The 65,917-nt window shown below is 49.0% G+C and overlaps 1 protein-coding gene across 1 annotated transcript; it reads left to right on the forward strand.

Moving 5' to 3' along the window:
• Positions 1-15,106: 15,106 nt before the first annotated feature.
• Positions 15,107-28,860, forward strand: LOC116839980 (regulator of cell cycle RGCC-like). Its single transcript, XM_032806314.2, has 5 exons — positions 15,107-15,210; positions 20,425-20,580; positions 23,330-23,410; positions 25,145-25,207; positions 27,319-28,860. Exons 1-5 carry the CDS (start codon positions 15,189-15,191, stop codon positions 27,324-27,326), a joined length of 330 nt encoding a protein of 109 aa, XP_032662205.1. The 5' UTR covers positions 15,107-15,188; the 3' UTR covers positions 27,327-28,860.
• The last annotated feature ends 37,057 nt before the right edge of the window (positions 28,861-65,917 follow it).

A 65,917-nucleotide genomic window follows, 5' to 3' on the forward strand; every position in this document is an offset into this window, starting at 1 on the left:
GTATTTTCAAATTATTACAAATTAATTTTTGAATGTATTTCACTAGTTATTTTTTACATTTCCAAATACATGTTACTATAGTATTGCAACTTTTTTTTATGGAAGGGGCCCCTGAAATTGCTTTGCCCCAGGCCCCCTGAATCCTTTGGGCGGCCCTGCCCAGAGTGTGTGAGGAGCTGAGGAGGGAGGGAAGTGAGGTCCCCTGGGGCTGAGCCCGGGTTGTGGTGGCAGCGAGAGGGGCTCCCAGAGTGTGTGAGGAGGTGAGTGCTGGCTGGGCTTGTTGGTGCTGAGCTGGTAGCCCTGCAGCCGGAGATCCTCACCTTCCTGCCCACCGGGGCTGGGCCAGGGCACCGTGAGGCGGAAGAGCAGCAGGTCCGGGGGGCTCTCCAGGTCCTCCGCCGCCCGCATGTTGGGGGTGAGGATGATGAGCACAAACTGATCCACCTCGGCCACCAGCAGCACCGCAAAGGCCGGGAAGGGGGCCATGTTCTCCGCACCACCCTGCAGCCACACCGCCACCTGGAAGTACTCCTGCTCTGCGCCGCCCAGCAGCTCCACCCACACGGGGACAGAGTCGCAGCTAGGCTAGGGCTTGGCTGCCATGTGCTGGTAGCAGATCACACGTTTGGGGGGGAGCCCAGTGCTGGGGCAGCGGCGGGGGGGGAAGAGAGAGCCCAGTGCTGGGGTGGCATGGGGTGCAGGTGGGGGGGCACTGATGGGCGGTGGGGAGCTCAGGGCTTGGGGGGGCAGCCAAAAATTTTTTTGCTTGGGGTGGCAAAAAACCTAGAGCCGGCCCTGCTTGTGCCCTCCTTCCTCCAGCACAGCATTCCACCATCTCTGTGCATCTAGAGCAGAAAGAATACATATGCAGCAGCAGCAGACACAATTTTCTACACCAGGGGTTGGCAACCTACGGCATGCGTGCCAAACACAGCACGCAAGCCGATTTTGAGTGGCACGCTGCCGCAGTCCTGGCCCCCAGCCCCACTCAGCCTCGCCCCCCACCACTCTCCCCTGCAGGGGCAGGAGGTAGAAGTTCGGTCCTGTGGCAGCCAAGCTTCCCCTTCCCCACTTCTTCCCCCACCATGGTGCTTTCCTGCCCCTCCCCCTCTCCTTCCCTGCACCAATCAGCTGATGGCCCTAGCGAGGGGGAGGGGAGGAGCGGCAGCGTGCACGCAGCTCCATAGAGGACGCAGAGAGAGGTAGGGATGAGGCCATGGGAAACGGGGTGGAACAGGGCATATCCCTTCCAGCCCCCTGCCATGAGCCGCTCAGGGTAGGTGGCTGGGAGCACCCCTACAAGCCGAGCACCCCATTCCTCTGCCCTGACCCCTCCCACACACTCAGTCTTCTGCCCTGCACCCCCCACACCTCCAGCCTTCTGCCCTGACCCCCCATCCCCAGCCCTCTTCCCTGACCTCCCACACCTGCATTGCCCTCTGCCCTGACCCCCCACACTCCCCAACTCTCTGCCCTGCACCCCCCCACACACCCAGACCTCTGTTCTGACCCTTGAAATCTCCCCACTACCAGCCCTCTGCCCTGACCCCCCCCAGCCTTCTGCACTGCACACTCCCACTGCCCGCTGCCCTGACTCTTGAACCCCCTCCACACCCAGACTTCTGCCCTGAACCCTCCCACCCTCCGCCAGGTCTGGGGTCCCGGCCGCAGGCCCCGCTCAGCAGGCTAGCGGTGTAAGATCAGGCATTTTTATTTAATTTTAAATGAATCTTCTTAAACATTTTGAAAACCTTGTTTACTTTACATACAACAATAGTTTAATTATATAATATAGACTTACAGAAAGAGACCTTCTAAAAATGTTAAAATGTATTACTGGCACATGAAACCTTAAATTAGAGTGAATAAATGAAGACTCGGCACACCACTTCTGAAAGGTTGCCGATCCCTGTTCTACACTCTGGCCTAGTGGTACCCCCTGTACCCCCCCAGTTTGGCACCTGAAACGGCCACCTCAGTTCACGTCATGGTAAGGCCAGCCCTGGGGACGTGGTGCTGGCCACTTCCAGCAGTGGCATGGGGCTCTCAGTACCATGAGGGAGGCAATCTCGTGGGCCGGATCCAAAGCACTGACGGCCTGCAGCTGTAGTTTGCTCACCCCTGCTTTAGGAGAAGCCCCTTCCATGTGCCAGATCCCCAGTGGGGTCTCACACTTCCTCCAGGGTAAGCCATGCATCTTCACTGCCTCCTTCAACTGGAGCTCTGGGCCTGCAGCACTCTTGCTTCACACTGTGAGCACTAGTCAGCAAGTCCAACTGAGACAGACCCCCGATGGAGACTTGTTAACTCTCGGGGACTATTGCATCTCGCCAAGCATTTGCAGTGACACTCACTGTCATAAATGTACAGCTAAGGGGAGCATAAAATCCTTTCTTTACCTGTAGAGGGTTGAAAAGCTCAGATAACCTAGTTGGCACCTGACCAGAAGGACCAGTGGGGAAAGAAGATACTTTCAAATTCGGGGGATGGGGCTTTGTTTTGTGCTCTGTGGGTGTTCTCTTGGGAGACAGAGAGAGACCAAGCAAGTAATCCAGCTCCTACTGAAATGATACATCTAATATTACAGAAATAGTAAGTAATAGCAAGGAAATGTGTTAGAGTATCTTTTGTTTTAGCTTGTGAATTTTCCCTGTGCTAGGGGGGTTTATCCCTGTTTTGTGTAGCTTTAAAGTTTTGCCTGTTAGAGGGGAATCTCTTGTTTTGAATTCTTTTTGTTACTGTAAATTTATCTTCATCCTGATTTACGAGGGTGAGCTTGCTATTTTTTTTAAATAACACTCTTTAAGAACCTGATTGCTTTCAGTGTCCTTCAAAGACTACGGGGTTTGATTGTTGCTCCCTTTGTAACCAGTTGGTTTAGAGGATATTATTCTCAAGCCTCCCAGGAAGGGTGTAGGACTTGAGGGATATTTTGGGAAGTGCTGGCTCGAATGGCCCTCCCTGAATCGTTGATTTAAATCACTGTGTATTGTGGCAGCGATAACCAGGCAGGACAGTAATTTCTGTCTGGGAAGTTTTAAACCTAAGCTGGTAGAAATCATAAGCTTAGGATTTTCATGCGTCCTCACATCGACCGAGTTCAGAGTGGAGAGGAACTTGACACTCACACAGCCCAGTGGGTTACTTAGTCATCTGGAACACAGCATAGAAGTCCTTAGGTTAGCATAGAGGATGTAGGTAAAGCAAAGTCCATCCTGGGGAGCCCAGCACCAGCCAAGCTGTACGCCATTGTCAAGCCTCTGTGTGTCTATCAGTTTGATCTCTTTGGCCGAACCCAGGCAGAGCCTCCCAACTGTCTCCAGTAGCCAGCACTTATCCCTACCTCACCTCTCTCCAGTCTTCTTTGTTCCTGAGCTGGGGAGATGTGGCTCAGCCCCACACCTAGGTGGGAAGTCTATATCTCTCTGGTCATCAGTTGCTAGGTAATCAGTGTCTGGGCAATTGGATTTGCCATTGTGTTCTTCAATGCTCCAATGATATGGGATAAGGCCCAATAGCTAGGCAACACCCGTATCTATGTCTCTAGGCCTGGTCTACACTACGTGTTTAAACCGAATTAGTAGCATTAAACCGAATTAACCCTGCACCTGTCCGCACAACGAGGCCTTTATATCGATATAAAGGGTCTTTAACCAGTTTCTGTACTCCTCCCCGCGAGAGGAGTAGCGCTGAAATTGTATTGCCATGTCAGATTAGGGTTAGTGTGGCCCAATTCGACAGTATTGGCCTCCAGGACTATCCCACAGTGCACATTGTGACTACTCTGGAAAGCACTCTGAACTCAGACTGCACTGGCCAGGTAGACAGGAAAAGCCCGCGAACTTTTGAATTTCATTTCTGTTGCCCAGCGTGGAGCTCTGATCAGATGGTGCCATCCAGTCCAAATCCAAAAAGAGCTCCAGCATGACTGTACGGAGATACTGATCTGATCGCTGTATGGGAGACAAATTGTTCTATCAGAGCTCATTCAGAAGACGAAATTGAAAAAGCATTGAAAAAATCTCCAGGCTGTGATAGACAGAGGCCGCAGCAGCGGGCTCACACAGTGCTGTGTGACAAGCGTAACGGAAAGCCAAGAAGTCAAATGGATGCCATGGAGGGAGGGAGGGGGTACTGAGGACTCCAGTTATCCCACAGTCCCATAGTCTCCGAAAAGTATTTGCGTTCTTGGCTGAGCTCCCAATTAGGTCAAAAACCCCTGTTTAGGTCAAAAACATTGTCCGGGTGGTTCAGAGTATATCTTGTCAATTTACCCCCTCCCCGCATGAAAGAAAAGGGAAAAAATCGTATGTCTACTGCATGCTGCTGGTAGACGCAGGCGTGGTGCTGAACAGCATCCTCCCTCCCCTTCCTGTTCTGATGGCAAACGTTACAAATAGTGGAAAACCATCATCATCCCGTGAGTGCTCCTGGCTGGCTTAGGTGAGGTTGTCGGCGCCTAGTAAAAATGGAATGATCCCTGTCATTCCTGGCAGATGTACAAAATGCTTTGTAATTGATCTCATCATAGCAGCTGGAGCCTGAGCGCCATCAACCGCCCCCCCTTTGTGTCTAAAGAAAGATCTTGTTACTGCTGGACTATCATAGCAGCGGAGGCTGTGCTCCTTCCCACCACCCTTTAATGTCCTGCTGGACTATCATCAGCGTGAGAGGCTGCCTCCCTCATTTATCTTGCTAAAAAGTCAGTGATTCTTATCCTGCTTCTTTATTACTTCATCACAAGGGGGACACTGCCACGGTAGCCGGGGAGGGGTGTGGAGGAGGAAGCAATGGGTGGGTTGTTACAGGGGCATCCCCTAAATGGCGCAGCTTCATCATTTCTGCGGGATCTCTGGGCTCTGACCAGAGCGACTGGCTCTCTGCTCTTGTAGTAGATTGCTCCATATTCTAAGCAGGACTGACTCAATTTTTAGACAAAACATAAAGAAGGGAATGACCCAGGGATCTTCATTTTTGTCCATGCACCCCGCGACCGTCAGCAAGGCCGGCAGGAGCAGCCATGACAGCAGCAGACGATACAAAATGATTGATAACCATCATTGCTAATTTCCAATTGCAAACAGAAAATATTTGAAACCATCATCTCATGCAATTTACAATGGCAGACGGTGCAATAGGGATGGTAACCATCTCTGCTATCTTGCAAAGGCAAATGAATGCTGCTGTGTAGTACTGCGGTACCGCCTCTTCACAGGCATCCAGTACACATACGGTGACAGTGACAAAAGGCAAAACGGCTCCATGGTTGCATGCATAGACGCTGCCAGTGCAGTCCAGGGAAAGGGCGCGACATGATTGTCTGCCGTTGCTTTCACGGAGGAAGGATGAGTGATGACATTTACCCAGAAATCACTTGTGACACTGTTTTGCACATCAAATAAATAATTTGTTTAGTCTCTAAGGTGCCACAAGGACTCATTTTTTTTGTTTTTGTTTTTTTTTTGCTGATACAGACTAACACGGCTACCACTGAAACCTAAAATAAGTGTCTAAGTCAAAATAAATATCAAAAGTCTCAAAAGGACTGAAGAAGAATGAGGGGATTTGATACTGCTCTTTCAACTACCTGAAAGGGCTCCAATGAGGATGGTCTAGACTGTTCTCAGTGGTACGAATGACAGAACAAGAAGCAATGTCTCAGTTGCAGTGGGGGAAGTTTAGTTGGATATTCGGAAACAAACTTTTCACTAGGAGGGTGGTGAAGCACTGGAAATGGGTCCTAGGGAGTGGTGGAGTCCGTCCTTAGAGGTTTTTAAGGTCAGGCTTGACAAAGCCCTGGCTGGGATGATTTAGTTGGGAATTGGTCCTGCTTTGAGCAGGGGGTTGGACTAGATGACCTCCTGAGGTCCTTTCCAACCCTGATATTCTATGATTCTTAGTTGGAATCACAGGCATTTTCATTGTTCAAAAGCATTGAGGTCAGCAGTGTGGCATCTAGGAAGTCCTTATGATAAACTAGCCTGACCACCACACCTCTGACATGGTTGAGCTTGCACCAGAGATAGGGTGGCAGCTCAAAGCCAGGCAGTCTCTTATCAGGCTGAGTGATGTGGAAGGAATTTCTTACAGAGAGAGCTGCTGGTTCCCATTCTGCTTGTTGCAGTGTGGCCGCATCCACTGTGGAGATGGTTGGTAGCATAGTGCAGATTGGTCTTCTGCTGGTCAGTCAATGGCAAGGTGCCTCCTATATATCTTTGAAAAGTGGCAGTTACATCTTAATATTCATACAGCTGTACCTACACTGGGGGGTTGTACTCGGTGTCTTCAAGCATTACAGAAGCACAAAGTATATTAGAAAGAAAGAAATAAAAGAGAAGGTTGTTAATTTGACTTATTTCTGGCATTGTGAATTATGGCTGAAGAGCCCTCATAAATTTCGCCTTCTGGCTAGATCTGAGTTAGAGGAGTCACTGTTATTTCCTTCCCTCCTTCCTGCTGCTGGACATGGGGCTGTCACAACTTCTTTCAAGCAGGGTGGTTAGCCTGGGACCACATCCAGACAAAATTTCTCTGTTTACAACTCCCATTGTGAACAGGTGAGTTCCATGTCTGGAAGGTTTGAGGGAGGGTTAAGATTTAAAGGAGTGATGTCAGAACATGTTATAACATTTGAAAAGTCTAGTGTAGACAAAGCAGTGTAGACTTTAACACATGTTAAACTGATCCAGTGAAAGCCTAGGCTCCTTTCTAGGCTTCAATTTGACCAGTTTAGCACATGTTAAAGGCAATCTACACCAGATCTTTCAAATGTGTTAGCTAAGGTTCTAGCATCATACCTTCAAACCCTAACCTGGACAAGTCCTTTCTAAAGACTAAACTCTATTAGATTTGAAATATTTGGATGGTCACTGCATCTGTGTTCTCTTATATGCAACAAAGTTTGTATTTTGTTTGACGGATGTAGGGTTGTGTGAAATAGTCACCTCAAAATCTGAACCCCTCCGAACTGGAGGTGTTGGCATTTCATTGCCATTTCATCATAATGATCTGATTTCATCCCCAGAAAGTCAACATTTGAGGAAGTGTATCAGAATGGTCTTCCCCTTTAAGGGCCAGGGTGTTGGGGCCAGCCAGCCTTGTTCAATAATGAGACTCATCTGGGAAGGGATCAGGTGATGCCTATAAAGAGAGCTCAGCTGGAAGGGAGGCTTTGTTCTGTGATTCACCGCTGCAGCAGAGAGCATTCCAAAAGGCCTCTGGGTCCTGTGGTCCAGTAAACCGTGCCCTGAGGGAAGGGCCTGAAAGAAACCTGAACATGGAGTTGGTCCTTCCTGGGCTGTGGGAGACAAACCAACAGCATTAGATGGGAGTTTACTCAAAATTCAGGTTATCTGGGAATGAAAAGCTCAGTATTCTTAAAACACCCCAAATCTCCTTCAGACTAAGGTTAGTTTCTGCCTGAAGACATACAAACACATTGTGAGGAGAGTGTTAGCTGGAGGCTGGGCAGTTACATCTCCCCTGAGGCACATCCAGTCTGGAGCAATTCTTGTTCTGGCCTGCAGCTCGCAATCCACTAAAGTGGCCAAACTGAGCCTGAGAAGGAGCCGGAATTTACCAATGTACATTTCCAAAGAGCCACAGTAATATGTCAGCAACCCTGCCTCACCACCCGCTCCCAGGACCTCCCACCCACCTGCAGCCCCGCTGATCTGCGTCTCCCCTTCCCTCCCCGCACCTCCTGATCAGCTGTTTCATGGTGTACAGGAGACCTTGGGGTGGGGAGGGGAAGGAGTGAGGGCATGGTGGCTCAGGGGAGGGGGTGAAAAAGGGTGGAGTTGGGGGCAGGGCCTGTGGCAGAGCCAAGGGTTGAGCAGTGAGCACCTCCCGGCGCATTGGAAAGTTGGTGCTTGTAGCTCCAGCCCCGGAGTCGGTGCCTATACAAGGAGACTCATATGGCTGCGGAGCCACAGGTTGACCACCCCTGCACTAAAGTAAGGGGGTAGGAATAATAACACTCCATTCACCCCTACTCCGCATGGTCCCAGGGCTCTTCAAAACTTACCAGGATGTACTGGGGAAACCCTCACTCTCCTCTACCTTCCAGCAATATGATTTTTCAGACCCCTGGCTGTAAATGGAGTCTACATGTATGTGGATTTCTAATATAGCATCAGTCAACAAGCTAAGAGTAAGGGTGTGCTTGGAGCAGAGAGGTTAGAGACCTTTGCTTGCAGTGGTAAAGGTTACCCCTGAAAATGTTAGCGTGCAGCCTCATACAGTTTCATGTATAGACCCTGAAGCAGTCTATTAAAAATGAAACCATCCTAAGGATGGATTGTGTGGTGTTAAGCTCTGGAAGGCACTGGGAGTCCTTCTTTCATACACTGATTCTGTATTAAAGAACAAGTTAGTATACAGATCACACCAAGCATGGCCAATTACCTATGTGAAATTAACCAATCCCTTGCAAAGTGCCCTGTCCCAGAATGCACTGGGTCTGGTGTAAAACCCAGGCTGGATTCTTCATTCTTCTTTGGTTATTTTAAAGTCCTGGTCTGTGGCGTGGAAGGGACATCATTGTGGTCCCATAATCCCCTGGGACAGCTGATACAAAAGCAGGTTAAGGGCATATGCTTTGAGCATCTAGAACTGATTTCATAGTCTGTCTCTGAGCCTGTGCTAATCCCGTTTCTTAATGGGAGTTCTTTGTTTGGCTCCTATAATAGATTTTGTGTTTCATACCCATGGTCTCCCAAAAGCTCTTAATTCAGTAATGAGCTACATGCTGAGAGTGCAATCATTGTTCAGGCAAACGTGGCCACCAGCCCACGCTCAGCCATGGCTCCCACGTGGCCTTAGACCTTGAATCCTTGTTAGTGAGATAGTCTGAGACACTAAGGTTAACTCCTGCTCTCTTCTCAGAGCCCTGGGGACTTTAATTGACACCATAAAGGACTGTGATGCAATGTCTGCTTTGAGAGATGGTGCCTCTAAGAGTGCATTACATGGACTTTTAGCAGTGATGAATTAACCCTTTTTGTCACTACAAATATCCCCTGTACACTCCAGCCCACACCAGCCACATGAAAACCAAATAAATGGACACCTTTTCCTCTCTCCCCCTTCATTTCTGTTTGTTTTTAGCCTTGGCCCATCCAGCCCATAGTTAAATCAACCAATCCAGCTGAAAATATGGGTTGGAAGTGAAATGAACAACTCTCCCCTAAACATAGAGGGCCAAATCCTCTGCTAAACTCCATTGAGATCAATGGAGCTGTCTCCACTTAGAGCAACAGAGAATTTAGCTAAGTGGTTCTGTTGTAGCACTTTAATATCCCAACCCACAGAGGTGAAATGTGGATCCTGCAGGCAACACTGGATGAGACAGGAGCTGTTTAGTGACACTTCACACTGAGCTGGAAACTCTTGTGTTTGCGGGAGAATGGCGCCTGCTCTCTTGATATTTCTCAACCACAGGCTGCTTTAGCGCCCCAGAGGAAACTCAGTCACAAAGAGGAGTAATACACTCCTCCTGCCACAGGGTGTCAGAGTTGGACAGAGTTGGGCTAGGCAGCTCAGGTGTCAGGGATTTAAGAGTTTCGTTTAAAAGGAAAGAGATATTGTCACATTGTCACCTTGTGTTAGGGCCTCAGTGGTGTCAGGTCACGCTGCAGGTAGGGGATTTTCCACAATCCAACCTACATTCAGGATGTTTTGTTTTTACCTCTGGCACAGGAGAGAGCAGCAAGCATCTGGAGCATCCAGCAATACTCAGGACGGGTGTGAACCAAAGGATTTAATGAAGCAATCTGTGTACACTGGCCTTGCTTCTGAACATGCTAATGCTCTGGACAGCTTGTCCTGCCTTGAGGGAAAGATTGCTTCCTTCAGAAATAACAGCTGAGCTGCTAGTATTCCAAGGCATAGCTCCAATTGGCAAAAGAGTGATAATTCACATCTGTCTTTCAGATGAGATATAAAACCAAGGCTCTGACCTTGTGAAAGTTAAAAAGCCCAGGAACATTTAACGGGGGCATCAACCCCAATTCTGTCTTGTGGAACATGTCTGTGTGGACATCCCCATGTCATTTCAGTCAGAGATCTAAATCATAGAACTGGAAGGGACCTTGAGAGGTCATTTAGTTCAAGCCCCTGCACTCAAGGCAGGACTAAGTATTATCTAGACCATCCCTGACAGGTGTTTGTCCAACTTGCTTTTAAAAATCCACAATGATGGAGATTCCACAACCTCCCTACATAATTTATTCCGGTGCTTAACCATCCTGACCGTTAGGAAGTTTTTCCTAGTGTCCAAATTCGTCCCTTCCCTTCCTGAAAACTGTTGCGTAGTGCTTCTGGCAAATCACTGCAGCTAGAAACACTGCCAGTGGTACTGCATGGAAAGTAATGGACTTATGTCAGCTGCTGCACTGCATCCCAGAGGGTGCTGCACTTAAGAGCTGAGTGAGTGATCCCTACATATACAGCCAGGGCTGGCTCTACAGTTTTCGCTGCCCCAAGCAGCGCACCGAATTGCCCCCGCAGATGGTGGGGGCAGTCCATGTGCCCTTAGGGTGGCAGGTGCATTTCCATGGTGGCAGCAGTTTGGTGGCAGCTTCTATGTTTAGCTGAAGCCGCCCCGGACAGCTAAACATAGAAGCAGCCGCTGAATTGACCTCACCGCAGAAACGCGCCTGCCGCCCTAACGGCACACGGACGGTCCCCGTCGTCCACGGCGGCAATTTGGCATGCTGCTTGGGGGCAAAACAACAGGGACTGTCACCTCTTGCAGAATGCCACCCCAAGCACCAGCTTGGAATGCTGATGCCTGGAGCCGGCCCTGTATACAGCATGTAAATCACTTTGGGATCCTTCCAAATGAAAGGTGCTCTATAAATACTACAATTAATAGGCTTGTAAAGGGTGCAAACAACCCGTTTCACTTCTTTCCTGGGTCTTTATAAAACTCAGCCTCTACAGTCAGGATTTCATGTGCCAAATATCCAATGAGGGGGGACCAGGGCTGGCGCTTCCATTAGGCGACCCTAGGCGGTCGCCTAGGGCGCCAGGATTTGGGGGATGGCATTTTGTGTGCTCCCCACAGGGCGCGTGGGAGCTTCCGGTTCTGATCCTGTTGCGCCGCCGAAGACGGACCTTCTGCCAACATGCTGCGGAAAACAGCGGTAGGCAATTGAGCAGCTCAATGACTGCCACTGTCGCCTGCGGCATTTCGGCGGAGGGTCCTTCTTCAGCGGCGCGACGGGAGTGGAACCGGAAGCTCCTGCATGCCCCGCGAGGAGCGCACAAGATACCACCCCCCCCCGAATTCTGCCTAGGGTGGCAGAAACTCTGGCGCCGCTCCTGGGGGGGACAGGCCTCAGGCCTCTGTGTCAGTCACCATTTGTGTCATTCAGCTGGTCCCAGGCCCCTGTGCCAGTCACCACACATGCCCTTTGGCTGGCCTCAGGCTGCTGTGCGAGTCACCTCTCATGCCAGTTATCCCCCCTGAACCTCTTCTATTTGTTATATCTCAATCTCACCTCCTTTGTCTCTTCCCACTGTAAGGCTGGTGGGCAGGGGCTCTGCCCAGCACGTTGTAGACACTGCAGCAGTTTAAACACCAAACAGGGTCAGCAGACAGACAAGCTTCCCCCACACCAATGTGCCTCAGCAGCAACGTGGGGCCTGTTGATTTGAGAGAAGAGTTCAGTGGTCTCCATGGCCCATTCTGTCCTTGGTCTCTCTGCTGAGGCTGCCAATCTGGGTGCACTCTGTATTGTCAATGTCCCACGATCCACTAGGACCTGCACACAATCTGGAAGGGATTGAATTGCTACAATGGCTCTTCTGACTGAGCCTAGGACTAACTCGAGCTCATCTTCTTCCTCTCCTGGTGAGGTCAGCATGGGCCTGTCTCTCCGGATGGGAGCCAAAGAGCTGTGTGAAGGCAGCTCTGAGGCTACACAGCAAAATTACAGATAGCCAGGAATTACAAAAGCCCTAAGCCAGCAGCACCGGGTGCTCACCTGCATTGCACATGCTCTGTGCATTCTGCAGCAGCAAGAGTAACCAGCAGGAATAGAAAAGAGCATATGTGAAACATCTGCATGTTGGGAGCTTGCATTTTCCATCTCTTGACATCTCATCATGCTGCTCTACATTATACCAGAGCAGGAAGGCCACCCCCAAATATTCAAAAAATGAAGAGTCAGCCTCCCCCAATAATAAAACTGGCTTAAAAATCACAAGATTTCTTTTTTAAAAAATTAACTTTTTGGTTCTTTTTCTTTGCTTTCTGGCTTCTGAGTCTTCAGAGTGCATTCAGGTCACATTTTCAAGCTTTTCTCCACAACAACAGCTTTTTAAATAGAAGCTGAGATTCTTCTGCCATCACATGACTCCAGCGGCTGGGGTGTGAAGTAAAACACTAGGTATCACGAGAGTTGAGATCAAATCATCGCAGCTGGCAACATTGCCAGTGGTACTTCATTGAAAGTAACGGAGTTATGTCAGCATAAAAGTGAAGCAATGGAGAATCAGGTGCCTTCATTGTGTGATTTTAACTCTGTAACCCTGTGCTGCATAAACACTAGCTTGATTTATTAGGTTTTTTTGTTTCTTTAAAGAAGAAAAATATGGAGCTCCCAGTCTTGCGGACATACACACATCAGACTCCCATCTCTGTAGCTGTTCAGCTCATGGAGCTAACAAATTCTCTGGTTTCATCAGCACAACTTTAGGGCTCTATTCGACTTGCAGAGCTGACAGGCTTTCTCCACTTTGCCAACAGAGTTTTTAAATTTTTTGAACCAGCTGGTGTGTTCTTAGGACTAAGTTCTGCTCAGTGCTGAGCACTGGGGGTATTGAGGTCACTCACTCAGCACCCATATGGTTAAGACCTCAATCCTGAATTCAGATCTGTGTTGCAATCACTTGCGCATGCATAGAGCTCTGTGTGGGCACAAACATCTACTCATGTGTAACTGATTGCAGGAGCAGGGTAGATTTCAGGACATGTTCCACCATTTATGTTAAGGGCTTGTCTACACAGGGAAATAGCCTGGAATAGCTAATGTGGAAAAGTTATTGCTCTTTAAATTCATACTCTTGCTTATTTTGCAATAGCTTCCCCATGTAGACAAGTCCATAGTGTGTGGGTTTCAGACTTTCTTGTCTTTGCTAAATACAAACCAGGGCCTATATTTTCAAAAATTGCTAGTGATTTTTAGGTGCCCAATTGGAGGGACTTTAAAGAGCCTGATTTGCAGACAGAGCTGGGCACTCATCTTCTGAAAATCCGAGTGCTGAGACGGGCCACCTTAAAATCAAGGCACACCGAGTATGAGTCATTTTAAAATGCAGGCTTCTTTTTTGCCAGACCCTTAGTCCTCAGTGACATTAATGGCAAGTTTCCACTTAGAAACTGAGTGATTTTGTTCTTCTTTGCACCTCCCCCCACCCCCATTTGTCCTGAATTTTTGAGTTTGATTTAATTAGAAGAAATACATAGCATTGTACCAGCAGTAGTTACAGCTCATGTAATCAGATTATGAATTTATCCTAAATACTCTGATCTGTGTCTTAATTGTGGACTAACACCCTCAAGGAACAGACATAGAAGGAAGCAGGACCCGCTCCAGGCATCAGCTGACCAAGCACGTGCTTGGAGCAGCACCTTGTAAGGGGTGGCCCATCTTGGGGTGGCTGGGGGCACTCAGGTTTTTGTTTGTTTGTTTGGTTGGTTGGTTTGGCATGGTGGTGCTCGAGGGGTTTTTTTGTTGTTGTTTTTGTTTCAGTGGTGTGGCACTCCTGGGGGGGAGGGTGTGTGTTTCGGCAGGACGGCACTCTGGCGGGGTGGGTGTTTCAGCAGGGCGGTGCTCCGGGGGGTGGGGTGTGTCTGTTTCGGCAGGGCAGTGCTCTGGGGCGGGTGTTTCGGCAGGGCAGTGCTCAGGGGGGTGTTGCGGTGGGGCTGCAGGGTGGTGAAGCGCTCAGGGGAGGTGTTACGGCGGGGCGGTGCTCTTTTTTTTTGCTTGGGGCGGCAAAAAAGTTAGAGCAAGCCCTGAAAGGAAGCCAGTGTTTTCAAACAGAACAATTTGGGATTTACTGGTAGAAATAAGAACTACAGGAAACATGAAACGTACCGAAGTAAGCTCTTTGGCAAGTGGTTTTGCTTTTTAGTTTGTTTTTGACATTATGAATTGGAGTCTTGGGAAGGAAGAAGGCACTGAGAAAAGGGTATTTTACTAACTGATGAAGTCCCCCACCTCCTCACCTCTCTGAATAGTGCAAAATCATTTCTGCCCAGAACACTTTAAGCCCTCTTTACAAGGGCTCTCAACTGTAGGAGGATGTAACACATTTTGGGTACTTTTCAAGACTTGTCTACCCTGTGTAATGCTGACAAGGGCTCATCCCCCAGCTCCTGCCCTCAGATGCCTCCACATACTATTAAGCGATGTATCCATCCCTTCTGCTAGTACCCCGACTGAGCACTCTTTCTCTTGCGTGCACACCTGCATGCACACATTTTACTCTCCTATCCCTTGCAAACAGTACTGGATACCTTTCTTTCCCTCCCTCCCTGTCGTAAATGCTTCATCGTCGCTCTGTCTAGATTCCCTGCGAATCACCGCCAACAATGGCTCTGCCTTTTCCTAACACCCCCCCCCCCCGACACAACACTGCCTCACCAAGGTATTATTACACCCAGACACCTGCCTTGATTTTAGTCCTTTCTGCAACCCCCACTATCGAGTCACCAAGGTTTTCGTCCTTTCTACCACACCCCACGCCCTCCCGGACTTCATTCTCTTCTGCAAATTCCTCCACACCCCGCCCCGGGTTAAATACGCCTAGGTCTCCGATCTATAACCCCCACGGTGCCCTGCACGGGCCCAGTCTGCAGGATCCTAAGCGATCCCTCGGTGCGGTGGAGTGTATTGTTTTTCAGCCGGACGTACGGCGTTCTTTCCTTGACGCACGTTCCACTCCATTCACTGAAACCCCCTTTCTTTCAGCCGCGGCTTCTTGACAGCCTGCTGGGGCTTGCTAGGCGTGCCCCCCCGAGCGGCCCCCTGATTGGCTTAGAGCGAAGGAGGGGGCGTGGCCGAAAGAACAAAACTTGCCGCGCCCGTGTGAAAATAGCTTTTAGAATTTAGTCAGTTTCATATTGTGACCTATTGTCTTTCTGAGCAGAGCAGAGCGGAGCGGTTTTTCAGCTGATCATGGAGAACATGAACAATGCAGGTTAGTGCTGCCTTCTTCTGTATTAACTTCCCCCTTCTACTGTGAGTTATTACAATTATATTTGATCACTGAAATGCAAATGTTTCTATTCATTAATGTATTTGAAAACTCTTATTGACCTTCTCTGGCTGTTTGTTAAAAACCTCGTAGCGCTTTATATGTTTAACCTTGCACGTCATCCTTAGAAAATCCGATCATTAAAAAGGGATCATATCGAAGAGGTTGGTGCATCAGTTTGAATGCTATAGTATGAATTGGCTGCATCACTACCTCTGATCTTAGTGGGGAGAAATAATGGTTTAGTGTATTTGTATTTTTAAAAGATCTCCCTTCATCCTCGTTTATAGAACTTCTCTATTCAATATAATTTGTTGCTATAGATTTTTTTAAAAAATCACAATAAAGCATCATAAATAGGGTTAAATAACTGAAAAAAGGTTTTCTTGAAAACAATTCATATCACAAGAATTATTTCCACATGCTATTTTAAAAAATCCAACATGCTGTGTGTATTTTTGATTATTTGCCCTTAACCTAAAACCTGATCAGAGATAAAATGCCAGAGACTTGCTGCTTTATTTTTAAACCAATTACAGTGAGCTTGTTCTTTCAGCTCTTCATTCATACTAAAGAGGGAAAGATGTTATCTTAGATATACATATTACATGTGTATTTGCTTCTAGTTTTTGTACACAGTCAATAAAAAAGGAGTGCCTACCTTTGCCTTAAGTAATCCTTGACATATTTTAAAAATGAAGTTACACAAATAGACTCTTCTCCCAATAATTCATATAAATCATCACACAGCAACTAAAATATATCTCTCTGATCTTTATAATCTTGCAACAGTATCCTCCCAGCATCTCTCAGCCCCAGAAAGGAAATGTACTTCAGACCAAATTTCAAAAGAAAAGAAGAAAGAAATAGATATGTTCCTAAATGTCCAGGTCACAGTTTGTCATGAAGAGACATTCCTTTTCTCTTATTGAAATAGTAACAATGTGAACAAAAAATCAACTGAAATAATGAGGAATCCTTGTGGCACCTTAGAGACTACATTTATTTAGACATGAGCTTTTGTGGGCTAAAACCCAGTTCATCAGATGCATGGAGTGGAAAATACAACCTGCCTACTGTATTTTCCACTCCATGCATCTGATGAAGTGGGTTTTAGCCCACAAAAGCTTATGCCCAAATAAATGTTAGTCTCTAAGGTGCCACAAGGACTCCTCGTTATGCTGTTTCACGAAGCTAGTGTGAGCTATTTTCTGGATTATAACTCACTGTAGCTTAACGTTTCATAAGAGCAAACTTCGTGGAACTGTTTTCACCCTTTGGATAGAACTTTGTAGCCTGATCCTCAGCTTATTGACTGGCTTCAATGGATTACGGGTTTCAGGATTGGACTGTGTTACACTTCTTCCTTCTTCTCATGAATGTTAAAGGATGGGTAGTAGCTCTTGTGGATTTGTGTCTCTGCATGCAGGGAGCAGTATCCATACACAGCCACGTTTTGATAAAAATCCTCCCTCCCCCAATTTTTTTTTCTTGATAGTGAGGGGCAGCTCCAGCTCCCAGACTTAAAGGGTACAGAGCAGCGGCTGCAGCATTGAACCACAAAGTCCATAGTTCCTCTCTCATGGGCAGGCAAGTCAGCTGTTAACCCTGATTCCTTCCAAGACTGTGGGGGGAAAAAACCATCTTGGGATCACGCTCCTGTAAACTGTTTACTACCCATTAATTATTCCAAGCAGCAACTTCTCTTTGACAGCTTTCTCCCCATGAAGCCTATCTGCATTGCATTTCTGCCCAGAAGAGTAAATACATGTTGTACAATGGAAGGGGAAAAAAGTAGACTGCTTTACTGAAGACTAGGGAAATATTCTAAAGGTTTCCCCCTCTAAACCTTGGGAAGAACCACAAAACAAGTTATTTATTAGGGACTCTCAGAGAGCCAAGATCTGTCACTCAGCAGGCGCTCTTGCAGCACAATTCTACCTCCTCTTGCCATACTCTAACTAAAAACAGTTGCTGGACTATAGAAGTTGCATTGTGTATGTTTCCTGCCATCTGCAGATAACTTGTGTACCGTTAGCCTCATTCTTGAAACGGCTTGAGGATCAGGGCAGTAACCGTTATCTTTCACTCATGTGCACATGCCTGTGCACACCCCCACACAAGTCAGGCTTCATTACATTCTCGATTATCTTGTCTGTGCTTGTGTTTTTTTATAAGTGGTTTTAATTTTAAGCTGTAAATGCAGGAGGAGAATTTTCCGATCTTTCTGAAAGCTGTTATTTGTGGGTGACTGTTGAGAGCTTCCTCTGAGAGTGGTACTCTAAATAAATAGCCATGAATTTACAAAGATAGGGTTGGATCCCAGCTAAACTAAATCCAGAGTAACTCAGTGGAATTAAACCTAATTTACCCCAGCATAGATGAAATCAGAACCCAGCTTGTGGATCTCAGTAGCTCACCAGGATCCATTTCAGTTGAGAATGTCTGTCAGTCCTCATACAGTTCAGAAGGGTGTCTATATTTCTAAAAACAAGTCTGTCAAGGAAACCTCGGAGGAAATGAGCACACAGACAATAGGCTCTTGTATGTGATGCTAAGGATGTGATTGAACTTGAAGCAGCGGCGGCTCTAGGCACCAGCGCTCCAAGCACGTGCCTGGGGTGGCAAGTCGCCGGGGGGTATTCTGCCAGTTGCTGTGAGGGTGGGAGTCAAGCAGCCTTCAGTGGCTTGCCTGCGGGAGGTCCACCAGTCCTGAAGGCAGCCTGCTTGCCGTTCTTGCGGAGGCAAAAAAAAGCTGGAGCTGCCCCTGACTTGAAGCCAGCAAAGCAAGAAGGTTGATGGATAAAGGAGCAGGATGGCTTTCCATCTTAAACTTGCCCTAACCTTCATGAGTATTGCAGAGGGTCTCCAACTCACACAGGAGAGTGTATTCCATACAAAACCTAATCATGACAAGCTTTTCCTTGCTCAAGTTGGCTTGCATCAAAACCTTTGGGTCCCATAAACGCATTCTATTGTGAGTTGAAGAGGGAGGGTGTGTGAACAGAAGAAGCTTTCAATAGCCTTTCAGAGATCTGAACAAATGTTTATATTGTAAACTCTTTGAAGCTAAGATCTTATTTTAAGCTCTCTCTGCAAAGTGCCCAGTGAGCAATTAGCTACATAGGTTTCCAGCAGTTGAGGATCTGGCCTCTTAATGTTTGTGAGCGAGCCAGCTACTCCGGTGATGGGCCTATATATAGGTGGCTAGAGAGACCCAGCTGACAGGCCTCTTTCTGCTCACACACCAGCTTCTTAGTGGAGGGACTCCTGACTTACCCCACTCTCAGGGAGAGCAGAATCTGCCTCTGTGTAGTGTAGAGTGGTGGTTTGTAAATGCACTGAAGCGTGGCCTCTCTTGCAATCCTGTGGTGCATCCGCTCAGCTCTTCTTTCTGCAAGTCTGTAATGTTGCTTCTTTATTACACTCCAAGGCTACTCTAAGTTTTTTTTCAAGGCCAGCTGCATTGGGGAAAAATGGCAGTGGGTTAGTGTCCTCCCTGCTGTAACTCTCCTGAAGGCAATAGAGTTAAACCGGGGAGGACTTTGGCTCAATGGGTCAAAGTCAGTGGTGATGTGACTGGTTGTGACAATTAGTCTGGCTACAAGACAAAGTGCTGATGCACCAGCTGGTGGGATGTCCACTGAAGTCTGTGGAAGTAGCTCTTATTTGCTCCCAGCTGCATTTGGCACATTCTTGCTGGTGGAGCTGCAGAAGCAACATGGTCACTCCTCAAGGGGGAAGAAGAATCTTGCATCAGCGACCCTGCTGCTCCTTAGCTGGCTAGAATTGCTGGTTCTCTTACAGCCCTCCTTAGCCAGAAGACTGGTGCCCATAGCAGTTGGGTGGAGTGAGGCTGAAAAAGTTCTGAGGGGGGTGGGGGAAGAGTTGTCTGTCCTGTTGCTGAAGCTGGTGGCCTGGGGTCTGCTCAGACACATCCTGGAGTACATCTGTTATTCTGCCTCTAGGCTGGGATGACTATACAGCTTTCTCAGCACTCCCTGCTGCTTTTCATATGTTGGTTTTTCTCCTACAGAATTGCCATAGTTTACAGTCCCAGCTCCTAGCTTCGCAACAAGGAAGTCAAATTATAGAGGAGACACTGCCAATTGTATTATCTTGCTTGATTTACACGTTGATGGAGGGCTGGTCCTGGAAACTCACTCGGCTCCCCAGGAATAAATACAGGGATCCTTTAAAATCCTCACAAAGTTTCCTCTACAAATTTACATCCCTTGGTTTTTCCCCCTCCCTTCTCCTATGCCCATTAAAAACCACTCAGAGGAATCTAATGAACTGGTGTGATCTAATTCCAATCTCACATTGGTGTAAACTGGGAGTAACTATTGAAATTGACATTACACTGGGGTAAAGCAGTAAGTGAGATCAGAATCAGGCCCAGGGTCTATCTCAGACTTTCTGCTGCACAACTGCATCTGCACTGTTGCTGACATAGCTTCAACTATTCTGTAGACAGAGCCCTTGTGTCCTCAGGTCACACTCATGAGCACTATTGCAAATGAGTGGCTGCACAGCCATTGGCTGATCAGGACATGTTGGCCAGTCAGTCACAGGAATAACTGAGAGCAAGGGGTTGATGGTCTTATCTGACTCACGATGCTGAGATAATAACTGGGATTGGCTGCTGGGGTGTCCATGGTGGGGAATGCTGGGGGTGGGTAAAGGCACACCCAGGCAGCAGCTTCTCCTGTGTTCCATTATGTATGTGGCTAAAGGTGGCCATCCTATGGGAACACTCTTCTGCTCTATGAATCAGTTCAAAGTTGCTTTTCTAGTCCCTCCCCCTTACTCAGATCCAGGGCCTGACTCTACTCACTTTCACGTGGGCTCTACACTAGGTTAATGTCACTGACTTTAGGCTCCTAGTCGATTTGCTCTGCTCAGTGCACTGAATTCCCAGTTCTCCCCCAAAATCTGGCCACTGTTGGTGCAAGAGCCTTCTCCCATGCAGCTCCTACCATCCAGGACATCTGTCTTCTCCCCATAGCAAACCTCTTTCCTCCTTTACCCCATAATTTCTCTTTCTGATATCCTGATCCTCCTTCCCACCCTCCCCAGAAACACTCCAGAAGGTGGGTGGGTGTGTATGTGTGTTGCCTCCGAATGATTCACTGGGCTGATCTGTTGAATCTTCAGTGCTGCCAGATGACCTCAATGACCTCCTGAGGGAGTTCGACGAGGTGATTGAAGACTTTGACAAAGGTGAAGTTTGTCAGTATGAGCAGCACCTGGAGGAGCTGAAGAGAACGACCCTCCCCAGTGTCTATGACAGTGGCATCGATGAGCTAGAAAGTGAGTTTTGGGGGTTGTTGGTGCAGAATAAAAGGAGTCATGGTGCTCACCCGGGGTGGGGTGTTGCATCACTGGGGAAAACCCACTGGGAGGGACGAGGGGAACTTGTCTGCCTCCTCCATTCCCCACCCAACCGCTGGCTGTCTTGCTGGAGATTCCTTGAATGTGGCTGCAGGGCTCCTGCAATTTTACTTGCCCAACTGTCTGTGGCTGCACCTCTCTTTTGTTCAGTGATTCAACTTCCAGGTCATTCCATCTTTGAGCATCCCCATGTTGGCCACACGTTCATGGGTCTCTTCCCTCTAAGGCTTTATTACAGGCCTGCACAACTCATAAAGCGGCGAGGGCCACATTACTCCAAAGAAAACAACTGAGGGCCAAAACCTCCCGGCCCCACAGAAACACCCCTGCCCCAGGACCACCCAGCCCTGTGGAAACAAACCCTCCTTCCCCAGAACTGCCCCACCAAAACAGCTGTGGGCCAAAAAGGAAGGTTGGGGGTGGGGAGATGATACTTGATTTTAAATCAACCAGGGGCTCCCAGATGAAGAGGTGGCTGGGAGACCTCAGGGGCAAATTAAAGGGCCCGGGACTCCGGCGGCTGGGGGAACCCAGCAGGGCCGGCTCTAGGTTTTCTGTTGCCCCAAGCAAAAAAAAATTTGTCTGCCCCCCTGTCCCAGCCCTGGGCTCCCCCCGTACCTCCCGCTGCCCCAGGTCCTGGGCTCTCCCCACCCACCCACACACCCGCTGCCCCAGCGCTGGGCTTCCCTCTTTCTTCCTCACAAGTGCCCTCCTCCAGCCCTGCTGCTGCCCAGCCCTGGGCTCCCCCTCACCAGTGCCCCCCCCCCCCCGCACACACCCTTTGCTGCCCCAGCTCTAGGCTTCCCCCTTTCCTCCCACAAGTGCCCTCCCCCAACCCACTGCTGCCACAGTCCTGGGCTCCTCCACACCTCCTGCGCCCCAGCCCTGGGTCACTGGTAACTCGCTCCCAGGGCGGGTCATTCAGCAGGAATTTGGATGTGCACAGAACAGAGACAGGATGGTTCCCATATGGTTACAGAACTGCAGTAAAGTGGAACAATTTTCAGCTGTGTGATTGGAGGATATCTGGATGCATATTATGAACTGTCCTCCATAAATGAGGAAAAGTTGAGCTGTCTTTATTATTCTTTTGTTCCACTCTTTCTTTCTTTGGGGAATTGCCAGTGCATATCACTGTCTTCCTTTTAAACAAACAAAGGCAATGGCTGTTGAAAATAGCAATTCCAGTCCTAATAACACTGGGAAGCATTTTTGCTCTTTTATCCTACTTTTCTACAGCAAGTTACAGTGGATCAGTATATTGATTTGGAGAAATGAAGTAACAGCTGCCCAAACTGAGCCTGAGCACTCCTGAATTTTGAGGTGTTTAAATCTGGAAGGCAGGTGCTGGGGGAGAGGGGCTGTGGGGCTCCACAGGGGAGCTGCAGCAACATGTCTGGAGCTGCACGGAACCAGACACGCTGGTCTGAGTGGCATGGTAAGGGGGCTGGGGGTTGGAGAAGGATAGGGGTTCCAGGGGTGGCAATCAAGGACAGGGAGCAGGGGGGGTTGGATGGGGAAGAGGTTTGAGGGGAAGTCAGGGGACAGGCAGCAGTTGGATAGGCATGGCAGTCTCAGGGGACAAGTAGGGGGTGGGGTCCTGGGGGGAAGTTGGGGGGAGTCTCAGGAGGGGGCAGCTGGGGACAAGGAGAAGGGAGGCTTAGATAGGGGCTAGGGTCTCAAGGGGCAGTTAGAGGCAGGGGTCTCAGGAAGGGGCAAGCGGGGGACAAGGACCAGCAGTATTTAGATAGGGGGTAGGGGTCCTGAAGGGCAGTTGGGGCAGCTGTCCGGGGAGGGGGCAATCAGCGGCCACGGGCTGGGATTTAAAGGGCTCAGGGCCGGAGCCGTGGTCAGGATTCAAAGGGCTCTGGGCTGCCGGTCGCTGCGGGGAGCCTTGAGCCCTTTAAATCACAGCTGCGGCTGGGAATCTCTGCAGGCAGCCCAGAACCCTCTGACTCCTGGCCGCGGCTGGGATTTAAAGGGCTCAAGGCTCCCCGCGGCTGCTGGCAGCCCAGAGCCCTTTGACTCCTGGCTGCGGCTGGGATTTAAAGGGCTCCGGGCTCCCGACAGAGCGCCCTGTGCAGGGGATTTAGAATCCCCCCGCGGGTTGCACAGTGAGGCTCTGCGGGCCGCATGCGGCCCGTGGGCCATATGTTGTGCAGGCCTACTTTATTAGGTAGCATCTGTGCTTACTCTGAGGGGCTGTGATATCTGTGTGCCTGACAGGTGCATCTTTAAAGTCAAGGGTTTTTCAGCCTCTGCATTGTATCCCCCTTGCGAGGGGATTTAATGGCTTCACTGCTGCATAACATACCAGGGTCTTGGGCCAAAACCCACTCTCTGATCTTTCTCTGCCCCCATGTCCCTGTGATAATCCCAGTGAAGTTCCAGATAACTGTTTCACCATCACACCCAGACTGCAAAGGATCTCATTAGACTGAATTTGGCCCCTGCTGGGCTGGTAAAAGAGCATGGTTCACCTTTGCAGCTGGGACTTGTAGCAAGAGTGATGCAGTTCAGCAGCTCAGTTGGCAGATAGTGGGACCCAGCAGCTAGATTTGAGAATCCATGTTGGCCCCAGTCCCCTGCTGGCATATTTATAATGCTTCTGTGGACCTTGGAGCAAGATGATGCCTCGGTGCAGTGACTGATCTCGTTCTGTCTGCAGGTACCAGCACGTCTCCAGGGAGCAGTTTAAACTCCAGTGAGGAAGATCTCAACACGTCGGCCAGCATTGCTAACTCCAAAGGTAACACCCGGACAGATCTCCATCAAAAAGTTCTCTTCAAGGGGTACCCTGGGGAATCCTATTTAAAGAGCCCTCAGGGTAGAAGTATGCAGGATCTGAGCCCATTCCCTCAGCAGTGGCCCTAGAGAAATTGAATGCATTAAAGGTAAGGTGCATTCAGATCAGTAACTGCAGCACATCCATGTTTTTATGTGGGAATCCTGGCTAGCGGGGTATGTTCTGTGAAGGAATGGAGAGTAGAGTTGACTCCCTCTGAATTGCAGAACATGCATGAAGTTACTGAGCTATGTTTCTGATCCAGGCTGGAATCAGATCTGATGGGTCCATTCGGCACTCACGGATCCCAGCCGAGAACTTTGTTACTGAAAGGGTCACCCAGCCCTGGCACTGACAGAGGGCTCAGCAGAGGTGATCTCAGAAGCTGTGCCTTGCATGGCACAGGAACAAGAGCAATACTTGGGTCTGTAGCCTTAATTTTCCTTCTACATCAGAATGCCACTGACTTTCACTGGAGTGAGTAAGGAGTGACGCCATGCAAGTGAGAGGAGAAGGGGGCCCTTGCCTCCAAGCTGTCAGTTCCTCCTACTATTCATCCTGAATTTTCCTTTGCTTAAGTTCAGCCCATCAGTCCAGGTGTCACCCCTTTGGGCCACCCTAAACCTAAGAAGCATGTTGGCTGGGTTCAGTGGCTGAACTGGTTGTGCTAATGGGGATACAGGCTGGTGGTTGCTCAAGGACCTCTAAGAAGGTTTGTTCTGGGGTGACATCCTGTGTCCCCTGTAGAAATGAGACCAGAATCTATATGAGAATTCAGAGATTAGGGAGAGTCGCCTACACACACTTCCACTCCACAATAAAAGGACCATGGCTTAGGTGTCTGATGCTCTCCCAGGTGTCTCTGGGGATACCACAATCATTCCTCAGGCTCTTCAATTCCTAGTTAGGACTTTGGAAAGACTATCCCCAGAAAAATCCATCCCACATTTTGCCCTAAAACAAGTGTGTACAGTGCAGGGCCTTGAGAGATTAATAAGTGCTCATATAGGGCTGATGTGATCAGTAAAGATCACAGTACATGCACCTTACTGTGAAGTCTCGGTGCTTTGGCTTAAGGCATTCCAAAGGACCTGGGCAATAATGCCAGGCAGAACAATCATTTGTACTCCAGACTGGCCATCAGAAGTACCCCACAACCCAGTTAGATTTCACATTAAGGTTATGCCTACACTACTAGCTAGGGATGCGATTCCCCGGCTCATGTACACATGCTCACCCTAGCTCAGTGAGTACTGGCATGAGTATAAAGAGCAGGGTAGTTGGGTAGCCCAGATAGTAACAGAGGAGGCACACCAGAGCCGTGCTGAGTGCAAACCCACCTTAAAACAGCAGGTAGGTACTTGGCAGGGCTCAGCCACCTCTGCTGCAGCTACCCATGCTACCAGGCCTCTGCTGTTGCAGCTGCATGGAGTGAGCACCAGTATGTGTACACAAGCCAGGGAATCACACGCCTAGTTCATAGTGTAGACCTAGTCTCAGGCTAATCTATAAACTACATCCCAGATGTTCCAAATCCTTGTGCCAAGACGTGCCAATGGATGATGTTCTGAAAGCAGTAACAGAGCATGGCCTGAGCAGCCATGGGCAGAAGAAACCGAGGAGAATCCCTTTTGTGACCTGCACTGGGATGGGTGTGGCATGCCAAGCATCTGACCACAGATCTTTTTCCTCTGTTAGCTAAGCTCGGGGACACACAGGAGCTGGAGGAGTTCATCGCGGATCTGGATAAAGTGCTAGAGGGTATGTATGGAGCCTTGATCTCTGCCACGTTTTGGTGACCACTGAAAGCTAGATCCTTTGCTGCTGGGCATTAGTGCAGCTCCCCTGAAGTCACTAGAACTATGGCGACTGATCCTGGCTGACGATTTGTCCCTAGGCATGACTGTGTCTGACCACACCTCTCCCCGTTCTCCACACTGTGCCGTCCCTTGCAGGAGCTCCGCCTGGCCTGTGGCGGCTGGATCCTTCTCTCCTCTAACGTTAAGAATTGTACCTTGACGGGGCATGGAAACCTGGCAGGCGTAAATTCTGGCCTGCTGCCTCCAGGGTTGCAGAGCCCCTGGGCTGGAATGTGGTGTCCAGGCTACAGTGTATCCTCCTGGGTTTGTCTGGCACAAGGCAGCCATGGCAGGGAATGTAATCTAGTGTTTAAGGATGGGATTTCAATGGGAATTAGGTGCCTGAATCCCCTAGAGCAGTAGTTCTCAAACTTTTGTACTGGTGACCCCTTTCACACAGCAAGCCTGAGTGTGACACCTCCTCCCCTCCCCCCGTAAATTAAAAACACGTTTTTATGTCTTTAACACCATTGTAAATGCTGGAGACAAAGCTGGATTTGGGGTGGAGGCTGACAGCTCACAACCCCCCTGAAGAGTCCTGACCCCTGAAGGGTCCTGACCCCCAGTTTGAGAACCCCTGTCTTAAAGCACCACTCGGCTCCCATGGAATCAATAAGCCTGGGCACCTAACTCCCTTAGGCTTGTTAGAAACACCAGCACTAAACACTAGTGGAATCTGGAGATCTCAGGTGAAATCCTGGCCCCACTGGAGTCAGGGGGAGTTTTGCCACTGACCTCAATGGAGCCAGGATTTCACCCTGGGATTCCATTCTAGTCTCTTCCACTCAGCTGCTTGGGTGACCTTGCGTGAGTCTCTCCTTTCCCCTCTCTGCACCACCCTTTCCCATCTGTCAGGTGGGGGTGATGATACAGTCCTGTCCTGAGGGAGGTGGCTGGGGGGCCTGACAGATATTGGTGAAGTGCTGGGCATGCCACAGGTGATAAATTCTAGTCTCCATCATTCAGTGCTACATTGGCCAGGTGTGTTCGGGGCAGCCCTGGCAAGCTGCTGCCCGAGCTCTGCACCCCTGCTGCTTCCTTGCAGCCCCCCTCTAGCCTGAGAGGAGAGGGGAAATGACAGCACTTCCTGATTACATTTGTCTGGCGCTGTGCTGGGGCTGGGGCTGACAGGAAACCCCTCAGAGAGCTGGCCCAGGCTGGATTTCCCCTCACTGCAGCAGCCGGCTGCGCTTAAAACAAATCAAACCAGTGTGGATGTCCAGCATCTAGGATAATCTGTGGTGATAGCAGGAGCACAGGACAGCAAGTTGGGGCTGGGTTGCTATTGAACAAACACTGACCTCTGGGCCTGTAACACTGGCCTTTACTGAGCAGAGTGAGAGATCTTTCCTGCAACTCTTTGCCTGCTCCATTGCTCCCTGCTAACGAAAGCTGGTGGGAGAGGGTTTCTGTTTTCAGTTTTGTCTAAGGGAAATTCTTGCCCTTTTCTGCCCTCAGTATGCAGGGATACTGACCGCAACCTCTGGCCCACTTCTCCTAGTATGGGTAAAAAGCTGCGAATCATATCGTCACCCATTCATAACAGCTCACTTGGGAGAGAAGCAGTAATAACAAAATGCTGCTCTCCTCCAGCACCTGGCACCCAGGCATCTCCACGCACTTTACAGGATGGCTGGTTTCCATCTTTACAGATGGGAGACTGAGACATAATTAAGGCCCAAACTTTCAAAAGTCATTTTTTGGTGCCTAGCTTAAGGCAGTTAGGGTCTGACTGTTTTTTCAGATGTGCTGAGCAGGTCCCCTGGAGTTCCTTTGCTGCTCAGCACCCCTGAATGTGACTTCTGGGGTGGGGAGGAACACAAGTTGGCACCTAAAATCAGTTGGTCAATGTTGGCTGTTAACCCCAAGCAGAGCCAGGAACCGGATCCAGGAGGTCCGATTCCCAGTCTCCTGCTTTAACCAGTACACACACAGCCTGGCAAAACAGGATTTGGGTTTCCTTTGCATTGGCTGAGTTCAGTGGCCTAACAATACATTTGCTTTGCCCTGCAGAGATGTGAGATGCTGTCTCTGGCCTGGAGTTCTGAGAAGAGGTTATGGCAGATCTGAGCTGTTTCTCATTGTTCCACCCCATGCTTTCATGGTCTACTCTGGAAGAATAGAGTCTCAAATTCATACCCCATGGGGCAAGGATAATACAGGCATGCTTCCCATCTGCAGAGCAACTGTCCATCAGCAACAACAACAGACCCGACGTGCAAATCCATCACGCCTCAGAATCCTGGCTGGTTTCCTTCTGCCTCATTTGATTGTCCCTCTTCAGACAATCAGCATAAATAGCAAATACGGATTCATCTTAGGGTGGGGCACCTGCGGGTTGGGATTTTTTTTTAGGTACTGGCCTTGGCGTGTTTCCTTCTGCATTTGGTGGGTTACTAACCACAAACTTTCCACTTTCAAGGCAAAATTTCTCCAGTTGTTACCCATAGCACTCCTCCTCCCAATGTATTGTCTCCCTGTCTCTGAGGGGAAGTGGTGGGGTGGAGTGTTCTGAGGAGATATCTTTACTCTAAGCAGAATTCTAGGTGCTGGAATTGTAAGTCATGGTAAGCTACCCCTGGAGTCCAGAGTCCCATCTGTGATGAGAAGGAAAGCAGGGTGAAGCCTTTTATTTCCCAACTCCATCAGGGTCCTCTCTGAGAAATTGTACAGTATTTCCTGGGCCTGTGGACAACAGTTTTTCTCTTAATGAACCTTCTGAAGTACTTTAACACTGCAGGGCTCTCTTTGGCATCATTGGTAGCTCTACTGGCAAATACCACCTGCAGCAATTGGGGGGCATCTCCATTTTAAAGTTGGCTAAGTGTCTGCTCGTGCTCTAAGCACCTTCCCTAAAGGTTTAAGATGGGCTAGGTTAGCAATTGATTGCCATTTATTCTAGTTTGAGTAGAGGGAGAATCATACTAACCCTCTGGATCTCCACTAGAAGGTATAATGGGTCTGTGCAAACTACCAGAGCTGAACATCCCTCAGCTTTGGATTTGGGTCACAGCTCTACAGTTGACCACACTTAATTTTGTGTTGATCTATATTGACCAAAGGAGGCTGTTGAATCCTAATAAATAACCTTTAATAATGATGCCAAGCCAGATCTTCAGCTGCCATAAATTGACATCTCTCCACTGACTTCCATGAAGCAATGTCAAAGTACCTCCAGCTGAGGATCTGTGCAATGAGGTGTCTCTTCAGGTTCAAGAAGATAGTTATTGCCTAAATCAGTGGTTTTTCAACCAGTAGTCCATGAACCCTTGGAGGTCCATGAACTATGATTTCCAGAGGGGTCCACACCTCCATTTGAAATCTTTTAGGGGTCTGCAAATGAAAAAAGTTTGAAAACCACTGGCCTAAATAAGCAGACAATGGTTCTTACTTTCTCACAAATTCCCAGCTGTTTACTGGATGTCTTCAGACCCTAAGTGCCTCTTCCTTGAATGCTTGTATTCTGTTGTAAATACTGTAAAATAAGGATGATTCTAAAATTTTTATACAGATGTTCATGTATTTTATGAATAAAAGGATTTTGTGAAGCCTTAACTCAGTGTGGATTTGCTCTGTAAATGCTGCCGCCAGGGCTTTCCCATTCCTGGAGTCGCAGATCTGTGCACTCAAGTAATCTTGTAAGTTATAGGATTGCACTTAACCCCATGGACAAAGGATCTGTAATGGGAGTTGGGGCTAAGTGATTCTCCCACATGGGCTATGTTTGACCCTTGGGTCACCCTGAGAAATATCACAGCATTCAGACAGAAGTTGCCAAGCAACGAGGATGCTTGAAAAAGTCTTCAATGGGCATGGTATCTCATATGCAACGACTGCATCCTCTGACCCCTGGATTCTTTATTACAGCGGAGCGGTGACTCTGTGATAGTTGAGGCTGAGACTTTTCTTTTTTTTATACAGGCTCCAAAAATGACATGCTGAGTCAAATGGTCTTGAAAATTACCGTGCCTCAGGGGAGTGTTAGCAGTCCAAATCTGAGTCCATTTCACCAAGGGCTTCCTGAGATACACCCCCTAAATAATAAATCAAATGACATCCCAATGTTATGGTTCTTATAAATTTGCCCCCATGTGGGGTTCAAATGAAATCTCTGATCCTCCGCAAACTGCTGTCACCTGCTGGGTATTGTTCCCCACTAGTCTCTGGTTAGCCACTGCCTCTTTGAGGAAACACTGTTTCAAGAGCTGTCTGGGTTGATGAGCCAGAGAAAGGCACTTGCATGTCCACAGCAGGACAGGGCATTGGAGGCATGCCTAAGTGTTCACAAGCAGCCTGACCTCAGAGCATGTGACACAAGATAGCATGCAATGGCCATTAAACCCAAACAGCACCTATGCTACTGTGAGTCTGAGTGCTGCCCTTGTCAGCTTTCTAAAACATGTGTTGTGCACCTGAGTTCTCTAGGACTACTTCGAGAACTTTCCTAGGTAGACAGGCCACATGGGGTCGGGTGGAGAATCAGACTGGAGAACAAGAGTGTAAGACTCCAAAGGACAGGATGAGGTGTGAGTGGGACAGGCTGTGCACAGATGAATGGGTGTATCATTTTGAGTCCGTGTGTCTGAGAAGGGGTATGTGTGTGGGAGGTGTGAACCCTGTGTCCAGGGGGCTGGCCAGCTCAAGTCAGGCCTCCTACAGCTGGTGTATTGGAGTGGGTGGCTCTGATCTCACAACTGAACTGGTGGGAGTTCTGCAGCTTGGACCAGCTGAGTTTCACTGGGAGTGGGAGCAGATGGTGCTTGAGCTGAAGCTGGCTGGCTGTGTGTGTGTTTTAAGGGTGATTTTAAACACGTTGCATACTGAACAGAACACTACACCTTGACATTATCAGAGGAGATAATCAGTGGAAGGGTAAAATGCCAACACCAGTTTATAGGGAACCAAATTGATGTTAATCATCAAATATTAGGAACATGGGGACTCTGAGGGGAGCTGAACTTGGATTTGGTACTGGAAGAAATGTGGATAAGTGCTGGTGCTGAGGATAGGTGGGAAAAGCAAAGACACGAGGTGCGGGGACAACAGCATTTTCTCTCAGGGGCTGTGGAAGGGATCTGACCACTTCTCACATTTCAATTCTCTGTTTTAGTTTTTTTCTAGTTCTTCCCCTTTTAACCTCCCACAAATTTAAACCTTACTTGAGAGGATTGAGTCACCTTCCTTCACTTCTTGCCACCTTTGTCTTTGTTAAAAGGAGGATGAGCCCAAACCAACCCCCCAGACCCTGAGTTGCCTTAAAGGTGTACGTTGGCAGCACTTGCGTTCCTGACTTCAGTGGCACGTTACTGATTTACATCAGCTGTAGCTCTGGCCCTTGAGCTGGGTGGGAGGTTAAACCTGGATCCCAGCTTGGTATCCATTGGCTCACAGAACAGAGTGTCTCCTGGCAAATCATTTATTTGTACTACTGTAGCCTGTAGGAGCCCCAGGTATGGACCAGGCCCCATGGCGTTAGGTGCTATGCAAACACAGAACACACAGATGGGTCCTGCCCCAGAAACTGACTACCTAAGGGAACATCTATGCTCACCCACAGGCAGGCAGGTTCAACCTGGCTCCACTGAATTGGGCTCATGCTGCAGGGCTAAAAATAGTTAGATCTAAAAATGTGTAGATGCTCCTACTAAGGGTGGACCCCATGTTCTGAGACCCAGCCCCATCACCAACTTTCGAGCCTGGGCTACTGCCTAAGCAGGAACAGCTACACTGCCATTTTTAGCCCTGTAGCATGAGCCCCGTGAGCCAGAGTCAGTTAACCTAGGCGCTGCAACTCCCTGCCAGGGACATTTTTGGGCAGTGTAGATTTATAGTGCTAATTGCCATAGCAGATGTCTGGGCAAAGATGCATCCACCTGCATAAGTACCATGTGGGAAACACTGCAAGGACCCCAAAGCGGTGGGGGGCACCACTAGGCAGGTAGGGCACTGCTGGCATGGCTCAGTGAGGCACTGCACTAGTGATGGGAGACATGGGGCTTTTCCAGATTGCTTTTTTCTGAATGAGTCCCATCTAGTTGCTTGTGCTTAAGAACAGACCTGGAATTTCCCTCTTTTCCTGCTTGCAGGGGCAGCCTGATTTGCCAGAAGATAATAGGACTTCTGTAACGTTGCTGCCTCTGTGTTCTTACAGGGAGCACTGTGCCTTTGATTACACCTGTGCAATCTCATTGCCTGCCAATGGTAACCACAGTGGTAGCTGGGCAGCTCCCTTGCCCTCGGTGTGTTTGCACACATGCAACTGATTGGCCCTGTAATGGGAATTTAATCAATGATTCCACTGAGGCTGTACAATGGAGATCAGAGCTCTGCTGAGCTGTACTGCTTCTTCAGGACTTTACAGGGATCAATGCTATTAACAACAGCCGTTAGTTATTAGTCAAGAGCTAGTGCTCAGAATGCACCCAGCAGGTCTAATAACTCCTGTGCAAGCCTATGGACTGTGCATCACTCAAGCTCCAATTTGAGGGTTTCCGCTGCACTTGTGGGGTGCCTAGGCTGGTGATGTCCTCTGCACAGAGCTGAGCCAGAGCAGATCTGGTGAGTAAGCAGTCTGACACAGTCACTTGTCAAAACATAACCACAAACTATAGCGAAGAGTTTCCCTTGAAAATAAATATCAGCATCACTTTCCCCTCAGACTATTTCTGTCCCCTTCTAGCTATATGTCACGATGTCCTGTTCCTGATGATTTCCAGCTGATAAAGTGAAATGATGCACAATTATGTTTGATAAGAAGATGTTAGTAGAACAGGAGAGCAAGGACATTTTTAGAGTGCATTTGCCATCAGCAGTTAATTGATGGCATTAATGTTCTTTAAAGCTTCTAATATAATATTTGTCACATGATCTGATAGATCCATTTCTAATTACATCCCCCAAAACTACACTAAAAGAACCTTAAGGTTGCAAAGTCAAGCACTCGGATGTTAGGAAATGCCCAAATTAAGGTTGCTTGTGCAACCTTAATTTATCCTTCTTGGACATATATGCATTATGATACCATCTTTAATTATGGGATCACATACTATTTTTTCCACAGCACCTCTGTCTTTTTTAGAGCACAGGATGGCCAGTGCTCCCTGAATGAGTAGTTATTTAATAAGTTTGTTTTATCCTTATTGCTCAAGGTGTGGACTCAGCTTATTTACTGCACACCATCCAAACCCTGCTCTGAATACAGAACGATTAATTTCCTCTTGGGCTGTTCTATCATGCTCTCACTGCACTATTTCAGTTCCTCGCAGACATTAAATGGATTTATCATCACAACACCTCTGTGATGTGAGAGGGGCGGGTTAGCCCCATTTTACACATGGGGAACTGGAGCACGGAGCTCGAAGCCAAAATTGTCAAAAGTATCCACTCATTTTGGGTGCTCAATTTGGGAAGCCCAGGGCCTGATTTATCAGTGTCCTTAGCATTACACAGCACTTTACATGTTCGAAGCACAGCTCCCAGGGACTTCATCTGTAGCTGTGAGTGCTCAGCATGTCAGTAAATCAGACTCCTGCAGGCCACCAAGAAAGTGATCAATACACAATCAGTGACTCGCCCTTGGGAAAATTTGTAGTTTATAAGACAGGCAGAGGCAGGGATAGAATCTGGTTCTCCAGGGAGGTATTCAACTGCCCTTACTATGAGACCATTTTCTCTCTCCTTGCAATCCCCTGCCTCATTCACCACACACCTTCCAACTTCTGCACAAAATGAGGCAGGGATCCTACAGACAATAGTCTCCTTCTCCTTCATGGTATAGCCCTGATTTATCCCTAAGACAGCTCCATTGAATGGCACAGGGGTCCTGTGGGAACAGCAATATGGATGTAATTAAAGGCTGTATCATAATGCATACACACAAGGACAGAGGGGGGTTGACTTAAGGTTGCACAGACAATGAGTGCAATGGTTTGTGGATGGCCCCTGCTGAGGCCTTCTGCAGCTGGTGTGAGGTTTATAAATATCCAGCAGTTACTCACTCTTTTAGAAAAAAAGGATCTAAAGTGTATTTAAAAAGGAACTGACCATCGCTAAGCTACAGATGGAAATGTGAGCTTTGTGGTCTGCTGGCTGGGGAAGGAGAGCCTTTAAACTACCTAGTTTCTCCCTGATTGCACAAACCCTGCCTCTAGAACATGGGAACACCTGCTTTTTCATGGCTACCCTGGGGCAGGGGAGCACATGTGATGAGGGGGCAGTAGCTAGCATGAGCTGTGTGTCCAGGTGCAGGGACTAGGCCAGCTCAGGTGCAAGCACAGCTGGTGCTTCCTGTGCCAGGGGCTCTAACCTGGAGTCATGCAGGCAACCCAGCTACAAAGCAGTCTAATCCTGAGCCCTGCAGCAAGCAGCAGGCCAAATGTATGCCGGGTGTTGCTGTGGATTTATACCAGTTTGCAGGCCTCTAAGTGACCCTAGGGATCTGCCACCATCACTATTAAAAAGGTGCAAAGATGAGCATCCATTGCAGAAAACTCCCACAAAGTGAGATCATCGAACCTGAAAGAACAACAATTGCTATGGCCTGATCTTATTTTCGTGGAGGAGGTGTAGCCTAGTGGCTAGAGCATTGGCCTGGAACTCAGGAGACTTGGCTTCTAGTCACTGATTTGCCATTGGCTCATCTTGGACAAGTCATGTCACCTCTGTTTCCCATCCCCCAAATGGGTATAATGATATTGACTTCTTTTGTAAAGTGCTTTGAGATCTACCAAAGAAAAGTGACGTATAAGAGCAAGGCATTACATTATTATTTCAAATCCATCCTTTCACATATACCCATCACTGTAACTATAACAGGAGCAGTGGGGACACAAAATTGCAATGGTTTCCCTGACTGGGGCTTTGAACCTGTCTCAGGGTCAGAGGAAGGCACTTGGACCATCAGAGAGCTCTTAACCTACATAAAAAACAGCTTTCCCTTCAAAATATATTGTTACTGTTCCTACTTGTCATTCTCCCCTTAGCTAGGTTCAGTTTGATTTTATGAATTGCTCCTTCCCTTCAGTCACTCTACAATGCCAGGTGTCATGTGGGAGCTGGATCCACTGCCCACTCTGAGGTTTAGAGGTCAGGCCCTAGGTGCCAGGGTGCTGCAGAAGTAGGCAATGTATTGTTCTCTGCCATCCCTCTGATGCAAGCAGGGGGCAGCAGCAAGAGGCTCCAGTGCAACCCTGCTCCATTGAGAATGCTGCTGTGCTGTGGGGTATTTGAACCAGCCTGGTGTGCATCTGTGCCGCAGAGTGAGGGGTTAATGCAGATGACAGCACTACAGCCTGTTCCTGAAAATGGGGGCTAGATGAATCTGAGTGGCTACTTTGGACCATTGGGGGATACCCAGAAGGGATTCCCGGGAAAGTCCCAGATGAATGCCTGAGCATTTTCATAAGAGGAGTGCACATGGCACCGGAAAGTAGCCGGCGAGGCAGTGCACCAAGATGCAAACTTATCCAATGAGATCCATCTTAACCTCTGCTGCTCCCTGTTGCAACAATGAGCCCGGCCCCAGAGAAGAACACAACAGTCCTGATAGTGGGGAGGGATAGCTCAGTGGTTTGAGCATTAGCCTGCTAAACCCAGGCTTGTGAGTTCAATCCTTGAGGGGGCCATTTGGGAAACTGGGGTAAAAATCTGGGGATTGGTCCTGCTTTGAGCAGGGGGTTGGACTAACTGACCTCCTGAGGTCCCTTCCAACTCTAATATTCTATGATCAATGAGTGTCACCACTGACTCTCATAGGCTTTGGATCAGGCCTAATGTGACACTGAGCTCTCCTTTGCACATCAAATACCATAGATCAAAAGCCATTTGGCAGCTGTGCGCTCTTACAGAGAAAGAGTGAGTCTAGTTCTGGGGTATGATGCTGGATCAGCGGTCTGGGTGCTGCTAGTCAAGGTCCCTTGCCAGTGTACCACAACATTCCCCTGGAAGGGGCAGCCCTAGGGACGAACAGTGGCCTATGGGTGGATGAAAGGATTCCCATGTCGGGGGCTCTTAAAGCGATCCTCTGGGATGGAAGTCATTCCGCTTGATTCTCATTTCCAGAAAGGCCCATTTATACCATTCCAGTTGTGTAAAGGGGCCTTAAAGTGGGAGTGGAGGACCTACTAGACTGCCAGAGTGGTGTGGATGGGCCTGGATGTGTAGATGAGAGTCAGGCCTATTCTGGCCAAGACTTTCCCAAAGTGGCGAGTTTCTGGGTGGTTCATTAAAGGGGATGACCTTTCAGCAGGAGGGTGCTCGGTGCTTTCTGGAGATCAGGCCTCTTTATGGTATCCCAGCTCAGGCACCCCAAATCCCTCGCCATGCCTGAAATCTTGGCCTAACTCCATGTCAAAGATCACTACTGGCAAAGGGCCACATGTACAGGGGAAGTTTGTGCTGCCTCTGGTCATGTTGTACCTGATTTGAGGATGAATATGTCCCCACGGCTGCTGCTCTAGTGCCTTTCAGCCGTCACTTAAAGAACAACAGAGCAACTTAGAGGTGGTCAGTGAGACACAGTGAGAAGGCTGCAGCAGCTTCTATGAAAGGTCAGAAGCTGGGTCTAACTGTGGGAAGATGTCATGCTCAGAGCTGCTCAGAAATCTGCCTGTGGGATGCCAAGCAACTGGGAGAGCAAAGTGGATTGGGAACACAGAGTGGTGAAAGACTCAACACCTGGGCTAAATCAGCTGGGACTGGACAGAGCACTAGAGAGTGTGTTACAGGGACCCACTCTGCACTGGGGAGGGGTGGGTGGGATGGGCCAAATGTCACCTAATAGGTTTCACCACTTCTGTGAATCGTTCCATGTAGTGGCATCACCACCAACACTATCTCTGCATACGCCACCCACATCTCCTGCCCCCTTAGTCCTGTGACTGCAGCTAGTAGCATGTGGGAAAGTATTTAAAAACTTGTCTCCAGAAAGGGTTGGAAACCAGACCTCTCCCTACTGGGCTTGCCTTGCTATGCATGTTATGCAGAGCCAGTGAGGTTAGCCACTTCCTTGCATCACAGCCACACATGATGTCAAGTTTCCCAGAAGATATCTGCTACACACACAGCGCAACGTGACCTGAGGAGTTGCCAAGCAACTTGTTCTATAAATATACACAAGCCTCAAAGGTTCTTCCCCGCAGCCCAAAGCAGCAAAATAGTAGGGGCAGCAAAATGTGTTAGTGATTGTTTATCGGGTGAGTTGCTGGGAGGGGTAGCTGGTTTTGCGCAGGGCCTTTGGCAGCACAAACCCTTGAGTCAGTGCCGAAATCTGTCCTTTAAAACATAAAAACTGAGCAAAGTCACCCTAGGGCCTGTGGACAGTGCTGGGTTCTTTCTGGCTCCTGCATGTTCTGTAGTGATAAAGACCCTGCAGGGAGTATCCAGGCACCATTCTGTTGCTGGTGCACGAGCCAGAAGAAATGGCGATCTTTTCTCCCTTAGCTGTGCTGGCTATGCCAGGTTAGCCAGGTGTAAAATGTAGGAAAACTGACATTTGTCATTAACATCAGCAGATCTAACCCTGAATCCACGCAGGCAGAAGGGACATTTTTACAGCCTCCTGTGATCACAGTCTAGGGGTACAAACATGTGTTTGCTCTTAAATGGGAAGTGCTCTTTGCTGTCGTGCGTGGCTGTCCAGCAGGGCATCCTACCCAGCAGGTGTCTGCTGTACTTTTCTTTAGAGTTGGTCAAAATGTCTCACGGTTCAACAATTTGATGCAAAATCTCCACAAAAAATGGCAAATAAATAAAATTGAACAAATTTTGGGGAAAAACTCTTTTTTTGCCATTTGCCCCGATTGGTTGACATTTTTCAAATTTGGATGAAAATTCTCCTTGAAATGTCAAAGAAAACAGACAAAACTTCAAATAAAATAAAGTAAAAAGCCAATGAACCAGCTCTCCCTTCCTTTAGCATCTCTAACATAAGGCGTTAAGACATGTGCTCTCCTTCCAATGAAGGGTACCAGCAGCACATGTGACATCCTGTTTGCTATTGGTCCTCTTTCTTTATGGTCCAATGTCTACTCTCATTTATTAACTTCAATAGGGTTTTGACAAGCGCTTATTGCCTACAGCTTAGGCCCTGATCCAGCAAAGTCCAGAAGCACATGCTTAACTTTCAGCTACCAAGCAGACCCATTGATCTCATAGACTCATAGACTTTAAGGTCAGAAGGAACCATTACGATCATCTAGTCTGACATGCACAATGCAGGCCACAGAATCTCACCCACCCACTTGTGTACCAACCCCCTAACCTATGTCTGAGTTATTGAAGTCCTCAAATCGTGGTTTAAAGACCTCAAGGTGCAGAGAATCCTCCAGCAAGTGACCCGTGCCCCATGCTGCAGAGGAAGGTGAAAAACCTCCAGGGCCTTTGCCAATCTTCCCTGGAGGAAAATTCCTTCCCGACCCCAAATATGGCGATCAGTTAAACCCTGAGCATGTGGGCAAGACTCACCAGCCAGCACCCAGGAAAGAATTCTCTGCAGTAACTCAGATCCCATCCCATCCAACATCCCCTCACAGACCATTGAGCAGACTTATCTGCTGATAATCCAAGATCAATTGCCCAAATTAAACTATCCCATCATATCATCCCCTCCATATACTTATCAAGCTTAGTCTTAAAGCCAGATAAGTCTTTTGCCCCCACTACTTCCCTCGGAAGGCTGTTCCAGAACTTCACTCCCCTAATGGTTAGAAACCTTCGTCTAATTTCAAGTCTAAACTTCCTAATATCCAGTTTGTACCCATTTGTCCTTGTGCCTACATTAGTACTAAGCTTAAATAATTCCTCTCCCTCCCTAACGTTAATCCCCCTGATATATTTATATAGAGCAAGCATATCCCCCCGGAGCCTTCTTTTGGCCAGGCTAAACAAGCCAAGCTCTTTGAGTCTCCTTTCATAAGGCAGATTTTCCATTCCTCGGATCATCCTAGTAGCCCGTCTCTGAACCTGTTCCAGTTTGAATTCATCCTTCTTAAACATGGAAGACCAGAACTGCACACAGTATTCCAGATGAAGTCTCACCAGTGCCATGATCTCTGAGACATGCAACACCTGCTGCGTGAAAAGGACGCATGCCCCTCACCCTGCAAGAATTCTTCGCCCAGGGTGTACCTGAGCATGATAATAGCTTCTGTTCAATTTCACAGGGCAGAAAAAATGTGTTTTTAAATATACAGAATGGAGAGTGGGAAAGCCTAAAGCAGTCAATAAATGGGTCAGATAAGAGCATCCCTTTCTCGTGTCTGTGGTGGACGTGGTGCAAAGTTTATTGGCCCTGATTGCATCTGCTTGACAGCAGCATGTGACAGGCCGAGTGTTTGCTACTCCCTACAAGCCACATAGTTCCCCCACCAACCGGGCTCTTCGCTGGAGGGTGAGGGACAGCTTGTGGGACACTTCCAACAACCAAACAGCTCTGCAGAGAGAACAGAACTATTCAGACTTTGTTTAAAACTCCACGAGACCTCTGAGATCTCGGTTTTGACCCTAGCCTGCCCCTGGATCTCAATTCCTGAACCACTTTTGGCCAAGATTCAACCCTACACCTACACCTACCTGCAACTCATGCTCCAGACACTAGGCTTGATTATCAGAGGCAGTGCCAGACATCAGCAGCTTCAAACCCATAGATAAAAATGTTCTAGATGGGCTAGGTATTGTTACTAGCCAGTTGCTGACACCGACAGTACACTAAGGTAACTTTTAATTTCACTTCTTCTTTGGACTCTTTCCTAACCTTCTTGTGACCCTTGTGATCAAAATCCCCGTTACTTCCTTGTGAACAAACCAGGGAGGAAATCCCCACAACTATGGGTCTCTTTTTCCACATTGCGAGGTCAGAGGAGGGAGTCATCCACTGTCCTGCCCAGACATTTCACAAAGAGACAGAGCTGTTTCCTAGCACCTTGAAATGCTGCCGTGCAACAAGGTGTGTTGTCTTGCACATCTTCCTGCAGAAGAGAGTGAAGCAAAAGGTCGTCTTCTTAAAGCACTAAAAAGGAAGGAGCTCCCTCCTCCCTTCTGTTCCCTCAAAATATCCTTGGACCAGCTCGTCTTTATGTAGGGGAGTTACACTAGGGATAAACCTGTCCCCACAGATCAGCCGCCCTTGCTTGGTTCCACTCTTATCTCTGAGCCTGAATGTTCCAGCTCCCAGGTCTACACCAGCACTCAAGCAGTGGGGTGGGGGTGCCATGCTTCAGGTGATATCACTTGGGTCTCTACATCTGTTCTTCCTGGGATGGCCATATGGACATAAGCTGAAGTTCCCCTGGAAACCCCAATGACCTGAGCAACACCCGCTCTTGTTTAGGTCAAGGGCACAAGGGGCTAGGTGTGATCTGCTGTTCAGGGCAGGGCGGCTGTTGATCCAGGGTGTTTCCATCTTGCCCTGAGATCATCAGTCTGGAGACTCTCTGGCCCCATCCTCAAATATTCACAATATTAGAAACTTGTGTCATTTCATCACTACGGGGCCAGGTCAAATCCAGCCCAGGATGGTGTCCCTCAGGATAGAGAAGAGTAAAGATGCACTGGGTATCCTGTAGTTGGGGTGCTGCACCCACACCCAGACCCCCTGGTTCCCTGCCTGTCCCCTTGCAGACTGGGGCACACAGCTTGTGTTGGGCAGTGTCGCCCCCTGGGACCTGCCTGGGACCTCATCCAGATCCTGCAGTCATGGAGAGGATTGCTGACCACAGGCTGCAATGCCGCCATATCTTTATCACCCAAGTCAGTTGCCTAAGTAAAGTCAGTTTGTAGGAGCTCTCTCCCTCCTCTGGACTCCAGCAAAGAACCACCACCTGTAGCTGCTTGTCGGCAGTCTCAGCAGAGAGGCTGAGGACTGAACTGGGCACAGAGACCTTCTGATATGGGGGCCCCCCAAGTGAGAACTGAGGGGCACAGACTCACCCTTGGCAGAGCATGCTGAGTGGGGGTGATATGGCCCTGGACCCACCAGCTCTGCAGAGACCTTTACTCCCCAGGGCTGTCAGCCCAGAGCCTGCCACCAGTGCTGAATGGGCTCTTTGAAGGTAACAGATAACAGGGCAGGTTGCTTGTAGCCCCGTGAGCTCCTTCAGAGGAGACAGAAGTGACATAAACCACACCCATCAGACCCAAGCGGGTACATGGGACGCATGAGTGCCCTGGCACGCCTTTGAGGCTGTCTGTTTCTTTACACCACAGGGCAGGTTGCCTAACAACTACTGTAGTCTTGGTGCTATCTGCTTTTCTTATAAGCCATACATCACACACGGGGCTGCCTTGGGGCAGGAAGTGGCTAACCAAGAGCCTGGCAGCAAATCACACTGACCCAGAACAGCACCTGCCTTGGGAGATCAGTTAAAAACCTGTGCTCATTACAGAGAGCTGCCTCGTCTGAGCTCTGCTGGGAGCCAAGGTCTGTAATATCATTTATGGCCATAGGGAATCTGCTCTGCCACTGCCCACGGACACTGGGGAACTGACACCATGAACCAGATCCCCTGCTCGTCCAATAGACAAGTCTCCACGTTGGGAATGGGGTAAGGTCCAGCCCCAATCCCCATTGGTAGCACAGCCCCAGCTGGCCAGATCTGCTGAGCTCACATGTACCACAAATGTCTGAGTTTTTTTCAGACCAGATCTCCTGTGGTCATATTGACCAAACGTTTCTTTTGCCACAGGAGTGTCCCTCCTATGCAGGAGCACAGGTGCAGTGCTCTGTTGGTGCTGGAGTCCTCTCTCAAGAGGTGTGGGGAAAGGATTCCCACTAAGATATAGGAATGGTCTAGAAGCAATGCCCTGTGCATGTCCTTTGCTCCCTGGGCTGGTAGCAGGGGAATGCTCCATTCTGGGGGAGGGGGCATCTCCCTTTGTTCTCTAGTGATTCCCTCTGGTCAAATGAAAGAGCAGCACAAAGACAATCCATGGGGCACATCACCCCACCAGAGACTTGGTCCCACCACATGGGCCTGCTAGGGGACAGAAGTGGAGTAGGAGGGGAGGAGCAGATGGTGATGTACAAATGGAACACAGAGAGCACTGATTTAGAAGATTGTCCCTCCCCAAAAAGAAAGACAGAATCAAACAAGAAGAGTAGGGGGGAGATTGAAACAAAGGTGGGGGGGGGGAGAGGCAGAAACAAGGGGCCATTGCGAATAAAGGGGCAAGAGATGCCGTAACCAGGCATGGGAGAAGAGCTTAATTTGGGGTGGTAGGTTCTATTTCTGGGGATGTTTTTTGGCTAACAACCCTAATTTGTGAATGGGACTTAACTGAGCCAAAGAAGCCCTCCTTCCTCACATTTCAGAATCTTCCCAGTCCACACCCTCATAGGAAACTCCCGTGACATTGCTCTTGGGCACAGCACTGGAGTCTGTCAGAACCCTTGGGAGATGGAATACGTGGCCTGGTGAACTAGCACGTTCCGCAGGGGGCGGGTTGCCCCTCCCCCATAAGACACACACAGTTCACAGCCATCCTTCGCAATAACGGAAGAAAAATGTAGTGCTGCTACTCACAGTTTGAATGCTTTGACCACTAAGTGAAAGCACCATGGCAAAGGCAGTGCCATGGGGAAAGGTGTGCCCAAAGCCCATGATGCTTACAAAGCCATGAAGATGTGAAACACACGTCTCCAGAGAATAGGGCCATATTTCCTCACGCTTATCCTGCTCTTCACTGAAATGGAACGATGTTCTCTGAGAGACTGTTCCTTGTCCTGGTGTTGCTAGCTGGGGGCTCCATTGACTTCAGTAGCATTGGAGCCTAAATTTGCCATATCACTCAGGCTCACATTTATATTTAAACTTCTAGCTATTGTAGAAGGAAACAATTTTTGGATGATTAACCTAGTTCTCTTCTGAAACTGCCCCCATGGCATGTAGAGTGGTAGCCATGTAGGTCCCAGGATGTTAGTGAGACAAGGTGGGGGATGAGTATCAGAGGGGTAGCTGTGTTAGTCTGAATCTGTAAAAGCAGCAGAGAATCCTGTGGCACCTTATAGACTAACAGACGTTTTGGAGCATGAGCTTTTGTGGGTGAATACCCACTTCGTGAATGAACCAGTGATGGTGTGGCTGATCTGGTTAGGTCCTGTGATGGTGTCGCCGGTGTAGATATGTGGGCAGAGTTGGCATCGGGGTTTGTTGCATGGATTGGTTCCTGAGCTAGAGCTACTATGGTGCGGTGTGCAGTTGCTGGTGAGAATACGTTTCAGGTTGGCAGGTTGTCTGTGGGCAAGGATTGGCCTGCCACCCAAGGCCTGTGAAAGTGTGGGATCATTGTCCAGGATGGTTGTAGATCCCTGATGATGCGTTGGAGGGGTTTTAGCTGGGGGCTGTATGTGATGGCCAGTGGAGTCCTGTTGGTTTCTTTCTTGGGTTTGTCTTGCAGTAGGAGGCTTCTGGGTACACATCTGGCTCTGTTGATCTGTTTCCTTATTTCCTACCTCAGTGCTTGGCTGTAGACAATGGATCATGTAATGTGCCCGGGATGGAAGTTGGAGGCATGAAGGTAGGCATAGCAGTCAGTAGGTTTTCAATATAGGGTGGTGTTAATGTGACCATCACTTATTTGCACCGTGGTGTCTAGAAAGTGGACCTCCCGTGTAGATTGGTCCAGACTGAGGGGGAATGTAATATATGTTATAAGACTAACTTCTGTTGGTGAGAGAGACAAGCTTTCAAGTTTATACAGAGCTCTTCTTCAGTTGGAAAACTTATTCAGGTCTGGTCTACACTACAGGCTTACATCGGTATCACAACATCATGCAGGGGTATGAAAAATCCACACTCCTGAGTGACGTAGTTATACCAGCCTAACTCCCAGTGTAGACAGTGCTAAGTCGGTGGGAGAGCTTTTCCCATCAACATAGACAGCGCCTTCACAGAGGTGGATTAACTGCACCGACAGGGCAGCTCTCTCCTGTATGCGTAGAGCATCTTCATTAAACTGCTACAGCAGTGCAACTGTAGAACTCCCCTCTGAGAGTCACAAGGTAGAATAGATTGTTTAGCATAAATAGTTAACACACATTTCCAGGGACTATTCAAGGTGAAGTGGCCCATTAACTCTCCTCTAGTCATATGGGGGGAAAGGAAGTGTGTGTGTGTGTGGCAGGGAAGCAGCTGCGAGGGAGATTGTTAGTGGGGTTCAGATTGTTGTAATAAGCCAGGAGTTGGCAACCTTTCAGAAGTGGTGTGCCGAGTCCTCATTTATTCGTTCTGATTTAAGGTTTTGCATGCCGGTAATACATTTTAACCTTTTTATAAGGTTTCTCTCTATACATCTAAACTATGGTTGTATGTAAAGTAAACAAGTTTTTTAAAATATTTAAGAAGCTTCATTTAAAATTAAATTAAAATGCAGATCTTATCAGTTTAGTGCAGTGATTTTTAACCTGGGGTGCACACCCCCTGGGGCAGGGCTGGTGCAAGGATATTTTGCGCCCTAGGCGAAACTTCCACCTTGCACATAAGTTCATTGAGGGGCAAATCCCCAACGAGCCCTTTATAGATCCCAGTGGCCAGCCTGCCCAGGAGCTGCTCCCCAGACTGGGTTCCCCCCTCCCCGCCCCCTGAACAGCCCCCACTCCACGAGGCGAGCCCTCCCTCCTTCTCTGCCCTCCTTGTCCCGAAAAACTCTTTAATCACTCCGCTTGCACATTAAGTAGTCTTGGGCAGATGATCTGATTTGGAGCGTGCAATACGCATATACCCCCAACTGAGAGACGCTTTTGTGCAATAAGGATCCTCTCAGATGGCCAGCACCCTGTGCCTCTGGAAGAAGCGTCGGTCTCTTTCACGCAGACTTGTTTACCAAAAGTTCATTCCGCCTCCCTCGCGCCCACTGACCTTTCAAGCAGAAACACTGAATTCAGCTTGAAACAAAAACCCCGAGTCACACACACGATGTCGCAGTCCTCTTACCGGAACACCTCTCCAGGAACTGACATTGCCCCCGGCCCGGTCATAGTCTTACAAACTCACTGGCTTTTGCCTCGGGCTTGGGTCACTGCATTGCAAGGTTTCAGCAGGGGAGGAGAGGCCCCGGCTCGCCGCGAGAACGGCTACCAGAGATGTACTTGCAAGAAGCAACTTTCTCCAACAAGTGCTGCTCTTTTGTAAACCGCAACGGCACGTTTAGTACAAGAAGAAGAAAAAGCCACCTGCAAACTCAACTAGGCCAGTGAGACCTAGCTTCAGAGATGTGGGTGCAGGTATGAGGGTGCCTTTTCAACCGGCGCAATGCAGTACCTGAGCTTAAAAAAACAATTGAAGGGCAGCCTTAATCTGTGCAGTGACGCTAGCCAGCTAGCAGGCTGGAGGCAAGCGCATTCGCAATCTACTGTGCAACCTCCATTGTAGTGTTCTCTTCATTTCTATGCTTCAAGTGGAGACTAGTGGTGATCTGCTGGTACTCCCCCCTGAGGGGTACTCTGCTTGCTATGGCTGTGTGATTTATGACCTGCAGGGATGACTTAGAGTGTGTTGCTGGACACCAATTTTTACCGGATTCCCCCTCTTAGTACACTCGCTCGCCTTGTTGATCCATTCAGTCCCTCGATTGACCATAGACAAGTTCGGTATGTGGGTACTCAGATCCCATTTGCCTTATTTCAGTTAGAACCTCACGTTGGATCAACTGTTATCATATTTGCTAATCAACCTAATGTGAAAGGAAGTGGGATCACATGGGGAGTAGGTCAACCTTGTACCTCCTATAGAACCCTTGTATCGCACACTCTGCTCCTGACTGAGGTGCTAACACGCATCCTTCTTTAAATTCTACTGCCAAGTTAATGCTTCACCCTCGAGTTCAGGTGGATACGTGACCACAAGCTCCACCTCCCCTGTCCTATTACTGCCTTGGAAAGATACCTTGGACAGGCTGCAGCTCTCCCTCCTGAGGTAGGCACAAAGCTGTGCCAAGCACATTAAACGCTAGTCTCCGTGTCAGACAAACGCCCAGACCTCCTCCAATAAATCAGATAAATGGCTTGGCTCCTTGAGCACCTCTTGGAGTTGGTCCTTGGATGCTCTCAACCTGATCCCGTGCAACCACCTATGCCTCGGCGCACTCCTTTTTCTACAACTCAACTAAAGAGCTCTGCACCCCTTTGGGGCGCTACACATTTATCGCCCTTATAGCCATACTAGCTGTGTGCATCTGGCTGATACTGACAGCCCTTCAAACCTCCTATCCAATGATCACCTGTTATGCCCTCCAAGACATACGCCCACGCAGAGGGTATTAGTTGCTCTCCACGTATTATATCCACACAACTACTAATAGTGCCATTCTTAGCCTCTCAATCGTGCAAGCGTGTCTCGAAGGAGGACTCTCCTGTACATAACTCTTCCTGATAGAACACCCATCCTCAACACCCCCGCTCTCCCTGCTCTCTCATGCACTTGCACACGCGCCAACTAGAACTTCCGACGGATTTAGCTGTCCGGTCTCCTGAATGGCCCATTGGCTCTGAGGTTTACTAAAAGGCATGCTTAGGCTGGGCTTCTCTGATTTGCCTGTTCAAGGCAAGTTGATATTGGCCATGCCCACGTCTGGGGATTTATACAAGTTTGTGAGGAATGACTGCCCCCTCCTGGAGCCCCTGCCCCTAACTGCCCCTCCAGAACCCCACCCCCTATCTAAGCCTCTCTGCTTCTTGTTCCCTGACTGCCCCCTCCTGAGATCCTCCCACCCTAACTGCCCCCCTAGGACCCTATCCCCTACCTGTCCCCTGACTGCCCCAACCCTTATGAACACCTCTGCCTCCAGACAGACCCCCGGGGGACTTCCTCACCCATCCAACCACTCCCCAGCCCCTGAGAGGACCCCCAGAACTCCTGACCCATCCAACCCTCCCCCTGCTCCCTGACTGCCCCCCCCAAGACTCCCCTTACCATGCCCATGCTGGTCAGAGGCTGGCTTCACGTGGAGTTTTGCCTCCACGTGGAGTGCTGAGGCAGCGGGAGGGGGGTAGCTGTGGGAGGGACAGCGGCGGCAGCTCACACTTCCAGGAGCCACAGAACCCGAATGCGGTGAGGAGGAAGCCGGGGGGCATGCCTGCCCGGGCTGTGGCCCGGTGTTCCCCCCGGGGGGGCTCCTGAAGAAGTGAATGCATGCTGGTGGCAGGCCTCATGCCCCCCCCCCGGCTCCTCCCTCGCTGCACTCAGGCTGTGCAGCTCCTGGGAGTGTGAGCTGCCACCGCCCCTCCCACAGCAGGCTCAGGGCCCCGTGCCCTGGCGGCTCACTCTCCTGGGAGCCGCAGAACTAGAGTGGTGAGGTGGGAGCCAGGGGGCGCGCCTGCTGCCAGTCTGGGGTCCTGGCCACTGGCCCTGCTTCACTCAGCAGGCTTCACTCAGCTGGCCGCGTGCGCTGTGCAGGGCCGGCAGCTGGGATCCCGGCTGGCAGCCACATGCCAGGCAAAATCGGCTCGCGTGCCAAAGGTGGCACGTGTGCCATAGGTTGCCGACCCCTGTATTAAGCCATAAATCCAGTGTCTCTGTTCAGTCTATGATTTTTAGATTCCAGCAAAGTTATGAATTTAAGCTCCTAGGCTCATCTTTTGAAATTGTTGTCCAGATTTCCTTTGAGGATGAGGAAAGAGAGGTCAGATATAGAGTGATCACTTTGTGAAAAGTGTTCATCCACAGGTGATATGGTGTTTTTGTCTTGTATTGTTTTCCTGTGCTCATTTCAGAGTGCAGTGATTGTCTGGTTTCACCCACACAGTTGTTATTGGGGCATTTGTGATAGGTATGCGTAGGACCCATGTATCTTGAAAAGTTTGTTGTGCGGGGTGTTGATCATTATAGGAATGGAGATATGTTCGCAGGTTTTGCAGCTGTTGTTCTGGCAGGGTCTGGTGCTGCTTTGAATTGGTGGGTCCTGGTCTGTGGGGATCTTGCTTCTCATGATGCCATTGGAGAGGTTTGGAAGTTGTTTGAAGGTCAGAAGCGGGGGTTCAGGAAAGATTTCTTTTAGGATGGGGTCCCCATCAAGTATGTGTTGTAGTTGTTGATACCCTGTATGTGCTCCAGTGTGGGAGAGTGGGTGACTGCTAAGGGTGTGTAATCAGAGGGGGGTTTATTTCTGTATTGAAGCAGGTTATCTCAGAGTATTTGGGTGCCAATTCCATGATGTGATTTACTTCTCTGGAGGAGTCTCTTTGTTTGGTGAAGGAAGTTTTGATGTGGTAAGGTGTATATCCTGGACTTTCTCCTTGGAGCATATTCTGTGGTATCTGAGTGCCTGGCTGTAGAAAACAGATTTCTTGGTGGTTACTGGATCTGTGAAGGTAGGTGTGGTGATCCGCGACTTTCCTGTATATAGTTGTCCGTAAGGTTCCATTGTTGAAGCTGATCATGGTGTCCAGGAAGTTGATGCTGGTGTGGGAGTGTTCCAGAGAGAGTTTAATGGATGGGTGGTGATTGTTGAAGTAGTGGTAGAAATTTCACTGACCCAGATGTGGATATAGAAGCATCTTCAGGCCACCAGAGGCAGGCTAAGGAAGTGATTACTACCCTCAGCCCACAAAGAAACTGTGGGATCATCAGCTGAATTTCTATCCTTCAGACCTTCGTTGGCTTTGATGGGCCCTTGGAGTTGAGCTCCTGAAGAGCAGGTGAGCAGGACTTACTCTCTCTGACTCTGAGGCAAAGCAGCCAATTTCTTTGCTGGATGTGAATTAATCAGGGCAGAAGAGATTCATTATCTTATCAGGAGCTCATAGAAAGGGTGGGAAGCTTCTGAGATAGACAGCCTGACCAGGATTTACCCCTGGTCCACATGTACCCCATACTAAACCCCTGTGGTTCTTTGTCTCCCTGTAGTGATTGGAACAGGAATAGAGGCTGATGAGTCCACTCTTGTGTCCAAGATGAGGAACTTTGCCTTTAGTTCAGGCACAGAGGCTCATATCTTCAGAGCCAAAAGTCCTGGGTTCAATCCTCTAGCAGGGATGTTATTACACATACAATTGCACATCTATGTAGCTTCTGTACTAACTATTTGCTGGACACCCAGAAGCTGAGGGTGACCATAGGAATGGAAGATGCTGACGTTATCTGAGTGGAACCACAGCAGTGAAGGTACCCCTGCCTCTGCAGAAAGTTTGTTTTCCTGTGTGACAAACGCTCCCATGTGGTTTGTGGGGGAAGTTCCAGGGTTAATGGGGGCTGAGAGGGAGGCACTAGCCTCTGTGCACCACTTTGCTTCTATCTGAAGAGCATGTTTTCTAGAACATACTCTAGCAGGGAGTAAGGACGCATTCGAGTGCAGGGAGTGGATCGATTTGTACTGCATTCATTCCCACCCCAAAGAGCATTGAATCAGTTCCTGCCTCTCAAGATCCAATTCTATCTGAAGATGGTTTTGTTACCTTGGTCCCAGTTTCAATTGATTCCATGGTTAAGCTGAACAGTTTAAGGGCAGGGTGGCAGGCAGACAGCAGACCTGTTTCGTGGAGTCTGGGGCAGCCAGAGATTCTTAGATTTTCAGGCCAAGTGAGACCACTATGATTATTTAGTCTAACCTCCTGTGTAACACAGGCCAGTGATTTCACCCAGCGATTCCCTGGACATTCCCTCCAAACACTAGTCTGTCATTAAATGTCTCTAGTAATACAGAACAAGACTTGTAGACATAGAAATAGTTTAATTCTTAATGAGTTGGAGAATTTAAGTCAAAGTGTCCCTGAAAAGTCTAGCTGAAGCACCAGGGCAGATTGGAAACCAGGCCTGCATTCTTCACACAGAGAACAGGGCCAGAATAAAACAGGAGTTAGGTACAGAGCCTATCACCTCTAGATCATTGGTCCCAGTGCAGATAGGTGGTAACTGAAAACTGGCTGTTTGGGAGTGTTGGAGGAAAACCTTTGTGAAATGCGGTGTTGGGTGTCAGGCCAGTTCTAGAGACAGGTCTCCACAGTCTATTCAGCCCTTGATCTCTCTGCTGAGAGGGTTGGTTATGGTGGGGTTTGGGGGGTGTGAACACTGAACGGCTCTCTTGCCCTGAGCAGTGGTCCCTTCATTGGTAGGGCAGGGTAGTGGACCTTTGTACTACAGTACCATGGCCAGTGCAGCACTTGTTCTAAGGACTTGAGTCTCCAGCATTATCGATCTGGCACTTTTCATCAGTGCTGCATGCACCAACACCTACATTAGAATGTATGGGCTCAGGGAAAGCGTCTTTGCTGCACCTCAGGAGAGTCTCACGCGGCATGCAGTGAGAGAAACGAGAACACGCTGGAGACCGGAGTGGGGACCTCATCCTGAAACTACCCAGTGTGAGTAATTTCCTGTGTAGCACTGGGAAAGCAATGTGCTTGTATGGCCACGTGTCCTCCAGCTCTGTGCTTTCACTATGTCACCATCACAGCTTTTCTCAGTGGAAGTGGCAGACCTCAGCAGCATCCACGGAACAAGGGAAGCCCCTAGGAAAATGACTGAGTGTGCAGAGGCGTTGAGATTTTATATGGAATGTGTACACTCTATGATTTGTCCCATTAAGCATACAGCAGCCTGGGTGATCTTGTAATTCACATGGGGGAACAGCATTCACTGGGGATCAGGTATGCTGGCATGTCTCAGACTGGCTAGACAGTGCACAGATTCAGCCATTGGGTCATGACTTGTGAGGGAAGAGGTTCCTTAGGGGCCCCTTGTGAATGGCGTATATCTTCAGAGGGTGTCATTCTAGCAGGGCCTGGGGTCAGGCTTCTTGGGTGGGGTTGCAGGGAAATCTGCTCTAGCCAGAGGCGAGCAGGAGTGGGAGAATGGGACGGAGAGAGACACTTGGACACCAAGGCCAAGAGAGAGGACAGCAAACAGAGAGGAAAAGGCAATGCGATTTGAAGGCTGCATATGCAACTGCGACCTGGAACCATGGAGCCAGGTGAGAACAGTCCTCTCTAGGGTTCTGATGCCACATTCTCTGGAACAATGAGTTCAGTTCTGGATTCCTCAAGACCGGAAAGATGTCACAAAAAATGGAAGCAATTCAGAGAAGAACAAAAGTAATGAACGTAAGAATGGTTATTCTGGGTCAGACCAATGGTCCATCTAGCCCAATATCCTGTCTTCCAACAGTGACCAGGGTCAGATGCTTCAGAGGGAATGAACAGAACAAGGCAATTTATAGAGTGATCCATCCCCTATCATCTAGTCCCAGCTTCTGGCAGTCAAAGGCTCGGGACACCCAGAGCAGGGGTTACATCCCTGACCATCTTAACTAATAGCAATTGATGGACCTATCCTCCATGAACTTATCTAATTCTTTTTTGAACCCTGTTATAGTCTTGGCCTTCACAATATCCTCTGACAGTGAGTTCCACGGGTTGACTGTGCGTTGTGTAAGAAGTAGTTCCTTATGTCTGTTTTAATTCTGCTGCCTATTAATTTCATTGGGTGACCCCCTGGTTCATGTGTTATGTGAAGGGGCAAATAACACTTCCGTGTTCACTTTCTTCACACCATTCATGATTTTATAGACCTCTGTCATATTCCTCCCTTAGTTGTCTCTTTTCCAAGCTGAACAGTCCCATTCTTTTTAATCTCTCCTCCTATGGAAGCTGTTTCATGCCCCTAATCATTTTTCCTGCCTTTCTCTGCATCTTTTCCAATTCTAACGTATCCCTTTGAAGCTGGAGCAACCACATCTGCACACAGTATTCAAGGTGTGGGCGTACCATGGAAGGAGAGGGCATGTGAGGAAGGGTCACAGGGACTGAACAGCTGATGGAGGACCGCAGTGGTGAGTCAGGCCTTAGATATGTGCAGTTTGGCATCTGAAGAGGGTGACCCTTTTGGCTGGAGTTGGATTGCTTAGCACGGTCCAGGGAGTGTGAGGGTAACTGGGAATGATGGGATGAAACTGAGCAGACGAAACTTCTGTGGAAACATCTGCCAAGTGAAATGATGGCAGCCTCGTTGCTTGGGACATTTAAGCCTGGCTTAATAGTTAGGGATATAGCAAAGGGAACAATTCTGCAGTTCCCAGGAGGGAAGCGGAAAACTGGATGGTTTCTCCTCATGGCATCCCATGGGAGCTGTGATCACAAGGCACTTGGGCTAACAGTGCTGGGACAGCCAAGAGGGACTAAAACCTAGGACCTCTCTGCATTTGCACCAGCTCCATCCCCAACTGAGCAGGTACCGGGAAGAACCTTCCCCTCTGGTGTGAGGCAGACACGGCCTCTGGGAGCTTTAATGCGGCTGTGCAGGGACTGCTTATAAACTACAGCATGGGCTCTGAAACCTGCAGTAACCCCACAGTGTGTGGGAGTGTTTGGGACTGGAACCAAGACTGTATGGTGCAGCATCTAGAATGAGAGCATTGGAAAGAGGGCGTGAGTGGGTGTGAGCTGTATACTCTGCTCCAGAAAGAGAAGTGATCATGGCCACTTGCTCCACCCTTGGCCCAATATGTCACACCCTCCTGCAATGTGTCTCAGTGTCCTGCTTCCTCAGATGATCCTGTGACAGTCACTACTGCTACTGACTCACTTGCCACAGCCTCCTCCCTGACACTCTCTCCAGCCGGACAGAGTTTGGATGGAGCCTGCTCTCCCCACAGCCTGGCTGTGACCCCACTGTGCTGAGCTGTCCCCTGATCAGGAGGTAGGAGGAACATTGCTCAACCAGGCCAGTCATAGCTGTCACTTGGGCTCAGTGTTTCTATTGCTAATGGGGAGAGATGAGTTGGAAGCTGAGTGTGGCCACCCCTTCTCCCCACTTTCCGGTGCTTACAGTGAGCCATTTTAACAGAGGAGAGGGAGGGGCAGAGGATGTAAAAAGAGGTTGCTGGGGGTGGGGATGGTTACGTCTCACATGTACACATCCCAGCTGCTAATCTACTCTTCCTATCACATCCCCTCCCCGAAGCCACGCCCTCTGGTCACATAACAAGCATCCTTCTCTGGCACCTCACCCCTTCTCCCTGGTGCCAGTCCCCAGGCACCCTCTTTCCTTCCTGGAGAGATGTGATGCCAGCAGCCTGGATTTGGGCTCAGCTATGGCACTCCAGCTGGCTTACGTGCCCTAGAGACAAACAATGCCTTAAATAGTAAGGAAGCTGCTGAACACTTGGCCACTGGTATCACAGACTGACTCCCACAGACCAGGTATTGCTGCTGTGTTATGTCATGCACTCTGATTTCAATCACCAGGCCCCAAGGTGAAAGTAGGTGCAGCCCTATCTCCCCATCCCCTGCTGTACTCCGGTGAGCTTAGGATTGCAATAGGAAGGGGTCTATAGTAAGCCTCAGTGTACTAGAGGAAGATGATGAAGGGGTTTCAAAGAGTACTTCAGGCAAATAGCCTCTGAGCAGAGTGGGTTTGATATACAACAGTCCTGCCTGGCCAGGATGATCCACATTTCACACCATTCCTCTGAGCACCCAGGTAGGGCTGGGAGTTCTCCCAAACAGATGTGGTACTGCGCCTTCATTGCATCCCACCAAAAAGACACAGTAGCACACGTGCTGACTTTTATTTTCGCTGGTGGGTGCTTCATCCCCACTTCTTCCCATGGCCCCGCCCTCACCCTGTCTCTTCCTGCCCCTACTCCTCCCCTAAGGCCCCACCCTCACTCCGTCTCTTCCCACCCCCACTCTGCCCCCTCCCCCAAGTGTCTCCTGCCAGCTTTCGAACAGCTGATCGGTGAGCCACCAAAGAGCTGTGGCTGGTGGGTGCTGAGCACTCACTATTTTTTTCCATGGGTGCTCCAGCCCCGGAGCTTCCCAAATGACAGAAGTTTGCTCAGTGCCCAGGGCTAACCCAATCAACACAGTTCGGGGGTGAATGCGTTTCCCTCTGGGGTGTGCTGGACTGGTTTGTGGGCTGGGAGAGAAGATCACTTGCTTTTGAAGCATGGAGCATGGATCATCCGTTAGGTTCAGGGGGAGTATCCTATATAAATGATTTCCCATAATCACAGCAGGGAAGGGGATATTTGTGGCCCTTGATCCTTCCGGCCTTCTCCTGTCCCTCTCCAGCTCCCCCCTTACTAGCAAGGCTGGAGTCTGACTTCATCCGTGAGGAATCCAAAGGCACAATGCAGCCTGCGGCGCTGCTGAGCGGTATCCTGTCCCCTCTCCTTGCTGGGTCATTTCCACAGATTGTTTTACTTTGATTTTGCGGGGCCCGGATGTTGTGAGTCCCTGCTGGGAACTGTGGTGATGTGCGATGAACACTGAATGGTGTGATGGTAGTTCAATCAGACTTGGCACACGCTGCTTACCATGGAGCCTAGGACAATAGAGTGGAAAGGCCATTCAACCACTCCTGGTCTCTTTCCCACCTGGCTTTCCACTGCCACTTTTACTCCTACCTTTCTCTGCTTAGAGGGACCTTAGGCCCAGATCCTCAAAGGTGTGCAGGTGCCTAACTCACACTGATTTAGGAGCCTAAATACAATTGAGGGTCTGGGAGGTAGTGCTGGTGAAAGTTGCTGGCTTGGCAGCCCTGGGACTGGATTTCTGCAGTCACAGCACATGGGCAGAAAGGGCAGCAGTGGTGCAAGCAGCCCACACATGGAGGGAGGTCAATTCCCATTCCCCCCTTGGCCTCTCTGCTGAGACTGCTTTGAAGGGACTAGTCTGTGCCAGTTTGGATGATGTGCGCTAGGAGCCAAAGTGGGCCCCCATCTCATTTCATATTGGCCACTCAACAGCCATGAGCTAGGAACAGCTTTTGTTCTCAGCTGATCTAGGCTGGATTGAGATCAGTGACGGAGAGGTTGACGCTGAACTACTGCAGCAATAGGTGCCGTATGAAAGCATAAGGTAGATAAAGAGGCAGTAGGTTCTACATCCTTTTTGCTGTCCCATTCTCGGGCTCCTCCAGGAGAAAAGAAGAACTGCTCCTGTGAAGCTAATGAACATGAGCTCTTCCTTGACTGTCCAATGCCCTCTAGATTGGACCCAAACTCAGCTCTGCTTTACTTCTTCTTGTACATTCCCAGGTACACATCAGAGGTTTCTGTCATGGGCAGCAGGTATAAGAGGCCAGGGGAGGCTAAGCCTCCCTAAACAGCTGGCCTGCCGCCTTTGGAGTGCATTGCTGCTGAAAGGTCGCTGGGGTCACGGCCCTGCCAGCTCTTCGCCCCGAGGCCCCACTCCCACTCGTCCTCTTCCCCCAGAGGCCCCACCCTCACTCCATCTCTTCTGGTCCCCACTCTGCCCACATGGGGGTCTTGGGGAGGGGGTGAAGAGGTGCGTGTAAGCAGTAAGGGGCTGGCTGGCTGGCTGGTCAGCAGACAGGCGGGTGAGGCGGAGGCCTTGGAGGAAGAGGCACGAGAGGCAGGTGAGGGGGACCTCGGGGGAAGGGGCAGCTTGGGGGGCTGAGTGGGGGCTGGCTTTGGGGCAGGGTCACAGCCTGCAAATGGAGTCACCACCCATACTTTCTGTCCATAAATAGTGACCTTGCAGAGCACAGGGGACTGTTTTTTTCTTTTTCCAGGGTCCTCCACGGAGAATATTCCAGTTTACCCTCCTCCCCGCACACACTTAAACTTCCCACCAAGGTTGTGAATCACAGGGAATTCCCTTCGTACAGAGGACTGGATAGGAAGCATGGCCATGCCAACCCTGTACCAGCCAGCAGCAACACAAGGCACTCTATTGCCTATGGCTCAGGGTGCTGTTTCATCAGTCCCAACCTCTGCTGGTGGATTAGCGATTTAGATTCTTGACTCAGATTTGGCTTAGAGTGCAGGGGAGTAGCCACAGAGCCCTCAGCACCATGGATGGACAACTCAGCTGGCAGAATGTTCTACAGTGCAAACACAACAGGGGAGGGGGGATTTGCAGGGTTTTGACCAGTTTGCAAAGCGGTGACATCAGTCTGGCACGGCCAAATGCTTGCTATGCATGCGTGGGGCTGGGTCCATGATCAATGGGCACAGCACTCCAGCATCCACAGTAGCTCTTCTCTCTGCAAACCAGCGTCTAGCCGCACACTTCCGGTCTCCTGCTATTTCAGTGCTTTCCTTTTACAATAAGCGGTTTCCTAGAACACTGGAGGCAGAACGGGTGGCAGTCGGGCAGAGATTGCCATCACATGATTTAGTTCTATCTTTAACGTTGAGGCAGGGGAATTTTTCTCTTAAAATGATGCCAAGTACTTGGATAGGAAAACACAGTGAGAAAGTTGCCTTTGGCTTCCCATCCTCAATACAGCCTCACTGTCCACAGAGTGCACGGATGAGGCAAGGAAACCCAGAGCTGCTATTAAAGCTCCCACATGTAGCTGTATAAGACCTTTGGTGAAATGCATATCTCATTCCAATAGGGAGGTGTGGAACTAGTGTAATTCCTGGAGCTGTTTGGAAAATGGCAGTTTTTTCCTCCTAGGGAAAATTTCAATGAAAATGAAACATTTTTTTTTGTTTTCATTGAAATTTTGGATATTTTGTTGAAAAACCCCAAATCCAACAATCCAAGATGTTTGGCTGAAATTTCAAACATTTCCAGCCGCCAGGTTTGGGAATTTCAATGAAATATTCAAATTTTGGGGGGCAAGCAGGCACTTTCCACACATTTCCATTTAAAAAACAAATTAGCAGTAAATGTCCAGCCAGCCCCAGTAATTCCAGCTCCCCCCACCATGCACACAGACCACAATTGCATGACAAATATTGACACTGATCATTGTTCATTTCCATGCTTTTCCTCTGGGTGCCTATTGTTCCTGAAAAACAAGTGGAGAAGAGCTGCCCCCTGTTTAAAGGTGAATGGTATTAAAGGTCATGCACACTGCTGGTTGTTTGCTTCAGATGCGCTGACCATTGCCCCAACAGCTTTTGGGAGTGGATACCTATCACCGTGTGGCCTTGCCCTTTAAGGAAAGTTGGGCTTATCCTCACCTGTGCCTAGGTATCTGCCTCCCAGGTGATGGGTTTGGGTTTGGGATTGGGCTGGGGGTTGGGTCAGGTGACCAGCCATCATGTGATGGTAGCCCCAGGGTGGGGCTTCCTATATGAGGAGAAGAAAAGGGGAGATCCAGCGCTTGGGAAGGTCTAGCTTGAGAGTCTTGTGGTGGAGCTGGTAGATCTGAGAGTGAGATGGGACCTGATTCAAGGGTAAAGAGGGGAAAGACCTAGAGGAGATGCAAGTTCAGATTATACCAGGGCAGAAGCTCTTCTTACCACCCAGAGGGAAAAGCTAGGCTGGAGCTGCCTGGAGGGAGGGGTTGGAGGAAACCCCTTAAGAGGGCATTAGGAGCCAGCGGAGTGTGTGATAGACTGGTGATCCTGGAGAAGAAGGCTGGGCACGTCTATTGAGTTAAACTTTTTGCATGTTAGTAAATCAGTCACCAGAAGGGGAGAGTAAGGACAAAATACCAGCTGTGGTGGTTTTGTTTGGCTGTGACAGTGAGGAAACTGAGGCAGCAGCAGGGTGTGGCCTCTGATGAGGTAAAGCCTTGTCACGCTGCCACTTGTGAATGTGTTGTTCAGGGCGTTGGCGAACCAAAGCTAATTTTGTTTGCTATGGAGTTCGGAGGAGGCCAGGACTGACCTCTGACACATTGCCTTTTGCTGGAGATCAGGAATGTTGTGGTGGTGATACGATCCTGAGCTAGGAAACTCTGGCTCCTGTAACATTCTTCACTGGCATGTCCATGCTGGCTGCAATGATGCCTTCAATATTCTAGGAAGATCCTCTCCATGTTCCTGATGAAGACTTCAGAACCATCAAATAGAAATGTCTCCCAAACAATTGCAGGAAACCCAGTGCATGCTACGCCATTGAGGATGTCTATTCTAGGCAGACTCCAGAGGAGCTGGATGGATTCAGTAGAGCTCCCAGATCTCAGAAGTGAATGCTGAGTGTGGGCTGTCAGCAACAGAGCCATGCAGACAAAGGTATTTCTGGTTCATGGAGGATTTTGATATTTTGACATTGGTTTCAGAACAAATTCAAAATTTTCCACCAGAGGGACAGCCCATGGGTCCCAGACTCAGTGGCAGTCTGCATGGTAGAGCTTCCCTGGGGTCCTCAGCCCATTTCTGGAGGAATGTTGTCAGAATCGAACCCTCCCTGCAGAACCTTTCAATTTCAACAAAACATTTCATTGGAATTTTTCCAACCAGTTCTGAGAGGCAGCGTTGCTCACTGCACCCTCCAAGGTAATGGCAACCACTCCAAGAGATGAAAGACCTCTCAAAAGACAACTTTATTTTAGCATTGCATTTTAAGGGTGGGACCTGATATGAGGGGCATGGGAGACAATGGGAGTTGAGGGTGCTCATCGCATGGCAGGATCAGGCCCTTAGAAGAGAGGGCTGGCATGTTGATACAGGCTGCATGATGCCATCTTACACCTCATTTCTCCCCAGTGATATCCCTACTCCTTCTTTTACTGCAACAGGATATTACTAGGTCTATTTCCTCCTTCTCCAGTGGTGAAGCTGGTGAAAGCTGATTGGCTGACTCACTTGACAGTGCAACAGATAAAGCTCCCTGCAGAGGCCGAACTTCAATCTCTTTCTTCAGGGATGGGTTTATTTCTCAGACACCACAACGGCTCCCTTCCCCTGATCCAGAGGCTCCTGCAGGCCTCTCTCAATGAGGCTGCTTTTTGGCCTTTCATCTAAGAATCAGGGCCTAGGTCCTCAAAGGTATTTAGGTGCTTCACTCCCATTGAAATCAAAGGCATTGGCTGATCCCTGGCCTCCCAGGTGAGACTAGGCTCTTAAAGGGCCAGGGGCCCTGTGACAAGAAGCTTGTTAAAGTTAGTTTGGGGGAGAGAATGGATCTGAAAAATAACATCCCTGCTGCCCACTGTCCAGATCCCTCACCCCAGTGACAGCTTGCCAATCACTTCTGTGCAGCAAAAGTGAGTTTTGAAGAGAGGATGTTGACACTGTGTCCCTTAAGCTTGTGGTTCATAAGTGGGCTGGGATCCAAGCTATTATTCAGGCCAGAACTAACCAAGCAGCTTCTGAGGATCACATTGTTATGAAGTAATCCAGTTCTGCCCCTGGTGCCTGGGAGAAGTCATCTGCTTTTCTGTAATGAGTGTCAGTGGCATCAGGGCTGCACTGCTGGAAGTTACAAAACAGGATCTCAGCGGAAGTCTTTGCAGCGTGTCTCACTTCTCTTGCATGTTCCTCCCACAAAGCGCCTGGAATTTCCACTGAGGGGAGACAACAACTAGGGTAAATAAAGAAACTGAATAGGCTTGTGGGTCACTTGGTTACTGAAGTGGAAACCAGAGCAGAAGAGACCCACTGCTTCTCACCAGGGCTTGATTGTTTGGGCCAAATTTGTCCTGGGCGTGAATTGCTTGGTGTTCTTTGTCCCCCACAGATCCTGGGATGCCTGTCTTCCTGCAGCCAAGCTGCATGCACCACATCTTGGGAGAGCTTTAAACCATCCTTCTGTGCTCTTGAGCCTTTGGTCCTGCAGAGCAAGCCAGAGGGTGACTTTAACTCATGCCAGCTGCCAACAGCCTGGCGGGACCATGATGGCAGGTGGGAATAGCTAGGGTGGCCCATTTAACCCAGCATCCTGACTCTGATAGTGGCCAGCACTGGAAGTTTTAGCGGAAGGTGTAAGAATACTATGATAGGTAGATATGGGATAATCTGCCCCTGCATTAGGTCTCTTCCTAATTTCTGATTGTCAGAGGTTCATTGAAGCCCCGCAGCACGAGGTTTAGTATCCCTTCCAAAATTGTTGTTGGCAAGAACTATTATAATTTTGGATATTGTATGTGCATAAGTGTTCAATTGCATCTTGAATTTTGCCAGGTGTTTTGCCTCGACAATTTCCTGTGGCCATAATCTCCAGAGTCGAATTAAGTGTTGTGTGAAAAAGTAGTGCTCTGCTCACAAGTCCAAGCTCTCAGCAAATTCCAGAAAAGCTGCAGGTTTCTGCTAAAATCAGTGGCAGTCAAACAGCTCACAAATATTTAAATAGCCATAATTAGGTTTCAGGGTTAACACTCTACTCCAGTGATTAGGGCAGTTTACATCTCTGAACTATTGTTTGAAGAAGGGTTTCAGGGAGGTTAGTTGTCAGTCCCTCTAGATCAGGAATTAGCCCTAATGAGTTGAAGACAGGGATTTCCTAGGCAGAAAAATGGCCCTTTTGTGACAGTACAAGGTTACAGGCACAGTCCATGTTAGCCTCCTCACTCAGCATTTCTCAAACCCCCAGGTCCCTTGCTGAGTACCTGTGCAACTTGACAGGAATTCCTGGCTAGCACAAAACTGGGGCTGCTAGGATAGATGGCATGGAAACCAATTGTGCATGGGGCCTGGGAAAGGCTATGGAACCTTTCTAGGGTTGCCTCCTTTCTAATTGCTGGTAACTGGACACCTAAGGCCCTGCCCCTCCTCCGCTTCTTCCCCCGAGACCCTGCCCCTACTCTGCCTCTTCCCCCAAGGTGTCATCCCCCGTTGCTCACTCCTCTCTCCCCCTTCCTCCTGTCACTTGCTGGATCATCTCAAGGAGCCTGCCTGCAGGTAGGAGGCAGCCCTGGCTACGCAGGGGTGGTGCGGGTTAATGACCTGGTGCCTCCCCCCAACCCCGTGGTAACCAGACTTTTGGTTTGGGTGCCATTTAACGTTGCCAGGTCCCCTTTTCGACCGGACTTTCTGGTTAGAAAAATACCAGGCACCTGGCAACCCTATGGCACCTGGACACAGAAGCCAAAAACCGGACTGTCCAGGTAAAACCTGGATGGATGCAACCCTAAATCTTTCACCCTTAGGGCACCAGCTCAAACCCAGCTCAGTTTAGTAGAACCAGTTGTTGCCAGCTAACTGCCTGGTAGTCTCTGTGAAATGAGTGGGGTGCGTGTCTATTTCCTGGTGGATAGGTGTCCCCATTACAAACATCACCATTCCAGCTGACTGTCACTGATAGCAGCACACAGGCCAACGGCTGAATGGGTTATGGTAGCTACTGAGTCCTCTCTCCTCTTATGCGTGGTTCGTCCAGCTCAGGGCTAAGCATGCCTTGCTGTTGTCTAGGGGTTAGCTGTTGTGGAGATGACTCACTCCCATCAGTCTGCCAGAGCTATTAGTCCAGCATTTCTTGCCCACACAGATTCACTGACAATTAATCAGTTTTGCAGGAATGATTGAGTCAGTACGTAGCAACTGTCTGGGGGGAATGCACATCAGAAGTAGAAGCAGCTCAACAGAGAGAGATCAGAACAGGGGGTTGTGCAGTCTGCTACATTATTATATGGCAGCCTGAGATCAAGCAGGGGGGAATGCGAGTAATGTGCACTGGAAACCAGCAAGCTGGTATCAGGCTGGCTGTTTCTAAGAGTGTTCTGGGATGGAAGTGAAGAACAGGTGTTGTTTATTTCCTGACAGTCACCATTCACCACTCCTCCCCATTCAGGGGGATCCAGCTAGGGAATGAACTTCCAGAGGAGAGGAGGCAAATCCAGATTGTGACTATATTTAGTAAATGAGGCAAAACTCTCCTCTTTGAAAAGGCCTTTACATCATATAACACTTCCAGCACTGACATCCCCTTCTGCCCCTAAATCCCAACTGCCTAAACCCTAGCCCAAGCAGAGTTTTGACCGTGAAAAGGGAAGAGAGCCAGAGACTCCATGAAATCCACTAGGGACTTACTGCTATTTATCATACATGAAAGGTGCTCAGATGCTATGGTAATGAGCAGTAGGTTAAGACCTTTACATTCTGAATCTTGGGGCTTTTCAAAGGCACATGGCATTGGAACAGAAACAGTTGCACCAGCATGTCATTCTCTCTCAGGAGTAATTTTGCTATTGAGGTGACCTAGAGGAGCAATGAGGGTCTCCAAAAAGACTGCAGCAAGCTGGGTCTGATTGCACAGAGAGAAAAGAAAGCACCAGATAAGATAGGTGCCCTGACCCAATTCTATCCCAGTCAACACACACAACCACAGCACCATGCACACACAAGTTATCCTTGTAGGGAGCAACACAGCTTTAAGAGAAAAAGACCTGACGTTTTTCCAGTTCATGCTAGGGATGTAAATACCATTTAAAAAGTTAACCGTTCAAACGATTAACAAATATTTTATTTAAACAGTTAACAGGCTGAGGCTGATCCGGCTGGGCGGCATGGCTGGGGCTGCTCTGACCTGCGCGGGGCTGGCTGGCTGGCCCAGAGGTTAACAGTTGAAGTGGTTTAACCGGTTAACATTTTACATCTCTAGTTCATGCTTCGTCAACTGACTGAATTCCAATTGCTGATTTTTATTATGACTGATGCTGTAAGAGGCAGAACCCAGCTGGATTTTCAGTCCCCAGGAAGAGTAAGAAAAAACACTTTGACTTGTAAACAGAGCTGATTTCCTCTGGAATCACTGAGGGGGGAGGATAAAGACGGAGCCCCTTGATGACCTATATACAGAATCACTTTTTTGACTGTCCTTTACCACTGCTGCTTAGTTATATAACATGCTGTGACCTCTGCAGCTGGTAGGCAGCCAGAGTTTAAAGGTATTTTCCTCTGATCTCCCTCTGGGGACAAGCTGTAAGTTCAGACAAGTGCTTGCTCCAATAAACGGGAAACTGTCCAAGCCTCAACGGCAGCAAACCAGATCTAGTGTTGAAAGCTATGTTACTAACGAGACAGGCCCAGAGAGAGATTTGTATCTGTTTCAGAGTCGTAGCCGTGTTAGTCTGTATCAGCAAAAACAATGAGGCGTCCTTCTGGCACCTTAGAGACTAACACATTTATTTGGGCATAAGCTTTTGTGGGCTAAAACCCACTTCATCAGATGCATGGAGTGGAAAGTACAGGAGCAGGTATAAATACATGATAAGATGTGATTTGCCTTATCTGTTACAGCTGCCCTCTAGTGCCAGGAAAATATATTTGGGTTAGTGCTGCCTTCTCCTGCCAGGAGATTTGGAGGATGAGCTATGCCGGTTGGGAACTCCTACATATGCGCTTCCCATCATGCCCACAATAAAAGTCTGCTGGAGCCCAAAGCTTGGTAGCAAGAAGCATCTGAACTGTATTATGACGGTTATTTACTCTTTGTATTGCCATTGTGCCTACAGGCCTCAGTCAGCTAATGGAGCCCTGTTGCGCTAGGTGCTGTACACACATCATATAACAGACAACAGTTACTGCCCCATGTCTTGAATACATTTGCATTACAGTAACAGTTAGAGGCCCCACTGGTCTGGGTGCTGCATATACTCATAGCGAGACAGCGTACAGTCTACACCAATGGCTCTCAATCTTTCCAGACAACTGTACCTCTTTCAAGAGTCTGATTTGCCTTGCGTACCCCCACATTTCATCTCATTTAAAAATGACTTGCTTACAAAATCAGACACAAAAATGCAAAAGTGTCTGTGACAAAGTTCCTCCTTTACCTTGGTGGGTCCTGCGCTTATTGGCGGATTTGCTCACCTCAGTGATCTTCCCCTCTGGTGGAACCCACAGTCTGGGTCAACTCCTCCTGTGTCTGATCAGGAGTTGCGAGGTTTGGGGGGAATCCCGGGTGCCCGGCCTCTACTCCGGGTTCCAGCCCAGGGCCCTGTGGATCGCAGCTATCTATAGTGCCTCCTGTAACAGCTGTATGACAGCTACACTCCTGGGGGTACTTCCCCATGGCCTCCTCCAAACACCTTCTTTATCCTCACCACAGGACCTTCTCCTGGTGTCTGATGTTGCTTGATTGTCTGATAATTCCTCAATCCTCAGTAGCACACTCTCTCAGTCTCGCTCCTTGTGTCTCTGCTCCACCTCCTCACACGTACTTCCTCTCCTCTGGCTCCTCCCCATGACTAGGTGAGTCTCTTTTTAAGTCAGGTGCCTCGATAGCTGCCTGTTGGTCAGGTGTTCTAATCAATGTCTATCTCCACTGCCCTTTAGAAAGATCTTAATTGGCCCAGGTGCTCCTTGACTGTGAGCAACTGCCATTTGGCTACCTATGTTGTTTAGCCTGGGGCTAACTACCTGTTCTACAGTGTATGCCATCTGGCCTTGCCCCATCACATTCTGCCCCTGCTCACACCATAGTTGGCAACGTGGGACGCGCTGTGCGTTCGTGAAAGACGTCATTGATGGTGTCCAGCCTGTGCCGTATGCGGAATTGAATGGTTGGAGGATAGAACCCACTGGTGACCCTTGCATTCTTTTCCTTATTTCTCTGCATCCACTGGAGGGGTGCTGCTCGTCACAGAGTAAATCGCCGGCCTAAGAGGTAATAACGCAGTGTTCATGGCCCATTTGACAGCAAGGCATTCTCTCTCTGACTATGCATACTTCTGTTCTCTTGGGAGCAGACTTTCTGCTTAGGAAGAGGATCGGGTATTCTTCTCAATCATTTGTGACGAACCGCCTCCACCCCCTCAGAAATAACTGTCTGTTAAATAAATTCCTTGTAAAGTCCGGGGCTATGAGTATAGTGTTGTTACAGAGCTGTCCGAAGGTCTTAAAATTCGTCTTGCTGCGTTGGTCCACTTCAGCTGTCTGGACCTCAGGCCTTCACCAAGTCTGTTAGAGGATTGCCTACTGGCAAAGTGGGGAATAACGTCGTAGTAGCTTCTGCTAGGAATGCACGGACCTGTTCTTTCAGGTCAGCTGGGGCCAGTTTTGAATCGCCTCTACTTATTACTTTGGGGTTCACTATATCCTTCTACAATATATCCAGGTACTAGCCTGCTTGCTAGTTCTATGGCACATTTAGCAGGATTAGCGGTGAGGGCCAACCACTTAAGGTGTGTAGTACTGCTCAACTTTCTCCAAGTGGGTTCCCAGTCTGGCGTATGGATGACGACATCATCTAGGTATGGCAGCTGCATAACTAGTTATGGGCGCAGCAGCTTATCACTATGGTGCTGGGAGTGTTGGCTGGGGCCCATATAACCCAATAAGGGGGACGTGTCTGGAATAGCCTGTCTGGGTGGGAGAAAGCGTGTCTTTTTTATTAGGCTTCTTTGGTCATGGGATCTGCCAATACCTTTTGTCAGATCCAGTGTAGTCAAGGAATTGGGCACTTACAAGTTCGGCACAGTTCGTTCGATGTGTGGTTATGGGATATGCATCATTGGGTATACTTCATTCGTTCGGCGATAGTCGTTACAGAATCTCGTTGTCCATCAGGTCTTTGTGCCTTAGATACGACTGGACTGCTCACTGACCTGTAGGATTATTTTACATAACGCCTAATTCTTAACATTTTCTTTACTTTAGCCTTTGGATTTTTTTTCTTTTTTTTTTTTTTGCGCTTTGGGCTTTTGGGAATTTCTGGGTGGTATGGGTCTCGGGTGTTACCTTGCTCCATGGTGAGTCGTGCGGATTATGGTGATAGGTCTTCATGTCGGTCGCCCCGGTTTTTGTAGAGAATCACATTTCGTTTGTGATTATCATGTCGCTGCCTCGAGTTTTTGGATTGGCGTCAAGTCGGGTGGATATCTTCCTCTCATGTAAGTATTCTCCCGGGGAAGGTTCTGGCTTGCTAAGATGCTCTTCGATCTGCCAGGTTAGAAGACTGATGTGGTAATTTGTCAGGTTTCCTGCGGCCTGGCTCCGCACCTTATAGTTTACTCTTCCCATGGCTTCAGTCATCATAGGGTCCTTTTGCACTGGGCCAACAGCTTTGTTTCTGCTGTGGGACGAACACCATTTACTTGATCCCTGGTTGGAACCGTTGAGCTTTGCTTGGTGGTTATATTGGGTCTTGGTTCTCTGTGTTTCTCAGTTTCCTACATATGGGTGTAACTCGGGCGGCTCATCGGATCCGCTTCTCTGTGTACTGCTTCGACTATATTTCTTTCCGGGATTTGGCTCTCTTCCAGTTTCTCTGGGCTTATCCAATTGCTCATGGGGTTGGCGGCCCTATTGTAGTTCGAATGGAGGAACTGGTGGAGGCTTGTGGAACTATCCCGGGATGGACAACATGAGGTCAGGCATCGGGTTCCAGTCTTTCCTCTCTGTCTTCACACTTTCCTGATCATGGCTTGAGGGGTCTACTTAAACTTTTCTACAAGACCGTCTGTCTGTGGGTTGGTTACAGAAGTGCGTGGGCTTGTACTGGAGCAATGAACGAGATCTTTCATCACTTGGATAGAAAGGTGTCTTGATCAGTCAGTATCTTCCTTGGGTAGCTTCTAACCTGGGAAAAGATCTTGTACTGCTCCTTTAGCTATTTGTCTTGGAAGCTGGTTGTTGTGTAGGGGGAGGCTTCATGTTCGGTTGATGTCTAGTACATCCGACATGTTGGTGGCGAAGCTGTCTCTCTTAGGGGCCATCTGATCCATTGGCTATGTGTTCAATTGTCCTTTTATTTGGAGGAGGTATCAAGGGGCGTGTGTGTGGGCGGGGCTATGTCGCTGACACTTCTGGCAGGGTGCAGTATTCGTCCTGACATCTTCATGTATCCTGGCCAGAGAACTTCACAGGTCCTGGCATGGTTTTCTCTCCCTAAGTTGTCCTTCAAACAGTGTGATGTGGGCGAGGCTCAATATGGCTTCTTTGTTGTTTTTGTGTATTAAGAGTTGATTGTATCTCTTTGCTCTTGCTTTGACCACTTGTACAGAGATCTTTTCTTCACTATAAGTTAGGGTCCTTGGACCTGGGACCTTCCCTCACTTTGTATTCCCTGCTATCTCAGCACTCTTTCCTGAGTTATTTT

The sequence above is a fragment of the Chelonoidis abingdonii genome, chromosome 8 (genome assembly GCF_003597395.2).
Source record: "Chelonoidis abingdonii isolate Lonesome George chromosome 8, CheloAbing_2.0, whole genome shotgun sequence".
Classification (NCBI taxonomy): Eukaryota; Metazoa; Chordata; order Testudines; family Testudinidae; genus Chelonoidis; species Chelonoidis abingdonii.

What these genes read in the sequence shown, in the direction of transcription:
- LOC116839980 (XM_032806314.2), top strand. Translation starts at nt 15,189, where the DNA reads ATGGAGAACATGAACAATGCAG. An exon ending in TGGCATCGATGAGCTAGAAA is followed by an intron (nt 20,581 to 23,329) that starts GTGAGTTTTGGG and finishes TTCTGTCTGCAG; the next exon opens with GTACCAGCACGTCTCCAGGG. An exon ending in CAGCATTGCTAACTCCAAAG is followed by an intron (nt 23,411 to 25,144) that starts GTAACACCCGGA and finishes TTCCTCTGTTAG; the next exon opens with CTAAGCTCGGGGACACACAG.